We start from the raw sequence: 72,089 nt of genomic DNA on the forward strand, positions 1-72,089 counted from the left end.
TGATTTTATTCTACCGACTTGTCAAATATCATAATCTTCGGAAAGTATTATACCTAATATAGGATTATGCATGCCCATGGTATTATGAATATAGATGCGCTTTATGCTATTTGTAGCTTATATATAGGCTAATACAATACAAATATTTGGCTTTCAGGGCAAAGTCGAAATAACGATTTTGGATCACAATGAGTACGGATTCATTCACAATCGACACGATTACTTTATCAAGTTATTGAAGAAAAATAATCCGCCAACAGCCCAACAACTTTGAAAACTCGAGTCGTTACCAATGACCTACGCAACGTGTAAAGATGGAGACGTTAACATAGAGAGAGAGGGAGAGAGAGAGAGAGAGGAGAGGGAAAAGGAGAGAGAGAGAAGGAGAGAGAGAGAATCGGAGACACAATGGCCCGAATACACAAAGGAGGTTTGTCGACCTCCTTTGTGAATTCGGGCCATTGAGTGTTCGTGGGGAAAACCACAATCCAAGCGTCGAAATCAATTGGTACAATAAAGTCGGAAGTTCAATAACTTACAGGTATAACTTCTATAATATTAAATTGTATTATCATGTGACAACTACAGAACAAGTGGCTACTTTTACATAAGACTGTTTATCGCTATGCGAAAACGATGGTTGTATTTATATATTTCGCCTGTGGACGCTTTTTGTCTATAGTTAACTTGAGTTGATTCGAAATGAACAAGTTGCTTGGTCATGATCATGCATACGGTGTTAACGAAGGGAGCTTTTTAGAACTGAGATAGCTTAACCGTTAAACTCCACTTCATGGTTCCTCAGACACTGCACATGCTGTGAGTACCCAACACCATGGTATAAAGTTACATGATACATGATACTGTATTATTGTGTTCTATATATGTAAATACAAAACAAATAAGTTTTACATTCATATGTATAAAAAAATATACAGAAAAAAATCTTGCCAAAGAATGGAACTAGGCTCGACTAGCACTTGTGCTAACTTCTAGTTCCCATTAACAACTTCATCTAAATATAGTAATACACATATTTACGTATATATTTTTTGTACATTTAATATTATGCAGATGTATGTCTAAATATCGTTTTTAAACCATTACTGTTCAATCGACATTACTCTTATGTTATGTATACATGTATCAGTATTATTTTTTGCATTGTATGATTGTTCATATGTACTGTCATTATTGTGATGTGTTGTTGTTAATAAATTTAAATTCAAATTCAAAATAATGGGACATAATAATGCTGACTACTTGCCGAATGTGAGGTGCCATGTTTTGGGCCTCTGTCGTACGGGCGAACATAGGTTGACGTACCAACATTATATATCATAAATGCATTGTTAATGCGTGGGACTATGTAGTGCAGGGAGTATATGTAAATGCATAGTCTCCACGTCCCATGGCAGCTTAGTATCACTTCCATGATGATAGAAGTACGGTCTCCTTAATCTTAGCCACCACCACCATCCTTTAAAATAAAATCTTGGGTGTAAACTTTAGTGTAAACACCATCTAGTGTGTGTTCTTCTCTCAAACTCGGCTCTTTTTCTGAACTAATGCTAAAATCAACTCCTGCTCTCAAATAAGCAGCTTAGTGTAATTAAAAGAAGACAGGAATAAGATGATGCCTTTGGTACCGGGAAAGGAGATTTAATAGAAGCTGAGCATGTAATACATTGTTCATATGTATATTTAATTTTCTGATTATCGTTCAAATACTTTAACAATAAATATCGGATGTATTATTATCGTAACGCTGAAGGAGATTATCTGATCAGGTATTCCACATTTCGATGTGATTCAGAGAATACTGCTTTTCATTCACGGTTGGGTGAATCAGTGTCAATAGATTTATCTATTAATTATTATATTACTAGACGGCGGAAATTATATCATTAACAAACTTTATTGACAGGGTAGTGTTGTTGGCACATTCGCTCATTTCAAGAATTTCTTTGTTTCTCACCAGACATATTTCAGCATAATGGCCTCTGCAAAGCAACATCTGATAGACAGTCTGATATGTCCAATCTGCATGGGTCTTCTCACCAAGCCAAAGCTTCTACCTTGCTCACACACATTCTGCGAAGATTGTTTAACCCTGGTCCACTCTGCTCAAACTCAAGCTACAGATCTGATACCGTGCCCTGTGTGTCGCTCTGATGCACCTGTGTACAACAATAACGTATCCAACTTTCCAACCAATCGAATTGCCCAGTCCCTTGCAGAAAATTTCAAAGAGGGATCGGACATGAAGAGAACGACCGATTCAACGGATGGCACTTCTTCGGGCCAACGTTGCACTTTGTGTGATGCCGATGATCAAGGACTTGCTACCTTCTACTGTCAGCATTGTTCAGAATTCCTCTGCGATTATTGTCTTAAGCAGCACAAACGGTTTAAGAAGAATGTCTTCCACGAGCTCGTTAGTGCTAGAGACATCGCATCAGGGGAAATCAGAATCCAACTTGCTTGTCCAGAACATCCTCAAGAACTGCAGCAGTTCGTGTGTATCACATGTCTGGTTCGGATCTGTTGTAGGTGTTTGGAAGTGGGTCATCAGCCTGGCGGGCATGAGGTCATCGGAATTGAAGAGTATGAAGAGAGCCACAAAGCAGCAGTTGATCTTTTGCAGGAGAAAATAGAACAGAAAACTGCCGTGATACAGAGCCACTTGTCCTTTGTGAAGGAGAAGATTGGCATGGTTCAAACTATCATCGGTAAACGTAGGCAAGAAATCGAGAATGTTTTTGAGTGCGCTCTAAAACGAATCCGAAAGAGGAAAGATCAACTGCTTGAAGAGTGCAACGCCTATGAAAGGTCGCTCTGCAAAGACCTTGAAAGAATCATCCAGTGTAACGATGACTTCCTTCAGAACCTATCACTCAAGGTTTCTGTAGTTACCAAAGAGTCTATTTCTCAAAGCTCAGAACAGTCGCTGCTTGAGCGTGTCGCACGAGTTGATGAGCTTGAAGCTCTCGTAAAAGGAGACAACCCTGATGCATCTCTTGCTGAATCTATAGCTCTCCGTGCAGAATTCCTGACCTTCCACCAAGCTGCAGAGTCCAAGGGTCTTGACCTTGGAACTGTTCAGGTCAAGGAGTGGGAGCTTCGAGAAACAGTAAGTTTTGATGGAGGTGTGACCTGTTTGGCTGCGACACCAGAAAGACATTTGGCTATTGCAACAAGGAATGGAGATATCAGAGAAAATGCGTCCCTGTTGCAGCTTGTGTGTGATCTCTTTCATTTTTTTGTTGGAATCCTCTTTCTTATTGGAATTTTGTATTGGTTGAATTGTCTTCACCTCTAGAATTCACTGGGATATATTTTCTTTGTTTGCATACTTCATGATGGTGTTATTTTACAGATATATTTTGTCTGTTTCATATTACTCTGATGCCACCTACACTATGTTGGTCAATTACAGGACCAAGTTCAAGAGAGTCATACGAGGAGAGGAGGAGTAGGAGTTACAACAAGACTTGCAAGTCTTGAGTTAATAATCTGATTTCAATGTTATATTTGCATAGTAACCCTTGAGGGTTACTAATGGTGATATTTACATATTTGTGTTGGGCCTTGTTTATATTTGTAGGTTGTCATATTAAAACTTAATCGCCCGAATTCACAAAGGAGGTTTGTCGACAAACCTCCTTTTGTTTCGCCAAACCTCCTTTTGTTCTTTACAAACCAGGTGTGTAAAAAACGCGTAAAAACGCGTCATATGACGTACGAAAACCAAGGTTTGTCGACAAACCTCCTTTGTGAATTCGGGCTATTGTCTTTGCTTAAAGCAGGCAATGGTGTATTTCCTTTTAAAAAACAGAATAAATTGTGGGTATTTCTATTTTTATCATTTTAAGAACGGTTCAAATGTCCGATGTTCTTTTTCATGATTTGTAATTTTCATTATCCTGGTGTTGATTTCATTTTTCAAGTCAATCTGATTATATGCAACTGATTATTATGAATTGTATATGCACATGTATTACACCAAAATACGTGCTTCCATTGTACTAGGAACAGCATGGTCTGTCCTGCATTATTTTGATAATAAAACCGAAGTCTGATTGAATTGAATTCTCCCTCCATCCATATTCGTTTTTTCTCTATCCTCTCCTCTTTATATTCTACACAAGCATTCATCTCCCCCCCCCACACACACACACACACACACACACACAACACACACACACATAACCCACACCCATTCGTCCCCAAATATGTGTGTGACTGTCCATTAGCCGATAGTTTCTATGCCATATGCGATACTTTCTATGCCAGTTTTCAAGGGCCTACTCGAAGACGTACCATATGAGCTTTGTACGGGGCTTAACCCCATATGTATTCAATGGCATTTGGCCAAAGCGTTAATCGACCTAAATAGCTAAGTATCGGCTTAAATGGAGCAATTTTCTCTTGAAGTTGAACAAATCTGTGAGTCAAAATAATACTAAGGTTGATTTGTACATCACGTCTGAGTGAGGGGCTCGTCCACAAAGCGAGTTCATTGAAGTATACATTCTAAATTCAAGAGAATTGACAAGTATTATGGTTAAAGGTGCTATGTCCCATTTGCAGGCCAAAAAATTGAAAAAGTTAAATTCCAACTACTAATACTAATTTAGAACTTCCCTAAAAAAGGTGGGGCTTGAAAATGTCTTCAAGTGGGAAAATAACGACTAGTAGTTGTCAAATCGACTTTAGGGCTATAGAGCCCAAAAGTAATAGTCTTGATTTTCAGACAATAATAAAATTATTGTACCAAATGGTCATACGTTTTATGCTGCGCAAAGATTCAATCAGTTTAATCTTGGCCATCACAAGAAGTGGGTTATTGATGTAGACAAATGCTCATGTACCCTTTACAACTCTTTTCATGTATGTTATTACCAAAGAAGAAAAAAGCCAGTCAGTCACTCAATAGTGTCTGACAGTGAAGTCTAGCAAATAAACGGGTTTCCTTGCATAATTTGAATATGAGGACACTGCTAACGTTTAAATTTCACAGATAGGACATACATGACATATTCATAATCCCTGCAAAGTTCTACAGCATTTGAGGTTGGCTGCAAAAGGGACATAGTACTTTTAAGAGAATGATGTCTCCATCTAGGATCATACTATACTTACGTACAGAGAATGCCTAAACAAACGGGTGAATGTACTGAGAGATTATATTTTTTTAATAAATTAAGAATTGATATTTTCCTAGAGTGATGTGTAAAACATCTCACCAATCTAAGGCACAGATTTGATAACAAATTTAAACTTGAAGGGCTGGGTCCAGGCGCGTACGCAGGGGGGGGGGGGTGTTGTCAGGGTATAACCCCCCCCCCCCCCCAAAAAAAAAAAAAAAAAAAAAAATGCAGCCCTGCACATCAACACATATTTCGACGTCACCAGACCTTTAAAAACGAACATGAAATTGAGAAGAGTTAGTTTTAAACTTGGGTGGATATTTTTTTTGGGGGGGGGGGGGAGGCTTAAAAAGAAGGATCTTTGACTTTCTTCGTGGACTATGTACGAGTACAACCATCTTCTATCACTAACAAAGAGTGTATGGACATGTACATTAAAAATCGTTTTATCTTGAAGTTGCATTTCAACTTTCACTTTTTGCAATATTATATTTTGCGTTGTATGATAATGTGTACGTATTGTCTTGTAGTGACGTATTTTGTTGACCATATACGTAAACTAGAGGTATTAAGTACTTTTACTGTCTGGTGCAGTTGTGAACAACCATTATTTTGCAAATGGAGATGGTTTATTAAAAAAATAAGAAAACGATGGTACACTGAATGAATCAATACGCGCAAAGCTTTTTGTTTTGATGATTGGGGAATTTTATTTATTTCTAATCTTTTGACAGGGTAGCCCATTCACCAATAACGAGTGGTCTTTCATGGGGCCCTGAATAAACATGAACATATTTTACATCAAAAAGCATAACGTTTATACAGAACAGTTTCAAAAAAATACTCGTTTGCAAAATAAACATATATCATTAACCTAGTTCAATAGTAATGTCAATAGGAAAATATCGATTAATTCGCAATTGGTGTTCCCCTTGAGTGTAACCCTTGAGGTTAACTTTTTGTGATATTTACATATTTGTGTTGGACCTTGTTTATATCAGATGATGGATGATTTGATTCTACCTAACCTACTTGTCAAAATATCAAAATCTTCGGAAGGTCTCCAGGATTATGCACGCCCATGGTATTATGAATAAGGATGCCCATTATGGTCAGGCACGTAGCCAAGGGGGGCGGAGGCACGGGGGCACATGCCCCCCCCCCCCCCCCCCAAAAAAAAAAAAAAAAAAAATCCAGGATCGGTTGAACTTTTTTAGACCCCTCCCCAGGACGTCGATCGATTACATGAATGTGCCCCCCCCCCCCGAAAAAAAAGGAGAAAAAAAAAACATCAAACTCTGGCTATACGTGCCTGATTATGGTATGTTGTAGCTTAGATATCAGCTAAATCAACAAACCTCTTTGGCTTTCAGGGCGAAGTTCGAAATACTGGTTTTGAATCACAATGAGTATATACGGATCAACTCACATTCGACACACTATATTTTTGTATTGAAAAAAACCTTTCAAAAACTTTGAAAACTCGAGTTGAATTCAATGACATACGCAGCATGTAGATATGGAGACATTATACGCATGCATATCTAGATGAGGGGTGTTAGAGAGAGAGAGAGAGAGAGAGTAAGAGAGTGAGAGGTGTATGGTGGAACAACGAGTGTTCGTGGGGGAAACCGAGCACGCAATCCCAGAGATATAGAGAAAAAGAGACAGAAAGAGAGACAGAAAGAGAGACAGAAAGAGAGAGACAGAGATAGACAGAGAGAGACAGAGAGACAGAGAGAGAAAGAGACGGAGAGACAACGAGTGGGGAACCGAGCACGCAATCCCAGAGAGAGAGAGAGAGAGAAAAGAGTCAGAAAGAGAGAGAGAGAGAGAGAGAGAGAGAGAGAGGGAGAGAGAGGCGGAGAAACGACCAGAGTTCGTGGGAAAACCCAGCAATCCCAACGTGTAAGAAGAACCCGGGGGGTCCGAAGTTCAATAACGTACATGTTTGCATACAGCTTTGATATGTACTGCCGATTGCACTCATGTGGAATCTCACTTTAGGGTGATAATAAATGGTATTATCATGTGACAACTACAGAACAAGTGCTTACTTTTACAATAGACTGTTTATCGGTTTGTATTTCGATATCTCGCCTTTGGACCTCTGTGCTTATTATAGCTAGCTGTAGCAAAGTTGCTTGATCATAATTATACACACGTTGATAACGAAGGGAAGCATTTTGAGAAGTGGATAGCTAAACCATTTAACTCCAGTACATGGTTCCTACATGTAGGACACTGCACATTCTGTGAGTATTAAACAGGGTATGTTGCTGGCTTCCTGCTAAATGTTAGGTGCCATTTTTAGGTCAATGTTGTACGGGAGAATATACGTGACGTACCAACAAGATAATCATGAATGGTTCGTTAATGCGGGGGACTATGTAGTGCAGGGAGTGTGCAATTACATAGCATGGTAGTATCCACGTCCCACGTATTCACTTCCATAGTGATAGAAGTACGGCCTCCTTAACCTAGCTTAGCCAATAGTCACCAACACCATCCTAAGTACCGGGACAGACAGGGGAGGGGAGGGCTTGAGCATGCAATACGTTGGTCATCTTTCTGGTTATTAATCACTTACTCTGAATTGACATTGAACTGACATTTATTTCCATCATCATGACAATATAATTATACAACGATAACGGATCGAATATCATAACGGATACTAGAAAGTGTAAGTGGAAAATGGTGCATCTGTAAAAGCCAATAAGGCTTTACAATCGAATGCATCAACAACTAATAATAACGAATTAATAAGAGGGGGGTTGCATTTAGGTATGAGAGATGTGGTCTTTAAATAAATTATGCTGTATGAAGAGAGAGAAGATGTTTCTTGTTAAGCCTTTAAAATGAATTGTTAAATCGAACAGACCACTAAAAAGCAGGTAGGGAATTCCAATGTTGCATTCCAATGATGGAATTTATCAGCATTTCTTGTGAAATGGGAATGGACCGCATTGACTAAATAGGGGCACAAGGTTTTTGAAGGTAGGGCGTTTGAGAAGAATCGTTGCATCAATGACACAATTTTTAATTTATTCATATCAAAAATAATTATGTAAAGTATTGAATCTTCTAAAATAATACAGGATATGAGGAAGCTATGGAAAGGGGATCTGAGCAAAGGTGTATTGCCTTTTTTTTGTTTAAGTCTCTGTAATTTGAGTAACTAAGAGGGATGTCTCGTCGCCAAAACAGAATTGCAATAGCCTATATAATGTATGGCAAAATAAATGCATTGTATAACATGAATAAAACACGGAGTGGTATAACAAGTTTTAAGTGAATATAATACCGACGCTCTGTGAAACCTTTTTTGGAATAGGACTATAATTAATAAGGTAATTCAAAACTCTACACTGTTCAATTAATTCATTGTTGATAGAAATGATAGACATTGTCATATATAGGACTAAGGTTTCAAGCAAATTTGAGAATAACAAATTTAGTCTTGTAAACATTCAAAGACAGCTTATTGCAAAACTAGCAGTCTTATACATACTGTCATGTTCAGATTCAGTTCATGGATTAAAAGATCAAACTTTTTATCTGAACCAAGAATGGTCGTATTGTGTGCAAAAAGTGTGAATTTACAGAAAGTGAAACAATTTACAATATCATAGATGTAAATCAAAAATAACAGAGGCCCCAAAATAGAGCCCTGTGGAACGCCATATGATATTGGATTAAAAAGAGAATTATGGGAATTTACAGATGTAAATTGCTTTCTTTCTGCAAAATAACGATATATTGATGCAACATTATCATAATTCTCAATAGAAACAATCCAGTGAAAAATGTAAGTTTATTATCTGATCAAGTATTCTATATTTCGACGTGATTCAGAGATTTCTGTATTCCATTCACAGTTGGGTGAATCAGAGTCATTAGATTTTTGTGTAATTATTATATTACCCGGCCAAAGAAATTGTTTAATTAACAGACTTTATTGACAGGGAAAAGTCGTTGGCACATTTGCTCATTTCAAGGATTTCTTTGTTTCTTACCAGACACATATCAGCATAATGGCCTCTGCAAGGCAACACTGACAGACAGTCTACAATGTCCAATCTGCAAGGATCTTCTCACCAAGCCGAAGCTCCTACCTTGCTCACACACATTCTGTGAAGGTTGTCTGACGCAACTCCACTCAACTCAAGTTCTGGGTAATCGGATAATGTGCGCTGTGTGTCGCTCTGTTGCACCTCTGTCCAACAATAACGTATCCAATTTTCCAACCAATCAAATTGTCCAGTCCCTTGCAGAAGATTTCAAAGAGAGATCGGACAAGAAGAGAGCAACCGATTCAACGGATGGCGCTTCTTCCGGCCAACGTTGCACTTTGTGTGATGCTGATGATCAAGGACTTGCTACCTTCTACTGTCAGCATTGTTCAGAATTCCTTTGCGACTTTTGTCTAGAGCAGCACAATAGGTTTACGCAGAATGGCCATCACGAGCTCGTTAGTGCTAGAGACATTGCGTCAGGGGAAATCAGAACACAACTTGCGTGTATAGAACATCCCAGAGAACTGCAGCAGTTCGTGTGTATCACATGTCTGGTTCGCATCTGTTGTAGGTGTTTGGAAGTGGGTCATCAGCCTGACAGGCATGAGGTCATCGGAATTGAAGAGTATGAAGAGAGCCACAAAGCAGCAGTTGATCTTTTGCAGGAAAAGATAGAACAGAAAACTGCTGTGATACAAAGCCATTCGTCCTTTGTGAAGGAGAAGATTGGCATGGTTGAAAATATTATCGGCCAACAAAGGCAAGAAATCGAGAATGTATTTGAGGGTGCTGTCGAACGAATACGACGAAGGAAAGATCAACTGCTTGAAGAGTGCAACATCTACCAGAGATCGCTCTGCGAAGATCTGGAAGGTATCATCGAGTTCCACGAAGACTTCCTTGAGAACCTATCAACCAAGGTTTCTGTGGTCACCGAAGAGTCTACTGCTCAATGTGGAGACCAGTCATTGACCGAGCGCGCTGCACGAGTAGGTGAAATTGAGGCTCTCGTGAAAGGAGACAACCTTGATGCATCTCTTCCTGAATCTATAGCACTCCGTGCAGAATTCCTGACCTTCCAACAAGCTGCAGAGTCCAAGGGTCTTGACCTTGGAACTGTTCAAGTCAAGGAGTGGGAGCTTAGAGAAACGGTGAGTTTTGATGGAGGTGTGACCTGTTTGGCAGCGACGCCTGATGGACAATTGGCTATTGCAACAAGGAATGGAGACATCAAGTTCTTTTCGACCGAGGGACAATTGCTACAGACTACAGTTATGGAAGGTGTTCGCGGATTAGGTTTCTTAAAGGATGGAAGTTGCGTTGTCCGCCAAACAAATAATAAAGTCACAGTGTACTCTCTACAGTGGGAGGAACTCGATGGACGATTCGAAACTCTGAGCAAAGAAGAAGATGGGGTCGGTGGGATCTCAGTAGACATTCATGATCGCATCTACCTAGACTACAAGAAGGGCAGGAAGATACAGATGTTCTCACCAGGAGGTGGGCAAGCAGAGAAGGAGATCCCATGCGACGGGTATGAACCATGGCATGTATCTGTCATAGGTCAGGCACCAGAGTCCTAGCTCTTACTCACAGCAACTCGGTAAGGATCATTGATGATGCGGGGGATAAGAAACACTTCATCACAAAGGAAGTAGGTTCTCACATCCACCCTTCTGTTTGCCAGGATGGTACCATTCTCTTGGCCTGTATGAATCACAGTAAGGCCGTGTTTAGTATCGAGCGGTACACTAGTGAGCTCGAGTACACACAGACCCTTGTAGCTGATCAGAAGATGGAGAAACCAGATGGAAAATGGTGCTTCTTGCAGGAAGTCATGAGTGGAAAGGTCGTCCTTTGTACTCCAGATAAGCTATACATTTACAGCAAACTGTTTTGGTGAAGATATGCTTACTATTTGATAGTCCCTCCATGTCACTCTTCGTATCTACTATTCGAAGTTTAAATTTGATCGTTTTGTTTTATAGTTGGAATATGCATGTAAGAATAAATGGCATCAAATGTTATCGTAATTGCATGTACATTCCCTGCATATCCCTCAAATTCGTCACTCATCTAAAAATTCCAACCATAGTATTGCTGCCAGATCTATGGGTTTGTACATGTACATGTTGACGTACACGGATCATTCAATGTTTTGTGCAAAGTTGCAGTTTTACCTGGCGTGGAATCGTGCATAAGTCTATTCCAACATTATTACTGTGGTAACACTCCGTAAAGCATATTTCTTTTAGTGTTTTTTTTTTCATTTAGTGATTGTTTCTGTAGTATCGAGATTTCTCCACTTAGGTAATGACCTGGTTTTGCACAGGAATTTTGTCCTTATTCTCATTTAATGAATATCACTTATGAATGCAAAATAACAGCGTTCAAATTATATTAAGAGCAATAGACTTTTGCCTCAACATTTGTTTATTCATTATAGAATGCATTTTTGTAAAGTAACGTCAAAATGAGGTGTCACATAATTTGAAGCAAGAGCGGTTTAATTTATCTGGAAACACTGATATTAATTACCATTTGTACCATCGTACCATATTTTTTCAGTTGATATTTTTACTCTACACGATTATGTCACATAACAAACAGTATGTTGAATGAAATGTAAATTGTAAAATGTATCACTCGAATTATATTATACTCTATTTTATTGTAGGAAATGATCACACATCTATTTGTATTTATTATAGGACAATTGTATATACTTTCTTGTAATAGCTGTCTTTTCCCAAATGAAATGAAAAAGGCTTTTTTTCTATTAATACTCATAATGTCATAATATATTGCTTGTTTATTCATAATTATTTCAAACTATCATAATGGTATAATGATTCAAACTAATAATAATATCAATACAAATAATAATAATAATAATATTGATATTGATAATGATAATAGTAATAATGAGTACAATGTTATATTGTTTAAGTAATTACTCTGGATATAGGAACAATTATTGTCAATAATTTAAATTCAGAGAAAATATCTATATATAGGAACAATTATTGTCAATAATTTAAATTCAGAGAAAATATCTATATATAAGAATGTTAAAGTAATATTTTTTCTATATACTCGTTTTTATGTTGTATGTTTCATGTCACATGTACATGTTATCTATTTTCCCTGTGAATAATGCATGTAACAGGACAAATTTCCTTTTGGACCAATTAAGTTTGAATTTGAATTGAATTTATACATGTACTTTCAAAATTGGGAATGCAAAAAGTTCATGAATCAAACAGTTTTTATGTAAACATGAATAACAAAAACTTTGAATACACAGTGCCACTCTTTCGAACGTCAGTTTGATTTCTATGGATGTTGTTATTTATGATAATTGCGAAGTCTGTTCAAAGTTGAAATCATATGTATTTGCTATGAAGATAAGAAAAGTCTATCATTATATTAAAATGACCCTTTTGTCGTAGTAGTAAAATCAAGATTTAAATGCAAACACTTGGGATTCGATAAAGTTCAGTGTGGTATCATTCGAATCATGTGATATGATAAGTTAAGGCAAAAACACTCGTCCGCTGTTTGTGTGGGACAACAGTCATATAATATACCTATATTCGCATGATAAGCTATGTAAGTACATGTGTATGCTAAGGGTGGTTAAGAAGATAGCGTCAAATAACTTTCAAAGGTCACTTCATAAAGATTAGTGCAATGTTAAATAACCCCAAGAATAGAACATACCGTTCGATTCCAACAAGTTTACTTGTTCTCACTCGATTTCATATCGTGCCGACGGGCCAGACAGGAACATCTTTTAATATTAATGTGTGAATAATAATACTGTGAGGGATGAAAAACGGAACTTCGCACCGAGAAATCCATCGGTTTTTCATGAGCATCGTTCAAAAATAAAAAGTTCGTTCCTCTAGAAATTGAAACCCACTATCCCCAGTCACACCGCCAATCAGATTACAAACCGGCTTAAATCAGACAGATTTCAAGCCTTTCAGGGTAATACAATTGTTCGTTTGTCTTTTGACGGTGTTGTCAATGTAACTGGGCTAGTTGAAATAGGACGATCACCTTTTATCTTGTGACTGTCTGGTGTCATTCTTGTTGGTACTACCGATGATGGTGATAGGAATCGGTTATTCACCTGCATGCATCGCGCAACACATTTGTGCACGTATTTGACCGCGGGCAATTAAAATACGTCAATAAAGTAAAATCTCAAGGCACGAATGTACTGTTTTTTGAAGAATACTGAACTGAGATATCTAGCCTAAGTAAGAGATGGATTGTTCGTAAATGATAAGAGTTCGATGTAATGCATGCATGTAAAATATGATTATTGGTAGCATATTTATTATCTTCTACAAAGCAAATATCTGCATGTATTATAGCCTTTCTCGAAACCATATTTTGGGCTGATAGTCTCTCTTTCTCTTTCCCCGTCTCTCTGTCCCTGTTTTCCTTTATTTCAATACTATCACAATACGATTAGAAATGATATAATGATTGTATATTATATACCACAGATATACATTTCTTGTTTATATTGGTATTAAGGTAGATTTTACCTACCCCACTTTTTTCAGTACAGTTCAAATGTTCGAATGTATTTCATCATGATTTGTAGTTTTCATTAGCCTGGCTTGATTTCATGTTCAAGCTTTTCTGATTATACAAAACTGATTATTATAAATTGTACATCCATATGTATTACACTACAATATATTCAAATCTCAGTGCTTTCAGTGTTGGTCTTATTTCTTTATTGCTTGTGGGAGAAACTATTTCCCCCATTCTTTTCAAATGATGGATGATTTATTCTACCTACTTGTCAAATATCATAATCTTCGGAAGGTATCCAGGATTATGCATGCCCATGGTATAATGAATAAGGATGTACATTATAGTATTTTGTAGCTTAGATATCGGCTGGATCAATTCACATTCGACACAACTATATTTTTCGTTAAAAAAAATCCTGTCAAAAACTCGAGTTGTTATCAATGACCTACGCAACGGGTAGCGATGGAGACGTTAATAGAGAGAGAGAGAGAACAAAAACAGAGAGAAAAAGAGGGACGAAGAGAGACAACAAGTGTTCGTGGGGAAAACCCAGCGAACAATTCCAGAGATAGAGAGGGAAAGAGACACAGGTATAAAAGAGAAAGGTGGAGAGACAATGAGTGTTCTTTGGTAAAACCCAGCTGACAATCCCAGAGATAAAGATATAAGAGAGAAATGGAGAGACAATGAGCGTTCGTTTGGAAAAAGCCATCGAGGGAGGGTAAGAGGGAGAGAAATGGAGAGACAATGAGTGTTCGTTGGTAAAACCCAGCTGACAATCCCAGAGATAAAGATATAAGAGAGAGATGGAGAGGCAATGAATGTTCGTTTGGAAAAAGCCAATGAGGGAGGGTAAGAGGGAGAGAAATGGAGAGACAATGAGCGTTCGTTTGGAAAAAGCCATCGAGGGAGGGTAAGAGAGAGAGAAATGGAGAGACAATGAGTGTTCGTGGGGAAAACCCAGCGGACAATCCAAGCGTTGAACGATATCGAAATGGTACAATAAAGTCGGAGTTCGATGACGTACATGTATGACAGAAAATGGTATCATCGTGGGACAACTACAGATCAAGCGGCTGAGTTTTACAATAGACTGCGTACCGTTTTGCCAAAATAATTTTTATATTTCTATATCTTGCCTTTGGATCCTTTGTTCCTACAGCTAGCTGGAGTTAATTAGAAATGAAAATGTTACTTGATCATAATTAGGCACACGGTGATAACGAAGTGATTTTTTGAAGATTGAGATAGCTAAGCCGTTGAACTCCACTACATGGTTCCTCAGACACTGCACATGCCGTGAGTATAATGTTACTGACTTCCTGCTAAATATTAGGTGCCATGTTTTAGGTCAATGTTGTAAGGATGAACATAGGTTGACGTACCAACAATATATATCATAAATGTATTGTTAATGCGTGGGACTATGTAGTGCAGGGATTATCCAAATACATATTCTCCACGTCCCAAGACACCTTAAAGGGGTGTAAATTGACGAGAATATGTGCTATTCCGTGGCCTGACTCGGGGCCAATCGGGTATCAATTTAGACACGTGTGCAAACAGTGTGAATTTACAGAAAGTGACAAAATTTACAATATCATTGATGTGATTAAAAAATAACAGAGGCCCCCCAAATAGAGCACCGTGGGACGCAATATGATATTGGATTAAAAAGAGAATTATGAGAATTTACAGATGTAAATTCCTTCCAGCATAATACAAATATTGATGGATTATCATCATAATGCTAAATAGAAATTACCTAGTGAAAAATGGAAGACTAGTGTATCATTTTACAGAGATAACTCTTATCCAGTGGCGTACGCATGATTTTTTCAAGATGGGGGGGGGGGGGGGGGGGGGGGGGGAGTTTAAAATCGGGCCCGAAAAATTTGCTCCCGAAAATGTGAAAATCGCGCCGGCCGAAAAGTCGCTCAGTGGGGGGGGGGGGGGGGGGGTAAGAGGACACTTTTTTTTGGTCTCGAAATTTGAAAAATTGACATTTTGTTCCGTTGGGGGGGGGGGGGGTAAGGTCACCTTTTTTTTTAGGCCTGCCATTGGTATAATTTTTTCACAAAAAACCAAACACAAACATATACATAAAAAACTCAAGGGGGGTTTAACCCCCCCCCCCCCCCCCCCTGGCGTACGCGCCTGCTCTTATCTATTTACTGTTATGTAAATTAGAGTCATTTGATTGATTGATTTATTGTTACATTAACAAACTTTATTGACAAGGATATGTCGTTGGCACAGTCGCTCATTTCAGGGATTTCTTTGTTTCTTACCAGACACATGTCAACATAATGGCCTCTACAAGGCAACATCTGACAGACAGTCTACAATGTCCAATCTGCAAGGATCTTCTCACCAAGCCGAAGCTTCTACCTTGCTCACACACATTCTGTGAAGGTTGTCTAACCCAAGTCCACTCAACTCAAGCTTGGCGTGATCAGATACCGTGCCCTGTGTGTCGCTCTGTTGCCCACGTGTCCAACAACAACGTATCATACTTTCCAACCAATCAAATTGCCAAGTCCCTTGTAGAAGATATCAAAGAGAGATCGGACAAGAAGAGATCGACAGACTCAACATCCTCTGGCCAACGTTGCACCGTGTGTGATGATGATGATGATCAAGGACTTGCTACCTTTTACTGTCAGCATTGTTCAGAATTTCTCTGCGACTCTTGTCTTGAGCAGCACAATAGGTTTAGGAAGAATGTCTTCCACAAGCTCGTTAGTGCTAGAGACATCGCATCAGGAGAAATCAGAATACAACTTGCGTGTCCAGAACATCCTCGAGAACTGCAGCAGTTCGCGTGTATCACATGTTTGGTTCGCACCTGCTGTAGGTGTTTGGAAGTGGGTCATCAGCATGACGGGCATGAGATCGTCGGAATTGAACAGTGTGACAAGTGGCTCAAAGAAGTAGTTGATTCTTTGCCGGAAGAAGTAAACAGAAAACTGCTCTGATACAGAGCCATTCGTCATTTGTGAAGGAGCAGATTGCATTGTTCAAAATATTATCGGTCAACAAAGGCAAGAAATGAAGAATTTCTATGAGGCGCTCACAAACATTTACGAGAATGGAAAGACCATATGGGTAAAGAGTGCGACACCTATGAAAGATCGCTCTGCAAATCTCTTGAAGATATCATCCAATGTCAGGATGACTTACTTGATAACTTGCAAGCCAAGGTTTCTGTAGTCACCGAAGAGTGTACTTCTCAACGTAAAGACCCGCCGTTTTCTGAGCGTGTCGCACGAGTTAAAGAGCTTCAGGCTCTCGTGGTAAGAGCCAATCCTGATGCATCTCCTGCTGAATCTATAACACTCCGTGCAAAATCTCTGACCTTCCACCAAGTTCAAACCGTGTTTTGGCTGCCAGATCGATGGGTTCGTGAATGATGACGTACACAGATCATTCAATGTTTGTGCAAAGCTGTAGTTTTTTCCTGGAGTAGAATCGTGTATAGGTCTATTCCAACACTATTACTGTGATAACACTCCGTAAACGGTATCTCTTGAAGCAGGCACGGATCCAGGATTTCATAGGGGATGGGGCCAACATTTCTTTATTTTTTTCGCTCCCGAAAATTTGAAAATCGCGCCGGTCTAAAATTCGCTCATGGGGGTGGGGGGGGGGGGGGGGGGGGGTAGTGAGCACATTTTTTTTGGGGGGGGGTCCTTGAAAATTTACAATTTTGTACCCCCCCCCCCCTCCCTTTGAGCGCCAGGGGGGCCCAACCCCCCAAAAAGGTAAAAATCACGTGTTTTTACATGATTTTTTTCTCAAGGGGGAGGGGGCGGGCCCCTGGGCCTACCCCCCCCCCCCCCTGGGTCCGCCACTGTCTTGAAGTGAATTTTCATTTAGAGTTCGTTTCTGTAGTATCAAGATTTATCCACGTAGGTAAGGTCCTGATTTTGCACAGGATTTTTTATATTATTCTTATTTGATAAATATCACTTTTTAATGCAAAATAACAGCGTTCCGATTATATTAAGAGCGATATACTTTTGCCTCAATTGTTGTTGTATTCATTTAAGAATGCGCGCTGGTATAATAACGTAATAAAGAGGTGTCACATAATTTGTTGCAAGAGCGGAATTCTAGAAATACTGATATTAATGACCATTTGTACAATATTACCATAATTGTTCAGTTGATATTTTTATTCTATACGATTATGTCACATAACAAACAGTATTCATACATGTGATTTCAACAGTAGGAATGCAAAAAGTTCATTAGTTTAATAGTTTTTTATGTGAACATGAATAACAATTGTAGAGGTGTCGTGGACGAGTGGATATGTCACCGGACTGTGGATCACAAGGTCTGCGTTCAAGTCCCACCGCGGCACTAATGTCCTTTGGCAGACATTGATCTACATTGGGCCACTCTCCACCCAGGTGTTAAATGGGTACCCGGTAGATGCGAAAGCTAATGTTCTTAGATTAGCAAGTGTGCGCTTGTAAAATGATGCACTGGCTGGAATGCTCCCCAGGGAGTGGAAATGTGCATACATTGTGTGCGGGTAAGCCTGAATCCGATGACTGGGGTAATAATATGATTTCCCTCAGGGAGAACATTACGAATACTGATGAGGCTACCCTGGGTAAACAAGACTATAATACACAGTGCCTCTTTTTCTAACTTCCTTTTGATTTCTATGGAAGTTGTCATTGATGATAATTGCAAAGCCTGATGAGCAAAGTTCAAATAATATATGTTTGCTATAAAAAGAAATACTCGTCCGCTGTTTGTTTTATGTTTGTGTGGGAACAACAATCATGTAATGAACCACTTACAAGTCCCGCGTTCTCGGAAATTATGCAACATTTGCTCAGGGTGGCTTGGAAGAAAGTGTCAAATAACTTTCAAAGGTCCTTTGATAAAGATTAGTGCATTATTAAATAACCCCAAGAATGGAACATACCGTTCGATTCCAACAAGTTTACCTGTTCTTACTCGATTTCGTATCGGCCGTCTGTCCGAAATCGTTTAATATTGATGTGTAAATAATAATACTGGAATGGATGAAAAACAGAACTTTACACCGAGAAATCAATCGGTATCAATCAAGCATCGTTCAAAAATAAAAAGTTCGTTCCTCAAGAAATTGAAACCCACTATCCCCAGTCACACCGCCATCAGATTACAAGACCGGCTTAAATCAGACAGATTTCAAGCCTTTCAGGGTAATACAATAGTTCGTTTGTCTTTTGACGGTGTTGTCAATGTAACTGGGCTAGTTGAAATAGGACGATCACCTTTTATCTTGTGACTGTCTGGTGTCATTCTTGTTGGTACTACCGATGATGGTGATAGGAATCGGTTATTCACCTGCATGCATCGCGCAACACATTTGTGCACGTATTTGACCGCGGGCAATTAAAATACGTCAATAAAGTAAAATCTCAAGGCACGAATGTACTGTTTTGAAGAATACTGAACTGAGATATCTAGCCTAAGTAAGAGATGGATTGTTCGTAAATGATAAGAGTTCGATGTAATGCATGCATGTAAAATATGATTATTGGTAGCATATTTATTATCTTCTACAAAGCAAATATCTGCATGTATTATAGCCTTTCTCGAAACCATATTTTGGGCTGATAGTCTCTCTTTCTCTTTCCCCGTCTCTCTGTCCCTGTTTTCCTTTATTTCAATACTATCACAATACGATTAGAAATGATATAATGATTGTATATTATATACCACAGATATACATTTCTTGTTTATATTGGTATTAAGGTAGATTTTACCTACCCCACTTTTTTCAGTACAGTTCAAATGTTCGAATGTATTTCATCATGATTTGTAGTTTTCATTAGCCTGGCTTGATTTCATGTTCAAGCTTTTCTGATTATACAAAACTGATTATTATAAATTGTACATCCATATGTATTACACTACAATATATTCAAATCTCAGTGCTTTCAGTGTTGGTCTTATTTCTTTATTGCTTGTGGGAGAAACTATTTCCCCCATTCTTTTCAAATGATGGATGATTTATTCTACCTACTTGTCAAATATCATAATCTTCGGAAGGTATCCAGGATTATGCATGCCCATGGTATAATGAATAAGGATGTACATTATAGTATTTTGTAGCTTAGATATCGGCTGGATCAATTCACATTCGACACAACTATATTTTTCGTTAAAAAAAAATCCTGTCAAAAACTCGAGTTGTTATCAATGACCTACGCAACGGGTAGCGATGGAGACGTTAATAGAGAGAGAGAGAGAACAAAAACAGAGAGAAAAAGAGGGACGAAGAGAGACAACAAGTGTTCGTGGGGAAAACCCAGCGAACAATTCCAGAGATAGAGAGGGAAAGAGACACAGGTATAAAAGAGAAAGGTGGAGAGACAATGAGTGTTCTTTGGTAAAACCCAGCTGACAATCCCAGAGATAAAGATATAAGAGAGAAATGGAGAGACAATGAGCGTTCGTTTGGAAAAAGCCATCGAGGGAGGGTAAGAGGGAGAGAAATGGAGAGACAATGAGTGTTCGTTGGTAAAACCCAGCTGACAATCCCAGAGATAAAGATATAAGAGAGAGATGGAGAGGCAATGAATGTTCGTTTGGAAAAAGCCAATGAGGGAGGGTAAGAGGGAGAGAAATGGAGAGACAATGAGCGTTCGTTTGGAAAAAGCCATCGAGGGAGGGTAAGAGAGAGAGAAATGGAGAGACAATGAGTGTTCGTGGGGAAAACCCAGCGGACAATCCAAGCGTTGAACGATATCGAAATGGTACAATAAAGTCGGAGTTCGATGACGTACATGTATGACAGAAAATGGTATCATCGTGGGACAACTACAGATCAAGCGGCTGAGTTTTACAATAGACTGCGTACCGTTTTGCCAAAATAATTTTTATATTTCTATATCTTGCCTTTGGATCCTTTGTTCCTACAGCTAGCTGGAGTTAATTAGAAATGAAAATGTTACTTGATCATAATTAGGCACACGGTGATAACGAAGTGATTTTTTGAAGATTGAGATAGCTAAGCCGTTGAACTCCACTACATGGTTCCTCAGACACTGCACATGCCGTGAGTATAATGTTACTGACTTCCTGCTAAATATTAGGTGCCATGTTTTAGGTCAATGTTGTAAGGATGAACATAGGTTGACGTACCAACAATATATATCATAAATGTATTGTTAATGCGTGGGACTATGTAGTGCAGGGATTATCCAAATACATATTCTCCACGTCCCAAGACACCTTAAAGGGTGTAAATTGACGAGAATATGTGCTATTCCGTGGCCTGACTCGGGGCCAATCGGGTATCAATTTAGACACGTGTGCAAACAGTGTGAATTTACAGAAAGTGACAAAATTTACAATATCATTGATGTGATTAAAAAATAACAGAGGGCCCCCAAATAGAGCACCGTGGGACGCAATATGATATTGGATTAAAAAGAGAATTATGAGAATTTACAGATGTAAATTCCTTCCAGCATAATACAAATATTGATGGATTATCATCATAATGCTAAATAGAAATTACCTAGTGAAAAATGGAAGACTAGTGTATCATTTTACAGAGATAACTCTTATCCAGTGGCGTACGCATGATTTTTTCAAGATGGGGGGGGGGGGGGGGGGGTTTAAAATCGGGCCCGAAAAATTTGCTCCCGAAAATGTGAAAATCGCGCCGGCCGAAAAGTCGCTCAGTGGGGGGGGGGGGGGGGGGGTAAGAGGACACTTTTTTTTTTGGTCTCGAAATTTGAAAAATTGACATTTTGTTCCGTTGGGGGGGGGGGGTAAGGTCACCTTTTTTTTAGGCCTGCCATTGGTATAATTTTTCACAAAAAACCAAACACAAAACATATACATAAAAAACTCAAGGGGGGTTTAACCCCCCCCCCCCCCCCCCCCCCCTGCGTACGCGCCTGCTCTTATCTATTTACTGTTATGTAAATTAGAGTCATTTGATTGATTGATTTATTGTTACATTAACAAACTTTATTGACAAGGATATGTCGTTGGCACAGTCGCTCATTTCAGGGATTTCTTTGTTTCTTACCAGACACATGTCAACATAATGGCCTCTACAAGGCAACATCTGACAGACAGTCTACAATGTCCAATCTGCAAGGATCTTCTCACCAAGCCGAAGCTTCTACCTTGCTCACACACATTCTGTGAAGGTTGTCTAACCCAAGTCCACTCAACTCAAGCTTGGCGTGATCAGATACCGTGCCCTGTGTGTCGCTCTGTTGCCCACGTGTCCAACAACAACGTATCATACTTTCCAACCAATCAAATTGCCAAGTCCCTTGTAGAAGATATCAAAGAGAGATCGGACAAGAAGAGATCGACAGACTCAACATCCTCTGGCCAACGTTGCACCGTGTGTGATGATGATGATGATCAAGGACTTGCTACCTTTTACTGTCAGCATTGTTCAGAATTTCTCTGCGACTCTTGTCTTGAGCAGCACAATAGGTTTAGGAAGAATGTCTTCCACAAGCTCGTTAGTGCTAGAGACATCGCATCAGGAGAAATCAGAATACAACTTGCGTGTCCAGAACATCCTCGAGAACTGCAGCAGTTCGCGTGTATCACATGTTTGGTTCGCACCTGCTGTAGGTGTTTGGAAGTGGGTCATCAGCATGACGGGCATGAGATCGTCGGAATTGAACAGTGTGACAAGTGGCTCAAAGAAGTAGTTGATTCTTTGCCGGAAGAAGTAGAACAGAAAACTGCTCTGATACAGAGCCATTCGTCATTTGTGAAGGAGCAGATTGGCATTGTTCAAAATATTATCGGTCAACAAAGGCAAGAAATGAAGAATTTCTATGAGGGCGCTCACAAACATTTACGAGAATGGAAAGACCATATGGTTAAAGAGTGCGACACCTATGAAAGATCGCTCTGCAAATCTCTTGAAGATATCATCCAATGTCAGGATGACTTACTTGATAACTTGCAAGCCAAGGTTTCTGTAGTCACCGAAGAGTGTACTTCTCAACGTAAAGACCCGCCGTTGTCTGAGCGTGTCGCACGAGTTAAGAGCTTCAGGCTCTCGTGGTAAGAGCCAATCCTGATGCATCTCCTGCTGAATCTATAACACTCCGTGCAAAATCTCTGACCTTCCACCAAGTTCAAACCGTGTTTTGGCTGCCAGATCGATGGGTTCGTGAATGATGACGTACACAGATCATTCAATGTTTGTGCAAAGCTGTAGTTTTTCCTGGAGTAGAATCGTGTATAGGTCTATTCCAACACTATTACTGTGATAACACTCCGTAAACGGTATCTCTTGAAGCAGGCACGGATCCAGGATTTCATAGGGGAGGGGGCCAACATTTCTTTATTTTTTTCGCTCCCGAAAATTTGAAAATCGCGCCGGTCTAAAATTCGCTCAATGGGGGTGGGGGGAGGGGGGGGGGGGGTAGTGAGCACATTTTTTTTGGGGGGGGGGGTCCTTGAAAATTTACAATTTTGTACCCCCCCCCCCTCCCTTTGAGCGCCAGGGGGGCCCAACCCCCCAAAAAGGTAAAAATCACGTGTTTTTACATGATTTTTTTCTCAAGGGGGAGGGGGCGGGCCCCCTGGGCCTCCCCCCCCCCCCCCCCCTGGGTCCGCCACTGTCTTGAAGTGAATTTTCATTTAGAGTTCGTTTCTGTAGTATCAAGATTTATCCACGTAGGTAAGGTCCTGATTTTGCACAGGATTTTTTATATTATTCTTATTTGATAAATATCACTTTTTAATGCAAAATAACAGCGTTCCGATTATATTAAGAGCGATATACTTTTGCCTCAATTGTTGTTGTATTCATTTAAGAATGCACGCTGGTATAATAACGTAATAAAGAGGTGTCACATAATTTGTTGCAAGAGCGGAATTCTAGAAATACTGATATTAATGACCATTTGTACCATATTACCATAATTGTTCAGTTGATATTTTTATTCTATACGATTATGTCACATAACAAACAGTATTCATACATGTGATTTCAACAGTAGGAATGCAAAAAGTTCATTAGTTATATAGTTTTTTATGTGAACATGAATAACAATTGTAGAGGTGTCGTGGACGAGTGGATATGTCACCGGACTGTGGATCACAAGGTCTGCGGTTCAAGTCCCACCGCGGCACTAATGTCCTTTGGCAAGACATTGATCTACATTTGCCACTCTCCACCCAGGTGTTAAATGGGTACCCGGTAGGATGCGAAAGCTAATGTTCTTAGATTAGCAAGTGTGCGCTTGTAAAAATGATGCACTGGCTGGAATGCTCCCCAGGGAGTGGAAAATGTGCATACATTGTGTGCGGGTAAGCCTGAATCCGATGACTGGGGTAATAATATGATTTCCCTCAGGGAGAACAGTACGAATACTGATGAGGCTACCCTGGGTAAACAAGACTATAATACACAGTGCCTCTTTTTCTAACTTCCTTTTGATTTCTATGGAAGTTGTCATTGATGATAATTGCAAAGCCTGATGAGCAAAGTTCAAATAATATATTTTGCTATAAAAAGAAATACTCGTCCGCTGTTTGTTTTATGTTTGTGTGGAACAACAATCATGTAATGAACCACTTACAAGTCCCGCGTTCTCGGAAATTATGCAACATTTGCTCAGGGTGGCTTGGAAGAAAGTGTCAAATAACTTTCAAAGGTCCTTTGATAAAGATTAGTGCATTATTAAATAACCCCAAGAATGGAACATACCGTTCGATTCCAACAAGTTTACCTGTTCTTACTCGATTTCGTATCGGCCGTCTGTCCGAAATCGTTTAATATTGATGTGTAAATAATAATACTGGAATGGATGAAAAACAGAACTTTACACCGAGAAATCAATCGGTATCAATCAAGCATCGTTCAAAATAAAAAGTTCGTTCCTCAAGAAATTGAAACCCACTATCCCCAGTCACACCGCCAATCAGATTACAAGAACCGGCTTAAATCAGACAGATTTCAAGCCTTTCAGGGTAATACAATAGTTCGTTTGTCTTTTGACGGTGTTGTCAATGTAACTGGGCTAGTTGAAATAGGACGATCACCTTTTATCTTGTGACTGTCTGGTGTCATTCTTGTTGGTACTACCGATGATGGTGATAGGAATCGGTTATTCACCTGCATGCATCGCGCAACACATTTGTGCACGTATTTGACCGCGGGCAATTAAAATACGTCAATAAAGTAAAATCTCAAGGCACGAATGTACTGTTTTGAAGAATACTGAACTGAGATATCTAGCCTAAGTAAGAGATGGATTGTTCGTAAATGATAAGAGTTCGATGTAATGCATGCATGTAAAATATGATTATTGGTAGCATATTTATTATCTTCTACAAAGCAAATATCTGCATGTATTATAGCCTTTCTCGAAACCATATTTTGGGCTGATAGTCTCTCTTTCTCTTTCCCCGTCTCTCTGTCCCTGTTTTCCTTTATTTCAATACTATCACAATACGATTAGAAATGATATAAATAATTTTATATTATATACCACAGATATACATTTCTTGTTTATATTGGTATTAAGGTAGATTTTACCTACCCCACTTTTTTCAGTACAGTTCAAATGTTCGAATGTATTTCATCATGATTTGTAATTTTCATTAGCCTGGCTTGATTTCATGTTCAAGCTTTTCTGATTATACAAAACTGATTATTATAAATTGTACATCCATATGTATTACACTACAATATATTCAAATCTCAGTGCTTTCAGTGTTGGTCTTATTGCTTTATTGCTTGTGGGAGAAACTATTTCCCCCATTCTTTTCAAATAATGGATGATTTATTCTACCTACTTGTCAAATATCATAATCTTCGGAAGGTATCCAGGATTATGCATGCCCATGGTATAATGAATAAGGATGTACATTATTGTATTTTGTAGCTTAGATATCGGCTGGATCAATTCACATTCGACACAACTATATTTTTCGTTAAAAAAAAATCCTGTCAAAAACTCGAGTTGTTATCAATGACCTACCCAACGGGTAGCGATGGAGACGTTAATAGAGAGAGAACAAAAACAGAGATAAAAGAGGGACGAAGAGAGACAACAAGTGTTCGTGGGGAAAACCCAGCGAACAATTCCGGAGATAGAGAGGGAAAGAGACACAGGTATAAAAGAGAAAGGTGGAGAGACAATGAGTGTTCTTTGGTAAAACCCAGCTGACAATCCCAGAGATAAAGATATAAGAGAGAGATGGAGAGGCAATGAGTGTTCGTTTGGAACAAGCCAATGAGGGAGGGTAAGAGGGAGAGAAATGGAGAGACAATGAGCGTTCGTTTGGAGAAAGCCATCGAGGGAGGGTAAGAGAGAGAGAAATGGAGAGACAATGAGTGTTCGTGGGGAAAACCCAGCGGACAATCCAAGCGTTGAACGATATTGAAATGGTACAATAAAGTCGGAGTTCGATAACGAACAATATGACAGAAAATGGTATCATCGTGGGACAACTACAGATCAAGCGGCTGAGTTTTACAATAGACTGCGTACCGTTTTGCCAAAATAATTTTTATATTTCTATATCTTGCCTTTGGATCCTTTGTTCCTACAGCTAGCTGGAGTTAATTAGAAATGAAAATTTTACTTGATCATAATTAGGCACACGGTGATACCGAAGTGATTTTTTGAAGATTGAGATAGCTAAGCCGTTGAACTCCACTACATGGTTCCTCAGACACTGCACATGCCGTGAGTATAATGTTACTGACTTCCTGCTAAATATTAGGTGCCATGTTTTAGGTCAATGTTGTACGGATGAACATAGGTTGACGTACCAACAATATATATCATAAATGTATTGTTAATGCGTGGGACTATGTAGTGCCGGGATTATATCCAAATACATATTCTCCACGTCCCACGACACCTTAAAGGAGTGTAAACTGACGAGAATATGTGCTATTCCGTGGCCTGACTCGAGGCCAATCGGGTATCAATTTAGACACGTGTGCAAAAAGTGTGAATTTACAGAAAGTGACAAAATTTACAATATCATTGATGTGATTAAAAAATAACAGAGGCCCCCCCCCCCAAATAGAGCCCCGTGGGACGCAATATGATATTGGATTAAAAAAAGAATTAGGAGAATTTACAGATGTAAATTCCTTCCAGCATAATACAAATATTGATGGATTATCATCATAATGCTAAATAGAAATTACCTAGTGAAAATGGAAGACTAGTGTATCATTTTACAGAGATAACTCTTATCCAGTGGCGTACGCATGATTTTTTTCAAGGAGGGGGGGGGTTAAAATCGGGCTCGAAAAATTTGCTCCCGAAAATTTGAAAATCGCGCCGGCCGAAAAGTCGCTCAGTGGGGAGGGGGAGGGGGGGGGGGGAAGCGGACACTTTTTTTTTTTTTTTGGGAGTCCAAAAAAATCGCAACGACTCAGCCAGCCAAAAAGTCGCTCAGTGGGGGGGGGGGGGGGGGGGGTATTAAAGGACACTTTTGTTTGGGGTAGGGGAGTCCAAAAAAAATCGCAACGACTCAGCCAGCCGAAAAGTTGCTCAGTGGGGGGGGGGGGGGGGGGGTAAGAGGACCTTTTTTTTTTTTTGGACTCGAAATTTGAAAAATTGACATTTTGTTCCGTTGGGGGGGGGGGTAAGGTCACCTTCTTTTTTAGGTCAGCCCTTGGTATAATTTTTCACAAAAAACCATACACAAAACGTATACATAAAAAACTCAAGAGGGGTTTAACCCAAACTCCCCCCCCCCCCCCCCCCCCCCCCCCCCCCCCTGCGTACGCGCCTGCTCTTATCTATTTACTGTTAGGAAAATTAGAGTCATTTGATTGATTGATTTATTGTTACATTAACAAACTTTATTGACAAGGATATGACGTTGGCACAGTCGCTCATTTCAGGGATTTCTTTGTTTCTTACCAGACACATGTCAACATAATGGCCTCTACAAGGCAACATCTGACAGACAGTCTACAATGTCCAATCTGCAAAGATCTTCTCACCAAGCCGAAGCTTCTACCTTGCTCACACACATTCTGTGAAGGTTGTCTAACCAAACTCCACTCAACTCAAGCTCTGGGTGATCGAATAACGTGCGCTGTCTGTCGCTCTATTGCACCTGTGTTAAACAATAACGTATCCAATTTTCCAACCAATCAAATTGCTAAGTCCCTTGCAGAAGATTTCAAAGATAGATCGGACAAGAAGAGAGCGACCAATACAGCGGGTGGCGCTTCCTCTGACCAACGTTGTACCGTGTGTGATGCTGTTGATCAAGGGATTGCTACATTCTACTGTCAGCATTGTTCAGAATTCCTCTGCGATTATTGTCTTAAGCAGCACAAAAGGTTTAAGAAGAATGTCTTCCACGAGCTCGTTAGTGCTAGAGACATCGCATCAGGGGAAATCAGAATCCAACTTGCGTGTCCAGAACATCCTCAAGAACTGCAGCAGTTTGTGTGTATCACATGTCTGGTTGGCATCTGTTGTAGGTGTTTGGAAGTGGGTCATCAGCCTGAAAGGCATGAGGTCATCGGAATTGAAGAGTATGAAGAGAGCCACAAAGCAGCAGTTGATATTTTGCAGCAAAAGATAGAACAGAAAACTGCTGTGATACAAAGCCATTCGTCCTTTGTGAAGGAGCAGATTGGCATGGTTGAAAATATTATCGGTCAACAAAGGCAAGAAATCAAGAATGTCTTTGAGGGCGCTGTCGAACGAATACGACGAAGGAAAGATCAACTGCTTGAAGAGTGCAACACCTATCAGAGATCGCTCTGCGAAGATCTGGAAGGAATCATCCAGTGCCACGATGACTTCCTTGAAAACCTATCAGCCAATGCTTCTGTAGTCACTGAAGAGTGTACTTCTCGACGCTCAGACCAGTCGTTGTCTGAGCGTGTCGCACGAGTTGGTGAGCTTGAGGCTCTCGTGAAAAGAGACAACCCGGATGCATCTCTTGCTGAATCTATAGCACGCCGTGCTAAACTCCTGACCTTCCACCTAGCTGCCGAGGGTCTTGAGCTTGGAACTGTTCGGGTCAAGAACTGGGAGCTTGTGAGATTTTATGAAGGTGTGACATGTTTGGCCGCGCGCCTGTGGCAGCTTTTGCGTGTGATCTCTCGATTACTTGCTAAATTTGTACTTTTTATTAGGTGGTCTGTCTTCGACGGAATACCTATTGTTTTTGTTCAAATTTTCTTTCTTTATTTCTTTATTTTTATTTCTTCCACTTTTTTGTTCCGACGATAACTCAAGATCCGTCCAGTCAATTTCTTTCAATTTTAGCACAGTCATAGGTCATTGCCATAAGACGTGACAGGAACCTTTTCAAGGTCATCAAGTTTTCATGACGTCATCCAGGCGCCATTTTGTGTTTTTTTTGGAAAATCTCAAATGATCATAACTTCATAACTGAAAGCCCTTTCTCATTCATATTTACCATGATCAAGGTCAATATCAGTCCGGTCAATTTCAGGTCAAAAAACGCGCGCGTACGCGTACGTCCGCGCGTCAGTGCGCGCGCAAATTTCAAAATGCTCCAAATCGCCTCAAATTCATTTTGGATACGTTTCAGGCCATTTTAAGCATTTCATACACTTCATCACAAAGGAAGTAGGTTCTCACATTCACCCTTCTGTTTGCCAGGATGGTACCATACTCTTGGCCTGTATGGATCACAGTAAGGCAGTGTTTAGTATCGAGCGGTACACGAGTGAGCTCGAGTACACACAGACCCTTGTAGCTGATCAGAAGATGGAGAAACCAGATGGAAATGGTGCTTCTTGCAGAAAGTAACGGGAGGAAAGGTCGTCCTTTGTACTCCAGATAAGCTATACATTTACAGCAAACTGTTTTGGTGAAGATATGCTTACTATTTGATAGTCCCTCCATGTCACTCTTCGTATCTACTATTCGAAGTTTAAATTTGATCGTTTTGTTTTATAGTTGGAATATGCATGTAAGAATAAAATGGCATCAAATGTTATCGTAATTGCATGTACATTCCCTGCATATCCCTCAAATTCGTCACTCATCTAAAAATTCCAACCATAGTATTGCTGCCAGATCTATGGGTTTGTACTTGTACATGTTGACGTACACGGATCATTCAATGTTTTGTGCAAAGTTGCAGTTTTACCTGGCGTGGAATCGTGCATAAGTCTATTCCAACATTATTACTGTGGTAACACTCCGTAAAGCATATTTCTTTTAGTGTTTTTTTTTCATTTAGTGATTGTTTCTGTAGTATCGAGATTTCTCCACTTAGGTAATGACCTGGTTTTGCACAGGAATTTTGTCATTATTCTCATTTAATGAATATCACTTATGAATGCAAGATAACAGCGTTCAAATTATATTAAGAGCAATAGACTTTTGCCTCAACATTTGTTTATTCATTATAGAATGCATTTTTGTAAAGTAACGTCAAAATGAGGTGTCACATAATTTGAAGCAAGAGCGGTTTAATTTATCTGGAAACACTGATATTAATTACCATTTGTACCATCGTACCATATTTTTTCAGTTGATATTTTTACTCTACACGATTATGTCACATAACAAACAGTATGTTGAATGAAATGTAAATTGTAAAATGTATCACTCGAATTATATTATACTCTATTTTATTGTAGGAAATGATCACACATCTATTTGTATTTATTATAGGACAATTGTATATACTTTCTTGTAATAGCTGTCTTTTCCCAAATGAAATGAAAAAGGCTTTTTTTCTATTAATACTCATAATGTCATAATATATTGCTTGTTTATTCATAATTATTTCAAACTATCATAATGGTATAATGATTCAAACTAATAATAATATCAATACAAAAAATAATAATATTAAAATTGATATTGATAATGATAATAGTAATAATGAGTACAATGTTATATTGTTTAAGTAATTACTCTGGATATAGGAACAATTATTTTCAATAATTTAAATTCAGAGAAAATATCTATATAATAAGAATGTTAAAGTAATATTTTTTTCTGTATACTCGTTTTATGTTGTATGTTTCATGTCACATGTACATGTTATCTATTTTCCCTGTGAATAATGCATGTAACAGGACGAATTTCCTTTTGGACCAATTAAGTTTGAATTTGAATTGAATTTATACATGTACTTTCAAAATTGGGAATGCAAAAAGTTCATGAATCAAACAGTTTTTATGTAAACATGAATAACAAAAACTTTGAATACGCAGTGCCACTCTTTCGAACGTCAGTTTGATTTCTATGGATGTTGTCATTTATGATAATTGCGAAGTCTGTTCAAAGTTGAAATCATATGTATTTGCTATGAAGATAAGAAAAGTCTATCATTATATTAAAATGACCCTTTTGTAGTAGTAGTAAAATCAAGATTTAAATGCAAACACTGGGGATTCGATAAAGTTCAGTGTGGTATCATTCGAATCATGTGATATGATAAGTTAAGGCAAAAACACTCGTCCGCTGTTTGTGTGGGACAACAGTCATATAATATACCTATATTCGCATGATAAGCTATGTAAGTACATGTGTATGCTAAGGGTGGTTTAGAAGATAGCGTCAAATAACTTTCAAAGGTCACTTCATAAGATTAGTGCAATGTTAAATAACCCCAAATAGAACACACCGTTCGATTCCAACAAGTTTACTTGTTCTCACTCGATTTCATATCGTGCCGACGGGCCAGACAGGAACATCTTTTAATATTAATGTGTGAATAATAATACTGTGAGGGATGAAAAACAGAACTTCGCACCGAGAAATCCATCGGTTTTTCATGAGCATCGTTCAAAATAAAAAGTTCGTTCCTCTAGAAATTGAAACCCACTATCCCCAGTCCCACCGACAAACAGATTCCAAACCGACTCCAATCAGACACATTTCAAGCCTTTCAGTTTCAGAGTAATAACATTGCTTGTTTGGTCTGTCGTTTGTGTTTCGTCGGTGTTGTCAATGTGACTGGGCTAGTTGAAAAAGGACGATCACCTTTTATCTTGTGACTGTCTGGTGTCATTCTTGTTGGTACTACCGATGATGGTGATAGGAATCGGTTATTCACCTACATGCATCGCGCAACACATTTGTGCACGTATTTGACCGCGGGCAATTAAAATTCGTCAATAAAGTAAAACCTCAAGGCACGAATGTACTGTTTTGAAGATTGCTGTACTGAGATATCCCCTGCCCCCCCCCCCCCCCCCCACTCCGGGGTCGGAATGACCGCATGCGTGTTACCAAAATATCCGGTAAAGGGGTACTTTTCACGCACCAAAGTCCGGCTCGTACATACACAAAATGGACTTTACACAACGGGGGTGTTTTCAAAAGGAGGGAACACGTATATGCATACCCTAAATAACACTGAGTGGGGGGCGGAGAGATATCTAGCCTTAGTAAGAGACAGATTGCTGGTAAATGGTAAGCGTTTACTGTAATGCATGCATATATGCAATATGATTATCGGTAGTATATCTATTATCTTCCACAAAATAAGTATCTCTACTATAGCCTTCTCTAAACTATATGTTGGGCTGATGGTCTCTTTTTCTCTTTCTCCCCTATCTCTCTCTCTGCCCCTATATATATATATATATATATATATATATATATATATATATCCTGATTTCCTTTCTTTCAATACTATCACAAATATACGATTAGAAGTGATATTATGATTGTATATTATATACATATCAAAGATATAAATTTCTTGTTTGATACTGGTAATAAAGTAAATTCTACCTACCCCACTTTTTTAGTTTTGGCTCTTATGTTGTGAATATCTTCCCTTTGTATTAAACGGATCAATTCACATTCGACACAACTATATTTGCCATTGAAAAAAGACACCTGTCAACAAATTCGAAAACTCAATGACATACGCAACGTGAAGATATGGAGACGTAAAAGAGAAGGGAGAGGGAGAGAGAGAGTAAGAAAGACGGAGAGACAACGAGTCTTCTTTTGGAAAACCGAGTGCTTAATCGAAGAGATAGAAAGAGAGAAAGATAGAATTTGACAGACAAGACTAGTGTTTGTTTGAAAAGCGCACAATCCCAGCGTTTAATGAAATCGGCTGTTAAGCTATGGTCACAAATCAGAGCAGCGACCGACCGATCAGTAGCCTGCTCGGTCGCTGCTGGAATTAGGCATCGCCCAGCGATTAGGTCGGTGCCCGGGCGGCGACCGCCCAGACACCGAGCGTATTTTGGGCGGCGAGTGAAAAGTGAGCAGGCGCCGCCCAAATTTTAACTCCGCGCTAAAACTTCAGCGGCGACCGAGCGATGCCCTAAAAGCGAGCGGTGCCTGGGCGGCCGCCGCTCGGTGGCCGGGCAGCCGCCGGGCAGAATTGGTTAAAAACTCGCCGCTCGGCCGCCGAGCAGACTACTTTTGGGTAATGTGACCATAGCATTAGGTACGGTCAAGGAGTTTTAAGAGCCTGAGTCCAGACTGGCAAAAAATTATTTCAAGCAGCTGCCGTTTTCTAAGGTTGCACGATAGAATCTACAGGTTTGCTGTTATTTTGCTCCATTTCACTTTGCTTGCCTCCTATAAAGGTAAGCCCTGCGTAATGCTCGTAATATCAGACGAGTAGCAGCGAAAGGTAATTATCATTACAAAAGCATATTTTCCTCTGAAAATGGCCGTTAGTTTGCAGCTAGGCAAGAATCTTTTGTCTAAGTATCTACATAAAGATCCAGATAAACACATGCCTGAAATATTTCTCCTGGCGGCATCGAAGATAGTACAAAGAGAATGAGCTCGATATGACTCCATCTCTTAGAACTCCTTGTTACGATAAGTCGGAGGTTCAATGACGTACCTTTGCATGCATATCTTCCGTGATGATAAATGGTATTATCATGTGAATACTACAGATCAAGTGGCTACTTTTATCGTTTTGCCAAAACGATGTTTATATTTCTATATCTCGCCTTTGGACCCTTTGTGCTAATAGCTAGCTGGGGTTAATTGCTTGATCATAATAATGCACACGGTGATAACGAAGAGAGCGTTTTGAGAACTGAGATAGCTACAGCTACGGTCACAAAGGTTCGTATGAACGATAAATTCGTACGAATCTCCCTGTTTTTCCATTGTCTTCCCGAATTTCCATTGTCTGAAATTGTTCGTACGGCGTTCGTAGCAGTTCTTAATGGCATTTGTGACCGAGGCTTAAACCGGTGAACTCCACTACATGGTTCATCAGACACTGCACAAGCTGTGAGTATAATAGAATAATGTTGCTGATTGCCTGTTAAATACTGGATGCCATGTTTAGGTCAATGTTGTACAGGAGAACATACGTTGACGTACCAACAATGTATATATATCGTACATGTATTCTTATTGCGTGGGACTATTTTGTAATACGTAGTCTCCTCATCCCATGGCAGCCTAGTTTAATGTCACTTCAATAATGATAGACGTATTGTCTATGCGGCTATCACATCCTTTACTACCGGGAAAGGGGAGGGGAGGGTGATCATGCAATACGTTGTTCATCTCTATGATATTTTTCTGATTAGTATTCATTTAATTTGAATTGATTGAACTGAAATATATTTCCATCGTCAAGACAATATGTACAAAGATAACCTATGGAACATCACAATACTATTTAGCTTTTATATAGCGCTTAATACAATATCTCTAAGCGCTTTACAAATATACTATTACCCCGGTCAATGGATTCAGTGCTTGCCCGCACACACTGTGTGTACACAATCTCCACTCCCTGGGGAGCATTCCAGCCAGGCGTTACTTGACCCTCAAAAACTGTTTGACCAACAATGACGGTCGCATCCTACCGGGTACCCATTTTACACCTGGGGAGAGAGAAGCAAATGCAGGTTAATATCTTGCCAAAGGATATTAGTGCCGTGTCGGGATTCGAACCATCGACCTTCGCGTCTCCAGTCAAGCGCCTTGGTCGAGACCACTCGACCACGACACGGGAAACAATATCAAATTTACATATAAATTGACGTAATAACTTTCAAAGTATAAAGAACATATGGAGTATATACCATAATATATACAAGTGACACTAAATGGAGCATCCGTTAAATATATAATCAAAAAAGTAGGGGGTTGCATTTAGGTATAAGAGATATAGTCTGTAAATAAGTTATGCATTATAAAGTAAGAGAAGATGATTCTTGTAGTTATGTCTTGTTAAGTCTTGTTAATGAATTATTAATTAGAACAGACTGTAAAAATGATAGGGAATTCCAAATTTATGAACAATATTTTATTTATTTATCTCGCTTCTCCTCTTCACATTCTCCACAATCATACATCCCCCACATACACACACATAACCCACACCCACGTGTCCCCAAATACGTGAGTCCATTAGTCAATAGTTGTCGCTTTCTATGCAAATTTGTAAGGGCCTACTCGAAGACGTACCGCATGCGTTTTTTGACGAAGCTTAACCCATATGTATTCAATGGTATTTGACCAGATCCTTTATCTACATAAATTGAAAGTATTGGCTTAAACGGTGCAAATTTTTCTTGAAATGGAATTAATTTATGAGTCAAAATAATGCTACGTTTGATTTGTACATCACGTCTAAATGAGGGTGCTTGTCCAAAAAGCGGGTTCATTAAAGGACAAATCCCGCTCTCTCAATCTGTTTTTCCTTTTCCCCATTTCAAGTAATATAGTCAAGGGAATAATGTCTCCATCTAGCATAATAATTGTATAGAGAAAATGCCCAAAGAAAGTGTTTAATGGACTGAGATTTAAAATAAAATTGAGAATAGACGTTTTCCTAGAGTGATGTGTAAACAAAATCTCACCGGTCGTTTATCTAGGGCACACATATGATCAAATGTCTTCTTGGAGAGCTGGCTCACAAAAAAAATCACAGAGAAACCGATCTGTGTTTTATCATAACCAAAAAATTTACAGTTCGCATAATACCTTAAATTTATAATAATATCTTATAGAATTTTAAGTTTTGTTATTATATGTATATGTTTATAAAACATTTTGACACGAAGTTTATATTATTGTTTGTTTATTTTGTATTATGCCTAATACGTTTTTTTATTCACTTATAAAATTTGGAAAAATGAAGAATTCAAATCAAATCAAATCAACGACGATTATAAATTGTTGTTATAGTATCATTTCAAATGATATTGTCAACACTTTGCGATGCAAAAGATGAGATCCATAGCGTTCCCAATATCTTTTGAATTGAACGAAATCAATATAACCAATTTAATTCGTTTGATTTTTGTGTTCAGCATTGTAAATGCACCAGTGGAATATACAATTCAAATTGCATCCATATCAGAGATTGGTTAACAATAAGATTCTCGATTCTCCTTTTCTTTATCTAGGATCGGATTTAGATGCACAAGATGGCTGCGACCAAGCAACTATCAGATAGTCTGCAATGTCCAATATGCACGGAGTTACTCAGCAAGCCGAAGCTTCTACCATGCTCACATTCCTTCTGCGGAAGTTGTTTATACCAACTTCACTCTTTTAAAGGATTCACTGTCACAATATCTTGCCCAGTGTGCCGTCAGGTTGCTCATGTACCGAGGAATAACGTGTGCAATTTTCCGACTAATCAAATTGCAAAGTCTCTTGCCGAAGATTTCAAAAAGCAATCAGATACGAAAGCAAGGAGTGGTAAAAGGCATGGGGCATGTAGTGGCCAACCTTGCACCGTTTGCGATGGTGATGATCGAGACATTGCCACCTACTACTGCCAGAACTGTTCAGAATTTCTTTGCGATCATTGCTTACAACAGCATAAGAAATATAAGCGGAATACCTTACATGAAGTGGTAAAAGCAAGAGACATTCAGTCAGGGTTTGTCAAAATGAAATTCGCGTGTCCTGAACATCCACAAGAATTGCAGCAGTTCGTGTGTATTACATGTTTGGATCGCATCTGTTGTAGGTGTCTGGAAGTCACCCATAGGGCTGACGGGCATGAAGTCATCGGGATGACCGAATATGAAGAAAGTCAACAACAGACATTTGAGTTTTTGCTGCAGAAAACAGAACAAAGATCTGTGGTTATTCAGAATCGCTTATCTTTTGTAAAGGAAAAGCTTCAAACGGTGAAAAATAGTGTCAGTCAACGACAGCAAGAAATTAAGAATACATACGATGTTGCAGCTGAGCAATTGCGAAGGAGGAAATGTGAATTGCTCGATGAATGTAATACCTATAGAAACACGTTTTGTCATAAATTGGAAGATATAATCGACTGCCATAATGACTTTCTAGAAACTATATCTGACAAGGCTTCACTTGTAAACGAGGGAGTAAAAAGGCCACACCACCCAGACCTATCAATATCTGAGCATGCTGCGCGAGTTGATGGCCTTGAAACCATTCTCAAAGGAGGAGAAGAAGCCCTCTCCGCACTTATTCCTTAGTCGACATACATAGCTCACCAAGCGAAGTTACTGACCTTCAACCGCGCTGCTACCACCAGTGCTCTTGATCTTGGTAGGCTTCATGTTAAGGAATAAGAGCTTGAAGAAGAACCAGAGGGATAAAGGATAGAAAAGTAAGATGTGTTTCTATGAATGAACAAATCAAGTGGCCTTCTGTTCAGAGTTTGTCCCTGCCGTCTCGAGCAAGTGACAGGGCTCCTGTGTTCGCTATCTTTGCAGGTCTCTTCAAACGACTGAAGCGTCTTGGAACTGAAAAGTCAGTGGCTGTTGATCATATATAAGTGTTTCAAATTATCTTGAACAATTAACCAAATATTTGAACTAGTCACAATACGGTTGTGAATGATTTGTAAAATGGGGAATGGGCCAGCAAGACAGACAGCCCACAAGACCTACAATGTCAGTGGCATTGTAGGGGAATGGGGAACCGACAGCCCACAAGACATTTAATATAACTGACATGATTAGTTGTCAGAAGGCAACTTTGCCTTCCTCTTTGGCTGTCCGTCTCATAGGCTGTTGCCTACTATTATTTTGTCTACAATAGTCTTTATGGACACTCTTTTTTTTGACACAGTATATCATGAAATCATAATCATACTATTTGCAGATGTACGAGTTTATTAATCACTTTAAAACAATAATTGTTGTAGGAACCTACGAGTATGTGTTGAAGAAACAGCAATCATGGTTATTCATTAGGAGAAGAAGAAGTAGTAAATTAAATTTTTTAAAAATATGCTTTCATATTTTCTAAATTACTTTCAACTGGTTTCTATTTTTTTTTAATTCCCATGATTTCCTATTTCAAGGTTAGTTTCTAAAGTCATTTTCAATTTTCAATTTGTGTACACTTTTTTCTCATGTGCGTTTTCAATGCACCTGTTCGACCTTACTGGCTTTGGCGTGCTTTTCATGCACGTGGGAAATGAAAATAAACTTTATGAAGGAAAACCTGTCAAAACATGAAAGGAAGTTTTCCTCGAAATGTTTTCCAACATAATGTTTATTAATTCCCGTAACCTTATCTTATCTTGGTTATTGTATGAGTGTCGTTATTACCGATGCTGCAGATACTACAATCGGTTTTCACCTGCATGCAACACATTTGTGCACGTATGTGACCGCGGGAAATAAAAATGCATCAATAACGTAAAATCTCAAGACACGAATGTACTGTTGATGATTATTGAACTGAGGTATTTAGCCAAAGTAAAAGACAACTGCTCACTAATGCTAAGGGTTTAATGTAATGCATGCATGTACAATATGGTTATCGGTAGTATATATATATTATCTTCCACAAACCAAGTATCTCTACTTTAACCTTTCTCTAAACTATATGTTGGGCTGATGGTCTCTCCTTCTCTTTCTTTTTCTCCCTATCTCTCTCTCTCTCTCTCTCTCTCCCTATATATATATATATATATATATATATATTTATCTCTCTCTCTCTCTCCCTATATATATATATATATATATATATATATATATATATATATATATATATTTATATATATATATATATATATATTTATCTCTCTCTCTCTCTCTCTATCTCTCCTAATTTCCTTTCTTTCAATACTATCACAAATATACGATTAGAAGTGATATTATGATTGTGTATAAATATATATACATATATATCAAAGATAATAATGATAATAATAGGCATTTCTATAGCGCCGTCTATCTAGATATACATTTTCTTGTTTGATACTGGTAATAATGTAGATTTTACCTACCCCACTTTTGTCAGTTTTGGATCTTGTGTTGTGAATATCTCCCCTTTGCATTAAGCGGATCAATTCACATTCGACACAACTATATTTGCCCATTGAAAAAAGACACATGTCGACAAATTCGAAAACTCAATGACATACGCCACGTGTAGATAGAGAACGGGAGAGAGAGAGAGAGCGAGAGAGAGAGTCTTCTTTTGGAAAACCGAGTGCTTAATCAAAGAGATAGACAGAAGGAAAGATAGAAGAGTTATAGAAAGAGAGAGAGATAGAGAGAAGGGGGATATGGAGAGAGTTCGTTGGGAAAAACCCAGTGAGGGAGGGTGAGAAAGAGGTAGAAAGAGAAATAGAAAAATTTGAGAGACAATAGGTTTTCGTGGGGAAAACCCAGCGCACAATCACAGTGTATAATCAGGGAGGTGTTTCCTGGTATGATGAAATCGAGTGTTCGGTACGACAAAGTCGGACGTTCAATGACGTACATATGTACGTGCATTTCTTCCATGATAATAAATGGTATTACCCTGTGAAAACTACTGATCAAGTGGCAACTTTTACAATACACTGCTTGTCGTTTGGCCAAAACAATGTTTTTATTTCTATATCTCGCCTTTGGACCCTTTGTGCCTATAACTAGCTGGAGATAATTAGGAATAAACTAGGTGCATGATCATAACGAAAGGAGCTTTTTGAGAACTGAGATAGCTAATACTTTGAACTCCATTACATGGTTCCTCGGAGGTTCGGACACTGCACATGCTGTGAGTATGATGGGATGTTGTACGGGAGAACATACGATGGCGTACCAACAATATATTTCATAAATTTGATTTGATTTGATTTGATTTGATTTATTTATTTCTGTTTGATTTTCTTTTTCTTTTGCATTTTTACAAATATATAACAAACAAATATTGCAAATTTACACATGACAAAAGAATATATGTAGAATAAAGTAAGGCTGGTATTCAATGGTATTTGGCCAGATCCTTTGTCGACATATACATTTTCAATATTGGCCTAAATGGTGCAATTTTTCTCTTAAAACGGAATTCATTTGTGAGTTAAAATAATGCTAAGGTTGATTTGTACATCACGTCTGAGTGAGGGTGCTTGTCCCCAAAGCGAGTTCATTAAAAGGACACAATTTAATTTCTAGGAAATTGCTTTTCTTAGCTCCATCTCATGCATTATGGGCAAAAGAATGAAGTCTACATGTAGGATACTACTTGCGTACAGAGAATGCCTAAACAGATGAGTGAATGTACTGAAAGATTTGGGTTTTTTCTTTTAATTAAGAATAGATGTTTTCCCAGAGTGAAGTGTAAAAATCTTATCAATAAAGGGCACAGATATGATAAAATAAAATCTTTGAGGGCTGGCTTACAAGGGAGATCGAAGAGAAACCAATGAGTGTTTGAACCCTTTCTCATTTTCGGAATTATGAACCCTTTTTTCATTTTTGGAATTATGAACCTTCAGAAATAAGAACCTTCGGAAAAAAGAATGCCCCACGATTCGTCAATGAGTAAAGAGTGCCTAAATGTAATTCTTTTATATTAGCCGTAACAAAATAATGAATTAAAATTTGTTTATTTACTAGTTGCCCAACAAGACTAGTAATGAGAATGACTGTGCCATATTGAATATTAATTCCAGGTTTGATGTATGGATATATCAGAAAGTCTTTTTGGCTTGTGATATCATTGTACACGACGCCACTTTTATGCCATTATTTCCAGGTAAATTATTTGTTCGATGGTGACAGAAGTAATTACAGCATAGAATATTATTGGGTTATCTTATCTTAAGAAAATAGATTTCTTTTTCAATAATATATGAAATACAGCAGAATTCAATTGACATGGCTAACATGGTTAAATGCATTATTACATTCATGTTCAGAGAAAGAGAGAGAGAGAGAAGGGGTGGGAAGTGGAGACACAACTGGATTTTGAGTGGGCAGGTGACTCACAAATATTGTGCATAGTAACAAAAAACATAGCTCTTTGTTTTGGGGATTTGGAGAATTGGGAGTTCAAAGTCCCTGATTACTTTGCATGCACGACTGCCATGTGAAATATAAAACGTGCCTTTAATAACGCGGAAAGAGTCGTTCACTTGGCAAGGACAAATTTAACGACGCTTCTAAATATATGGTGGTTATAATTTCAACTGATATTGTCAACAAATAGTCACCCATGTAATGTTTGAAAAGGTTGAGGACAAAGGGCAAGATGCCACCTCTCCCTCAAATAAAGTTCACAACACACCATATTGCCTTGTCTAAGATGTTCTGTCCATGTCTTATGAGTACCTTCGATTAATTGGTTAACCACAAATATTACATAACTTTTCTCTTATTTTAAATCACCTTTGAATGATCCTAGAAAAAAGTTCTTATACGATTGTCCAAGAATTTATATTATTCTAACAACATAGAAAATAATAAAAGTAACAATAATTTATTATGGAAAACTGTAAAGGAACTCTTAGGCAAGAAAAATACAGAAAGTAATAAATGTTTCTTAATTAATGAAAAACAAATAACAGATCCAATTAAATTTCAAAAGCTTTTAATAAGTATTTTATAGATGTAGGCCCTAATTTAGCAGCTAATATTGATTCAGGTGACATGGACTACAATAAGTCCTTGAATTTCCCACGTGAAAATTCCTTATTTCTTACTCTAACCAACGATTATGAAATTATTAATGTAGTTCAACCCCTTAATTCTACAAAGTCTAGTGGCCATGATAGTATAAGTGTTCACTTATTGAAACAATTAATCTTTAATATCGTAACCCCCCCCCCCTGACATATATATTTAATTTATCAATTTCAACGGGTGTATGCTCACATTTGCTTAAAATCGCTAAAGTGATTCCTATTTATAAAAAGGACGATTCCTCAGTAATAAGTAATTATAGGCCAATTTCATTATTACCAAATATCTCTAAAATTCTCGAAAAAATAATATATAAAAGACTCAACACTTTCTTACAAAAAAATAATTCATTGATTCCTAACCAGTTCGGATTTAGAATTGGTCATTCTACCGATTACGCAATATTGCATATGTATGATAAAATAATTGAGGCTTTTGCGAACAGTGACATATTTTGTTGGAGTATTTATGGACTTGTCAAAAGCTTTTGATACGATTGATCATAAAATATTAATTCATAAATTACAATAATATGGCGTAAGAGGTCAAGCTCTTTCATGGTTTACTAATTATTTACAAAACAGACAACAATAGGTATCTTTTCAAAACCATGAATCAACAAAATTAACAATTAAATGTGGAGTACCGCAAGGATCTATATTGGGTCCATTGATATTTATTATTTATATAAATGATATTATTAAAACCTCTTCACTTTTAAATTTTAACATCTTTGCTGATGATACGAGTATTTCCTATTCCCATAAAAACTTTGATACGCTCATAACGCGGTTAAACTGTGAATTAATGAAAATTTCAAGGTGGTTTAAATCTAATAAATTGTCATTAAATCTTAGTAAAACAAATTTCATTTATTTTAAACAGACCAACGTACATGATATAAGAAATTGTAAAATTGAGATTGATGGCTTGCGTCTCGTTGAAAAACAATCTGTTACATTTTTAGGAGTCACTATTGACTCTCATCTAAATTTTAATGAGCATATACGTAATATACATACATCAATATCAAGGAATATTGGAATACTGTATAAGTTAAACTAAATTCTTTCTGAAAGATCTATGATTATATTATACAATTCTCTAATTTCATCACATGTGATATATTGTAATATTGTGTGGGTAATTGTAGTTTAACAAGAATTAATTCCTTATTTTTGCTTCAAAAGAGAGCGATTCACTAAATCGCATTATATAGCACACACGGAACCTTTATTTCAGCGTTTAAAAACATTAAAAATACAAGATATTCACATTGTTCAGACATGCATTTTTATGTATAAATATTCTCATATTCAACTACCATCCCTATTTCACAATATTTACAGTTTAAACTCAAACATTCACACATACCCCACACGTTGTTCAACAAATTATCACTTAGAAAATCCTAAAATACTTTTAGCACAAAAGTCAGTAAGACATCATAAACCAGATGTTTGGAACTCCTTACCAAATTCAATAAGGCATTGTTCATCTCTCTATTCTTTTAAACCATCTCTCAAAAAACTCTTATATCGAAGTATCAACATAACTGATTTCAACATGCAGTAGGCAATTGTCAAATTTTTGCTCACATTGCAACTCAGTTTTGCAAATTTTGTTTTCTATTTCGTATTCTTAGTTTCCTTTATTGTAAAGGCTGTATTTGTTTCCACTCCACTATACCACACAGAGCTACGTGCACTTCCACTATTCGTTACAAACACATACAAACACGTACGCTCGCGTGCACACGCACACACACACACGCACGCGCACACACACACACACAATATATATATATATATATATATATATATATATTTACACTTGCACAACACACTCACCAACTCATACACAAAGATCGTTTAAACACTTTTTCATTTTAAGTTTTACCTTAAGATTTTTTGTTTTTGTTTTTGAGGCCGCCATTCTTGTCAAGCTCTGCTTATGATTGCGGTCTCCTGCACTTTTCCAATAGAATAGTTCGGATAATACTTTAAATTTATGATAATATGTTATGGAAATAATAAGTTTCGTTATTATGTACATATATTATGTAAAAAAAAACATTTTGACATGAAGAAATTATTGTTTGTTTATGTTGTATCATACTTTACATTTATATGTTCTTTGTTATTCAGTTATATTTTATTTGGAAAAAATGCAGAAATAAAATCAAATCAAATAAAATTTAAAAATGCGACATTTGTTCTGTGCTCTATTTGATAAGAATAGGAGTTGCCATTTTAGGTATTCAGTTAAATTTGTAGAGTTAGGGTTTTCATTTAGCGTGAGGTTTAGGGTAAAAGTTAGAAATTTCCTTAGTGTAGCTATTCCGTAGAGGTATGGTCACCGGGGAATGTGTTGTATCACTTTATATGGAGACTTTGCGATGCAAAAGATGAGATCTATAGCGTTCTCAATTTCTTTTGAATAGAAAAAATATAACCAATTTCGTACTGTTTTTGTTTATTTCCAGCATTGTAAATTCACCAGTGGAATATTTAATTCCAATGTTATCTATATTAACGATTGATTAACAATAAGATTCTCAATTCTCCTTTTCTTTGTTTAGGATCGGATTTAGATGCACAATATGGCAACGGCAAAGCAACTGTCAGATAGTCTGCAATGTCCAATCTGCCAGGACTTACTGAGCAAGCCGAAGCTTCTACCATGCTCGCATTCCTTCTGCGAAAGTTGTTTAAACCAACTTCACTCTATTAGAAAATTCCCTGTGAATATATCTTGCCCAGTGTGCCGTGAGGTTGCTCATGTACCAGGGAATAAGGTGTCCAATTTTCCGACTAATCAAATTGCAAAGTCTCTTGCCGAAGATTTCAAAAAGAAATCAGATGCGAAAGCAAGGCATGGGGCATTCAGTGGCCAATCTTGCACCGTTTGCGATGGTGATGATCGAGACAGGGCAACCTTCTACTGCCAGAACTGTTCAGAATTCCTTTGCGATCATTGCTTGCAACAGCATAAGAAATATAAGCGGAATACCTTACATGAAGTGGTAAAAGCAAGAGACATTCAGACAGGGATTGTAAAAATGCAATTCGCGTGTCCTGAACATCCACAGGAATTGCAGCAGTTCGTGTGTATTACATGTCTGGATCGCATCTGTTGTAGGTGTCTGGAAGGCAACCATAGGGCTGACGAGCATGAAATTATCGGGATGACCGACTATAAAGAAAGTCAACAACAGACATTACAGTTGTTGCGGCAGAGAACAGAACAAAAATCTGTGGATATTCAGAATCGCTCATCTTTTGTGAAGGAGAAGCTTCGAATAGTAAAAAATACTATCAGACAACGAAAGCAAGACATTGAGAAATCATATGATGTTTCAGCAAAGAAATTGCGTAGGAGGAAAAAGGAATTGCTCGACGAATGCAATGCCTATGGAAACACGTTATGTCATGAATTGGAAGATATGATCGAGTGCCATAATGACTTTCTAGAAATTATGTCTGACAAGACCACACTTGTTAACGAGGGAGTAAAGAGGCTACACAAACCAGACCTATCACTATCTGAGCATGGTGCACAAATTGATGGCCTTGAAACCATTCTCCAAAGAGAAGCCCTCTCCTCACTTCTTCCTGAATCAACATACATAGCTCACCGAGCGGAGTTACTGACCTTCCATCGCGCTGCTACCACCAGTGCTCTTGATCTTGGTAGGCTTCATGTCAAGGAATATGAGCTTGAAGAAGAAACAGAAGGAACTGGTGGAGAAACGACCTGCTTGACCCCGACAGAGGATACGAAAGTAAGATTTGTTTCTAAGAATGAACAAATCAAGTGGCCTTCTGTTCAGAGTTTGTCGCTGCAGCCTCGAGCAAGTGACAGGGCTCATGGGTACGGTATCTTTGCAGATTTCTTCAGACGACCGAAGCGTCGTGGAACTGAAAAGTCCGTGGCAGTTGAATGATCTCTCTTTATATAAGTGTTTCAATTTTTCTTGAACAATGAACAAAATATTTGAAAAAGTCACAATACGGTTGTAAATGAGTTGTAAAATGGGGAATGGGCCAGCAAGACAGACAGCCCACAAGACCTACAATGTCAGTGGCATTGAAGGAGAATGGGGAGACCGACAGCCCACAAGACAAAAAATATAACCGACATGAATTGTTGTCAGAAGATTCACGGGACTGAATTTGCCTTCCTCTTTAGCTGTCTGCCTCATAGGCTGTTGCATCAGGCGCGTACACAGGGGGGGGGGGTTTAAACCCCCCCTTTGGTAATTTTTTGTGTGTAAACCCCCCCCCCCTTAATTTCTCTAACCCCCCCCCCCCTTTGGATTGACCTCTAACCCCCCCCCCCCCCCGCTCTTATTCAGCGGCTGGCTGAGTCGTTGCGAAATTTTCGGCCCGATTTAGAAAATGTTAAACCCCCCCCCCCCTTGAAAAAATCCTGCGTACGCGCCTGTGTTGCATACTACTATTTTGTCTACACTAGTCTTTGAGAACACCCTTATTTTGACACAATATATCATGAAATCATAATCATACTATTTGCAAAGGTACGAGTTTATTAATCATTTAAAAAAAATAACTTTGTAGTAACCTACGAATATGGGTTGTAGGAACAGCAGTAGTTTTTCATTAAGAGAAGTAGCATTAATAACATTATAATAGTAGTTGTAGAAGTAGTGATAATAACAATGATAAAGATGATGATGATGATAATAATAATAATTATAACAATAATTATGATGATAAATTCAACACTGTTGACCATAAAGTTGGAATAAATTTAATTTCTATCGTCATTTTCAGTTTACAATTTGTGTACAATTTTTCTGCCATTGTATTTTACTTGGATGTGTTTTTATTCCCTCTGTAAATTGTATATGATTTTTAAATGTGAAGTTTCAGTAGCAATTCAACCGTGCAGGTAGCGAGTATTGAATAGAAGATATCTTGAATCTTGAAACAATGGGATAGATCAGAATATATACAAATATGTGAGGTTCTGATTGAAACTATGGGCAAGAGGTGACTCCAATAGTACTACTTACTGAGGAAGCAAATGGTACTATTGGAGTCCCCGAGTCAAATAGTTTCAACCAGTACCTCGAAAAGAAAGCAGTCTGCATTTGTTTTTGTTATATCCTGCATCAACAACAACAAAATTCGAAATAAAACAATCACAAACAAATTGTATTGATATATACATTTTTGAACATTTTAAACATTTCGAATTTCAATCAAATCTAGTTTTTTAACAATATCAAAACAAATTCAGACAAAATTTAACATTTTCCAGATTTAAAAACAATTTTGCTAGCCCTTTTTGCAAAATATTGTTTTTATTTATCACGTGAAGAGCTCTCAACCAATCAAAACCAATAAATTGTTTATGCAGGAAATAAAGGCAATAATATGGTAACTTGATTAGATGTACAAGTTTACAATACATGAAAATCTGTAATAATAGCGTTGCTCTTGTTAGACACAAACACCAGCCGAGAGGATTCCTACATGTACACCTACAGACGTACAGACTTAATAAAAAAAGAACTGCCTTTATCATTTTGTAACGATTTTACTCTAAATAGAAACATTCATAACTACCCAACCAGACATTCTTCTGATTCCATTTGTTTACACCAATGAGTGCTTTAGCCCACAGATCAATTCAATATGTAGGTTCTGACATTTGGAACGCTTTGCCATAGGAAATACGAACTTGCAATAATCTTTTGTTATTTACAAAAAAACTAAAGGAATTATATCTCTCCAAATATGCTTGATAACTTTTGAGGTACATTATGTCAGTGCTATTTTTTTGTCAAGAAGAGGTTTATTAAGGGCATGATTTTGTATTTTGTTTTATTTTGTAATTACAGAATGTCTTATTTTAAACCTAATAATTACCAGGACGTTGCGCTTCAAACATTTTTTTGTTTATGCATTGTTCTTATTATGTATTATTATTATATATTGTAACCGAATTTTATCATCTGTAAACAGTTATTTTACATGGTGAATAAATAAAACAAACAAACAAACAAACATACACAATTATTACATTATCTGAACAGTACGAAAGTTCCACGCCAAGGAACCCCACATGAGTGCCTTGGCGCGAACACGATAGTTTGAGTGACATGATGATGTGGGCGTGTCTCCCAAACAATTGATATAAGATTCAAGGTGGTAAAGATTGATCAAGTACATAATAATAACAATGTATTCTCTCCGCCAGTTAGACGCTCACTGCGCAAATGTAGATCGTTTATTGCTCTTTATTAAAAAAATGTGATAGAAAACATCAATCATGGACGAAAGCGTGAAGCTATTGAGATTGATTTGGGTCCCAAGTGATTTATTTTTTTTCTTTGGAGGGGAGGAGGAGGTCTTTGTGAGTCAGTGTCAGTGTTGTGCGCGATTACCAGTTCCCATGAATAGAACTGTTTCTTCCATTTGAAACCAGTTCATCGTGTTATGGTGTATAGAACATTGTCATCGGGCAATTGCACTTTGTTCCATTTTGTCGCGTCTGGTCATATATCGGCGGGAACCTGAGACAAAAGGGAAATTGGATCTATTTAAAAAGCAGACGACGATAGCAGTTTAAGAACGCATCTGTATAGGGGATCGATCATGGTCGCTCAGACTCGTTTATGCGTTGAAGGTGGCGACTGTTTGCTGACGCGACGTAATGATATAATAGTCACGTTTGCTTTAGATTTGTAGCACTTATCATTTCGAAGAGCAGAGAAGAAAGTCGTGCGTTCAAATTGTTTTGGATGTCTTTTGATGTTTTTATAAACGTCGTTCAAGAAATTACCGGTCATGAAAAACATGTATTTTATTTAGAACATAAATGAGACTCATATTTAGCTGCCTGTATGATGTTATTTTTGTTTAAAGGATTCTAGGGTGATATTAGGATTGTGTTTATATTCCGGTGCACTTTACATTTTTCCTAGTTCACATGGTCAATGCACTTCTTTAACCTTACAGGCTTTTAGGAAGGCAAAACATGTCAAAACATGAAAGGAAGTGTTCCCCGAAATGTTTTCCTAAATATTTTTTTAATCATTTCCGTAACCAAGTATGTTTTTCACTTTGGAAATGCTGTTCAAGACATCCAATAATCTAGGAAACTGCGCTAATGTGGATAAGTATTGAGTGGAGGAAAGGTATAACTAGACGTCTGCCATACTCTGACTGTGATGTCAGATAAAGCCCATGTTCACCCTATATAAATTAAGAAGAACGAAAAGGTCGAGCAGAGCTAAACTTCGAACCAGGGGCGGCGGAGCGTCTTTCAAAGTGGGGGGGGCAACAAAAGGCACTTTGGGGGAAAAGGAGCTTACAAAGGGAAACCTCATAGCGAAAATATGCGATATTTTAGACATTGGTATATAACCCTACATTGTGATTATCAGGGATGATTTCAACGGTTGTTTCTCTCTTTACATGGTCCAAGATACGGCTTAAGCATTATACTTTGCAGTTGGGTGTGATGGTCAGAATATTTATTTGAGAGCGACCGAACCGAGCGAGCAAAAAGTCGAAGATTTGTGAGGTCGCAGTGCGAAATATTACATCTTGTAAAGAAAATACGCCCAGTCCTGATTGGGGTTTTTTAGCACAATCTAATCATGAGAGACTGACAAGATCTTTAGTAAGAAAGAAAACTATATAAACATTAAATACGAGAGAGCCTAGCGAGCGAGATTTGGGTTAAATTAAAGAAAACGTTGCTCCTAGTCGCTTTATATTAGGATCATAATTTATGGTAAAATGAAAAGGGGGCACTTATCCAAAAGAAAAAAGATACTTATATTGCTTATATATTGCTCTTGTGGAATGTAGATTCATGATTTTAGTATCAAGCAGTTATTTTTAAAGTTAATTCACAACAAGAAGGCAGATATTCAAACTACTAATCTATTGTGTTGACTCTGCTTCATTTTTTGAAGCATCTGGTGTGGAAATCATTGTCTTTCACATACAGATAATCAATCAACAGCTTCTTGATATAGCTACACGTAAATTATTCTTAGTTTCACTGTTTCCATAAAGATGTGAGTTTCCTTTACGTGTGTGTGTGTGTGTGTGTGTGTGCGTGTGTGTGTGTATCTATGGAAGGATGATTCAGGGTTAATAGAATTCCTCGAGGTTGATTTGATAAGCTTTAATACCTATTTCCATATTTCTAGTAAAAAAATACAGTTTGTGGATGTGGGTTCAAGAACAATCTATGATTATTTTATCAAAGCACTGCAACAAACGTATGATTTGCAGGTAAGGGATGGGCAAAATGATTATGATTTTATAGATAAAGAATTAAAAGAATATTTGTTAGACCAAGAATTACTATACTCATTAGAAAACAACGTGAATTTCAATTTAAATTAGTGCATGGAGCCATATACACTAATGAGCATCTTCATAGATTTGGTTTTGTTGGTGATAATTTATGTTCGTTTTGTAAACAGGAAATAGAAACATACAAACATTTATTTTTATCTTGTGGGAGCGTTCAAAGGATATGGCAGGCTTTAATACAACTTTTTGAGTTAGATGAAATTAAAGATTTAGAATGGCGAGATATATTTGTTGGGTTGGTAGGTAGTTCATATAGAATAAAAATGTGTAATACTATCATTTTCATGGTGAAGTATGTTACATTTATGTCAAGATCGGGGGGGGGGAGTACTAACTTTAGAAAAGATGAAAAAAAGCATTTTTAAGTATAGGGATGAGGAAAAGAAAATAGCAATTAAAATGGGAAAGCTAGGATCACATTTCTTAAATTGGGAGCAGCTTAAGATTAATTAAGAATTGCTTTCTTCTCCACCGTAAGCCTGTTAAAAGCGTAACTCTATTTTGCGGCCTGGATAACTTATTTAGTATATTTTTCTTGAGTTGGGAATGTTGGCAGACATCCACTGAGTGAGTACTGTGTGTGGGGGGGGGTGGGTGGGTGAGTATGTGTGTAGGTGGGTGAGTATGTTTGTGTGATAGAGGGTGAGTATGTTTGTGTGATGGAGGGGGCAGGGAGGGGGCAGGATTGTTTCAGTAAAATTACCTCCAGATTTGTTTAAGTTTTTTTTTTTTGTAATATATAAGTGAATAACATTTACAATTGACATATTATGTTTAGGTACTTATACGTTTACTTTGTTGCTAAGTTATATTATACTGCAAATAAGTTTGTGTTTAATTATGTTTATGTAAAAGCATCAATATTGAACACGTTTATTTTATTAAATTGTATGTCATGGTTTGTATTACACATCTGGAGAAATAAAACAAAATTGTTAAAAAAAAAAAAAAGTATCTACATGTATGTATCGCGTTGAAAAGAGCCATACTTTAAGCTTTTCGTATTGCACTCGTCAGAGTATGTGTGCGTGCGTCGGTGCGTGTGCGTGTGTGTATATATGTGTGTGTTGTTGTGGTTGTGGTTGTGGTTGTGGTTGTGTGTGTGTGCGTTGTGTTTGTGTGTTGGTGCGTGTGTGTTGGTGCGTTTGCGTATTACTCCACATGAAGACAGCAAAATGATATTAACATGTCCGCTCTTTTTCTTTTAAACAATGCTTGAATGATGGTTGTATGGGAAATAGGGTTTTCGCAGATTTCACATAACCGTTATAATTTAATCAATTATTAAAACTTTATTCCTAACATTCGAGTACAAGATTTGTGTTTGTTGTCGTGTTTTTATTGAAGTTGTTAATACTCATTGATTTTAACATGTCCGCTCTTCTTCTTTCAAACAATGCTTGAATGATGGTTGTATGGGAAATAGGGTTTTCGTAGATTTCACATAACCGTTATAATTTAATCAATTATTAAAACTTTATTCCAAACATTCAAGTACAAGATTTGTGTTTGTTGTTGTGCTTTTATTGAAGTTATTAATGCTCATCGATTTGATATATTAAGGGTTAGAGAAAGAGCTCTCCATACCAGCTCAATAGACGCCAGGTGGAGTCTTAACATTCACACACACAAGAATGGTCAAGAGTCCGACGTCGATACTTTCGTGAAATTCAATATTGCTTTTAGATTAAATTGGCTGAATATATAGGCATCCACGCTTTTCCCTCATTGGGGATCTAACTTACCGGTTTGTATTTCAAATCAGCTGAAAAGCCATCCGGTTATTTTATTCCCTTTTATTGCATGAAAGAAAAATAAAGATTCCCTACGTCCGGGAAAGTCCCATATATATATATATATATATATTGCTGAGCATAGATGCATATACATTCCTTTTCAATCACTTTTTCTTTCTCGAGTTCATTGTTAGGCCTACTTTCAAAATTATGATATACGTTGATTTTCTTTTATACTATTGATTACTAAAGCAATTCGACATAACCATTTTATGTCTAGTATTGCGGACGTCAAGATAACAAACAGACGAAAGAAAAATTAATAAATAAAAAGTAACACAGACCTAGATTAACACAGAACAATATCTAGCCACTTACATTTTGGTTTGAAAGTATACTAATTTTAGAAATGTTACCCTCCTCACATCTCTCTCAATTCCTATTCACGCGAAATCAGATACCTGTTTTCTACCGCTTTTACATGGCAAGAGTGGCCTGTTATCAAGGTAAACCTTCCCTCTATGTATTGAATCTCGAGGAAGAGAAAGCAAAGATACAGCCATCGTAATTGATCTCAAGAATGTATGTGGAAAATGGCAATACAGTGTATGTATAGCCCTGGAAAATGTTACGCAGTGGATATAAATAGCGGGATAAATAGTAAGAGTGCTTTACTCCAGGGGTGGCCGAGCGACTTCCAAAGTGGGGGGGGGGGCACCAAGAAAAAGGGCACTTTCTGAAAAAATGGCACCTACAAAGGGAATTCTCAAAGCAAAATTATACCATTTGTTTAGACATTGGTATATACCCCTACACTGTAATTACATTATCAGGGATGATTTCAGCATTTGTTTCGTTTTATAATACACCATACAATATATTGCGTAAGCATCATATTTTGCAACTGGGTGTGATGGTCTGAAAATTTATTTGCGAGCGAGCGAAGATTTGTGAGGTCCCAGATGCGAAAATTACATCTTATAAAGAGGAAAAACCCAATCCTGATGGGGTTTTAAGCACATTCTCATAACGGAAGACTGAAAAGACCTTTGATAAGTAACATAAGTATATCATCTATAACAGCGTGCGAGCGTAGCGAGCGAGCTTTGTGGGAAAAGAGGTGAAAAGAGGCACTTATCGCACCTGAAATTGAGCAACGACAAAATATAAAAGGCGCACTTATGTGAATGAAAAAGGGGCACTTATGATAAAGGAAAATGGGCATTCGTTGAAAGAAAATGGGCACCGATCAGATTTTAAAGGGGCATTTATCGGAGGTGAAGGGGGCACTTATCTGAAGTGAAAAGGAGTAACTTCTCAACCTGAAAAGGGTCATTTAACAGAGATTAAAAGGGAAATTTATGAGAAGGGGCTCTTTTTTAAATGGGGGCACTTTTCATTAGGAAACGGGGCACTTATTAGAAAGGTAAAGGGGGCACATGTGAAAATATAAGGTGCTCTTATCCGAGTTAATATGGGGTAGTCATTAAAAGGGGAAGGGGCAATTCTTACAAAGGAAAAGGGGCACTTGTCACAGTAAAAGAGGCACCTCTCATATTTAAATGGAGCAATTATCAAAGGTATAGGGGCAATTATCAAAAGTGAAAAAGGGCACTTCTCGTACCTGAAAAGGGGCACTTACTATAGAGATTAAGAAGGGCACTTATGAGAATGGAAAATGGACACTTTTTGCAAAGGAAAATGGGAACTTGTCGAAGGAAAATGGGCATTTATGAAAATAAAAGAGCGCTTATCAGAGGTAAAAAGGGGAAGGGGCACTTTTACAAATTAAAAGGGGTCCTTGTCAAAGTAAAAGGGGCACTCTTCCTATTTAAAAAAGGGCCCTTCTTACAAAGTTAAAGGGGCACTTTTATTATGTAAAAGGGGCCCTTAAAAAAGTGGGGGCACTGTGCCCCCTCTGCCCCCCCCCCCCCCAGGAGGGCCGCCTCTGCTTTACTCAAACCTGGAGCAGACAGGCCTATTTTTATCTACTGTGGATTTAATAGTTGCCACATATTTTATTCATTCTTATAGCAGAAGATCCAAAACACTTTCTGTTTCAAGCATTTGCCACAAAATATAATGTTTTTTGCTGAAAAAGAATAAACAACATCCCTTGGAATTTGTGAGTCATAGGTAGGACCGTCCCAGTATGGATTCTGATTTAACAAGTTTTCTGAAAGGGTGCCAATTCTGGAGGTGATTCTGAGGAGCTTGAATGACGAGTGTGTGAGCCCTCTAGCGGCAAAACCAGGACCATGGCTTTCCGGGTAAGCCTCCTACGCTGTTTATAACTAGGACAGACTCCTCGGGGATATCACCTCATTCAACCCCCCCCCCCCCCCCCCCCCCCAACCTCAAAAAATATCTGCTCTACTTGTTTTTATTTGCCTATGATCGATGAACTAAGCTCCAGGTTCCATGTTTTAGAGATATCGATGTCCTGGTTCCAGTAAACACTTCTTGCTTCATAATGCAGTGATAGGGAAACATTCCTGCAGGGTTACTATGAAGATGATATAATGAAAAGGTGTGGATGGGTCAAGAGAGGTCGTTTAATCTAGGAACGGTTATATGGGAGAGAGAAAATATTTCCCGACTATTTGAGTCTATTTCAATACTTTTTGCCCTATCAATAAACATTGCATGCATTTTGTTCCCCTTTCGTTTATGTGAAGTAGATCATGCATTGATTGGCTACAAAAAAACGCATTCATCTCGTGATACATGATTTTATTTCAGAAAAATTCATAAGTTCTGGAAATACGAAGACAGCTACGACCTACACCTTCCTAAGCATAGGCATAGATTTATATCGGCAGGATGAGGAGTTGCGGCACCAATAATGATTAAATAAAGACTATTCAGCCAACGCCCACCTCATATTTTAAAAAATGGGCGATTTCTCAGTAATTTTTCTATAAATCTTATTTTGTTTTTTAAGACTAAATTGATAATTTAATAAGCAACGCCACCCCCCCCCCCCCCCTCGAGGCCTTGAGGCCAAGATTTTTTTTCCTGTGTTTAATCAATGATGTAGGATTTTTGTATTTCTAAGCTCATTGGTTTGAAGTACTATCCTCTTGTTTGCATTTCTTTTCCAAAATGTTTCGAGTTATATATTCAAGTAAATTGGCTGTCTGCCAGTTTTTTTCCCCCCCTTTGTGATAATCAACACAGTGTTCGCTAGAGGTTTTGTAAAACCGTTACACTGACCCATATATCAGGTTACGTTAATTAAATTGGCTATTGAAGTGGAACGCTGTAAATTGAAGTCTTGGGGTTTTCCCAAAAAAATATTGAAGTGCAAAATGTGCAAACAAAAATAGCTACTACTGTGCAGCTTAAAACCCATGCGAAGGTGAAGTTAGGCAATATCACATATGACTGAAGATATCGGCTAATTATTCCCTTGTGACTAATATTCGACGCCATCTCATAGGAAGAATAATGTCGAAATGTGAAGAATCGTTCGCAGAAATTCGTCGCGCTCTTAACATTACAAAAAGTCATTAGCAATTAATATTTGACAGACTATCTTGATAGTACCCTAACGAGACTTTATCTCTTTACACGAATGTTACATTGATTGATGAATATTGAAAATGGAAAACTTTTTAATTATTCATTTGATTGGTCCCCATATCCTAATTGACACCTACACGGCGGCTATGAAGCACTCTTTAAGATATTCATCACCAAATATTCACGATTATGGTCGAGATATAAAGTAAGATTTGGTGACAAGCCAAAGCCATTGATACGAAGCGTAGCTCTTATCACCCACGCTTAACATACTTACAGTTAATCGATTTTCGATGTGTTTTTGTTATTATTCTCATTTTTGTAATTTCCATTATTAATGAGTGTACAATTTCCCTGGGAATTGTATAATGTATTGAAGAGTATTACACAAAAGACGCATCTAAACTAGTGGTTACTGGAGATTTCATGATATCCAATATTTAACATCCAAATTATAACTTTGATATCATTAAATTACCGCAGTTTGAATGCGCTATCGAAAATGACGTATGGTTAAACAGTGTGAAACAGTGTTGAAATATTCAAGACCAACTTTTGTTGAATGGGCTACTCTGGCGAAATACAAATAAATTAATAAATTCAATATGTTGGACAAGCTGTATTACGTAGCCCATCTGATTATCTATGGGTTCCAATCATGTTTAAAGTTTGTCGCCACAATATGAATACAGTGTGTTTAAAGTACCAACAGTATGGGAGTATTTCATATTTTCTATCCCTTTTTTTTTTTTTTCTCTCTCTCTCTCTCTCTCCCCCTCTATCTCTCTACATCTCTCTCTCACACACAATCTCTCTTTCCCTCTCTCTCTGTTATGTGATGAGTAAACAATACAATTTTCTACCGTATACTTTGTCACTGTTTTTTTGTATTTTCAACTCTTTTATATTTTACCTATTTACCTCGCGGTCATGTTGTTATTAACACTTTCCTTTCCGACATTATTGATTATTTCAAGTACTACTCAAATAACATAGTTGTGATATGAAATTTATGCTAATTATTACCATTTTACAGTACTTGCAAAGGCCTACGATCAACAGTACACGATGACCGCTATCTCTATCTCATTTACTTACATTTTTTGTTGATAGATGGAAATAGGTTTGGGTGAATCTGATAATGTTTTGATTTCCATGAGAGTTTCTTCGTCGACTCTATTTCGTACACGCCTCAAGATTTAACCATTTTCAGGACCACATTATGTTTGAATACTACAATCGATATAAGTGGTACCTGCGCACACCTTTCCCTATTACTCCCCCTCAGCTAGGATACTGTACAAACGAGGAAAGAGAAATGGAACGAACTGTAATCTCAGCCACTGCAAAAAGGGGCATTATTGCGATAAACATGATATCAATATCATAAGTATTATTCTGCGCTCAAGTCATATGGGAAATGATCATATAGGATATACCCAATTTGAGTTACGTTCGAAGGGTTGTCATGCGTTTGCGTAACATAGGAGGGAGTGGGGCAAGTAGGCTGCAGCTCCTAAGAATTTTGAAATCACCCATTAAAACTCGGGCTTTCCCCTTTTTTTTAAATTATAATATCTTCTTTCGTCCATTTTGATGAAATGTTATAAATTGTCACAGTACAATAATTCAATTCAATTCAATTCAATTTATTAATGTTTCCACAAAACATTACAAATCAATTATAAACATTTACAACAATGTAGAAATACGTATTGGAAACAGAGGGGTCCACTAAAAATCAATAATTCTGGTCGGTTGCCTCGCTTCTCTATCAAAATGTCAGAACAGGAAAGGTCATAATGGAGCAAGAGATGTTTTTAGCCCGTAGGAGAAAAAAATAGGCCCTTACTCCAATGAGATCTTTACACTAAAAGTTCAAAACATTGGACATCGAGGACAGAGGCAGTGATAGCACAACAAGGCGAGTATGATGGAAAGGAGTTTCTTAAACCGATCTAGATTTTTTTTATCTGCCCTGATTCTTTCTGCATAGTCAAGATAGGCCTATAATGCCATCTAGTTCTCATAAATTATTAATGGACGAGTTACTTGATGCTATCTAACTACGTCTGACATTTTATTGGTGGCAAATCAGCTTAAAATAGGCATTTAATGTGGCCAACAGCACCCGGGAAAAAATAAAAGGACATCGCCATGTGGCACCTGCTGTATGGCACGTCGCCTGATTAGCGAGAAGGGAAAATATAAATAAGAGGGAGGGAGAGGGGAAGACAATGATAGAAACTGAGAAAAGGAGAAAATGTAGAGGGAAAATATATACATCTAGAGAAAGAGGACAAGGAAAGAGAAGGAGTGAGAATAATGCTTTTATCTAGGAAAGTTCGGGGAGATGGGCATAATCGAGTGATTATCTTTGAATAATACATCTTTTAAAAGACCGCTTTTTGTAGAGGATAACAACGTGGAGATAAGACAGGATTCTATTTCAAGCACCTGACTTTCATCATTGGCACTGGAGCACGTGTAGGGACCTCGTGCAATGTCGTTAGGATTTCTATGTTTGATATAGCAAGGATTTATGAAAAATGATATGTCGCAAATGAAGTTGTTAGGCGCTGTCAACTCCCGTTAGTGCGCTTATAGCCATTGTCTTCGGGCCTTTGATGCAGGATAAAGATTCGCCTCATACCCTTGTTGAGCATCTAACGAGCGGGAGAGGACTGCTGTGCCTCCCTGGGAGTCATGCATCACCTGCTCGAGATCAAAAACCGATCAGTTCAGCCGATCATTAGGGAGGTGTCAATTAGATTAGTGCGAGCTAGGTAGCAAACATGATCTCTTAATGTGGCCTGGGGGGTGTTTCACAAAGATTCTAAGTTGAACTTATCTCTAAGTTGGACTTAAAAATTATGGAAAGCCATTAGCATCTTTGAAAATATTTTGTAAAAGTTATTTTGAAAGGCATAAAATGTTGATTCAAATCATTCATATTTTCTATCATCAAGTAGAGTTCATGTTCTGGATGTGGAATTTATAAAAAGTCTAAAATACTTGAATTTCTGCTTTTGAATATATTTCATTTTAAGACTCCAATGGCTGTCCATAATTTTTAAGTAGAACTTAGTGTTAAGTTCTACTTAGGATCTTTGTGAAACACCCCCCTGGTCTACCTGGAGCTCACACGTGCCGCTTATTACTTAGCCCCAATGTAATATTGAGTCAGTAGCGAATGTAATGTACCGACAATGCACACATGCTGCGGCAATATTCCATCTTTGCTTAAGAGCATTCCAACAACTTAAGTTATCAATTATCCCTAACTAATCTAATTCAAGGCGACCTAGATACATCGTTTAGTGCTACTTATTTACACCGCCAAACCGACTCCATACCGACTCCAAACCCACCGAGGTCGGTCTCCTTGGAGAAGATGGGGTATTACTTAGGGTTAACACCAGAACAAACAATGAACGGGTGCCCTTTGTAACTTCTGTATTAACTAAAATGAGAAGGGTTTGTCTAACATCTATTTTTTTTAATATGTTCGTATAAGATCAAAGAATTATGGTTCTTATATTTGTCTAGTTCCCAGTTTATGACATATATAGAGCTCGAATGTAAAAGATTATTGTCGTTTCGAGTCCCTAATTCTCAGAAAAAACATGGGTTATCATGAAATTCCCAAGATTTCCCTCAAATATATTCAAACGGTATGATTTTAATAAATGTTTGATAATAATAATAATAATAATAATAGCTCACATTTATAATGCGCCTAATAATTTGTTTCTAGGCGAGGAACATATTATTACCCCGGTCATGATTCAAGTTCGTTCAAGTTCGTTTATTCAAAACCACACAAGAACATGATATAATCTTTTACATGAAAAAGAGACTGGTAAAAGTACATTCATCAACATATAATAACTTGATTACATCATTAAGTGAATGGTTTTAGGACCCCTTTAGAAGCTAAGCTTGTGAGCGGGGCCCTATAGTCAACAAAATACATACATTAACGATATGGCAAGGTGAATAAAAAGAATGTAATGTTTATACAAGGGATGGAAACAAACTAAGCTACAGAATATAGAACACAAACAAATATTCACACACACGCGCGCGCGCGCACACTCACGCGCACACGCACACACACACGCACACACACACACACACACGCACACAGAGTTCTTAGTGGTCTATAGGCATTTGAAAATGAGAAATTATTAAGATACAAAGTAGAATTATGACAGTCTTCCAAGTAGGTACGTTGATGATGATTAAAGCACTTAATAATTACCTTTGTGTTTAGTGTGTGTTTGTTGTTGCATGTGGCGAAGGTATTTAGAGCTCTTCACTACACATCGCCAAGATGTTGCATGATTATCACTTTTAAAGAACCTTCAAGGAGTCTACTTCAATAATGGACTTCGTATATATACATATTTGACACAGATTCGTACAGTGGTGGAAACAAATGGCATGGGTATAAACAAGCGCATAAATTCCATTTGGGGGTCAACTAACTTATGTAGATAGAAAGATAGATAGATAAATGATAGATTCAAAATCATCGACTGTCCTAAAACTATCAATTTCTTCTTATCATTGTGGTTCCTTTTTTCTTCTTCGTCTTCTTCCTCCTCCTCTGTTTCATCATCATTTCTTCTTCTTTATCTTCATTTCTTATTCTTCTTGTTTTTGTTTCTCTTTCTCGTTCCTTCTCTTCCTCTTTTTCATCATCTTCTCTTCTCCATCATCTTGTTTTTTTGCTCCTTCTTCGTTTCGTCGTCTTCTTCATCTTCATATCTTCTTCTTTTATTATTATTACTACCCTTCTCCTTCTTCTTCTTCATTTTATTATTCTTCTTCTTCCTCTTCTTCTTCTTCCTCCTCCTTTCTCCTCAATAGGTCCCCTCTTCATTGAAATTCATAGACTCTTGATCCCTCATTTTCACCAATGCATTAGTGCATTCCCCCTCCAGGAGAAAGTGCCATCAATTACCGATGCCATCGTGTGCGAGAGAAAGCTTGAATAACAAATTACACGTGAGGTGTGGTGAGGGTTGTCTAACACGAGGTAAACTTACAAACATCCCTATTCAGGAAACTCGAAAATAGGTTAGGCGTTGATGAAGAAAAACAAATTAAGTTGTATATTGAGATGTTTTAACATCCTTGCATGTTGTTCTATGTTATTAATTAAGATGCCTGGGTAAGGAGTGGTCTTGGTAATTGATTGTGTGAATCTGAAGTGGGTAAAGGGGTGACCAACAGGTCATCGTGATTGAGTCTTTCACTGCTCTTTAAAGATGAAGTTGACTGAGTTCTGGTCATGCGATTGCATTGTGAAAGAAACTGTGTGGAATCAACCAGAAAAGGTTGATCATCTAGCATATAAGAATTTGTGTGTATTGCAAGGTTCTGGAATCATCAAAATGATAAGAAATGTGGCCAAGTCGTGGTAAAGTTACAAACACTTGCACAGAAAGATGTATATGGGACTACACGAACGCGTGGCGTAAAAAGCCGGCCCCCGATTTTTACGATGTTACATGCATATTTACAATATGAAGGCATTTGAAGAGCCAAGCTTTTCAGGGAACATGTCTTAACTGATGTTTTTCCACACTTGCATAATAAGAATGAGTAATGCTCACAAATTATTTTTCACCTCTTCCCAGAACTCAACCTTCTCTTTAAATGATTGACTCTAGCAAAGAGTAATTTGTCAGACAATTTCCGCTCTGTACAGATTCCATCTTCTGAAGATAGACCAGGGAATGTATGTAATAAGATATAATAGTGAAAATGAACAGCCTGAAATAGGAACTCTTGTCATTTATATTTTCGTAACGCATTGGATCTTCATCTTTTATTACTCGACATGCTCGATGAGTTACATGTAGCTTGGTCAAATATTGATCACAAAATCTGGAAAGTAAACTATGGTTGTCATAGTTCGTGGAATAACGAGATTTTAAAAGTAATTCTCTATTAAAAGAACATAGCCCAAATAATTCCCTGAAGTATCGTTCGTTTACTTTTGAAATCAAAATGAGATCATACCTCTTCTGAAACGAATGGCTCATTATTTAGGATGAAGTATATAAAACGTTGAAGTATTTCGTCGCTGTTTTCACGAAGTGACGGTAGTGAAAAAGAATTGCATTCACTTTGCGTGACGATTTTCCTCACTACCGTCACTTCGTGAAAACAGGGACGATTTGTCAAATTATGATTTGTGTCGATTGTAAATGTGATCGCTGCAATAACATTTATGAGAAGACAATCGCATGAATAGCATCTGGGTGAAGTGTGGGTGTGGGAGGGAGTGTGTGTGATTTTGGGGAGGTTGGGGAAAGTAACGTGTGTGGGGCCATATAGTTTGAGATGAGGGAGAGAGGGAGAGAGAGAGAGAGAGAGCAAGACATTGATCGAGTGGGAAATATGGAGCCTGATATAGAGGGGCAGGGGCAGGGGTATTTAAAAAAAATCAATCGAGTAAATGATAATGATATGGTCTAATTTACCTAGATTAGCCTCAGCATTAGTAATAAAGTTCTACCTAATGGCGTCTCAATTATCATTAACCCAAGCAATGTCAGGTACCCATTGAATCAGATAAAGATAAGACATACTGGGGGGAATGGGTTTGCAATGTCAGACAATAGAGTAGTTGTACCTGCCCAGATAAACATTTACAGAGGTAAACCTCAGATAAAATGTTATAATATACGTATAATCGATGTGAAATAAAGTGTATCTAAATCATGTTTGATGATAAATCCCAATGCTATGATCTTCTCTTGAAATGGTTGGTTGTTAATGATATTGAACTGATAATGATGAATACTTCTTTTTCCCCCTTTTCGTTTCCCTTTTGTCTCTGCCCTATCACCTGGTCCATTAAGTGGTACCATGTCCCGATAAATAATATCCACTGAGAAGTCTAAAAATTTGAGGACATGTTTTTTCCCTAACTACATGACTATCATGAAATGTACCCTTCTGTTGACTCAGCTTTACACTTGGTAGCATAGACACGTTCATGAGACAATGTTATGATCGGTATGTTGTGTTGCGATCATTAATGGTTTCCGTAAAATACCCTTTTCAACACTTCTCGTTTCGCGAGAGACCGTGTCCTCCATTCTAAAGAGTTCTCTGTGGATATCAATTACCAGGACATGCATGGTTCAGGATGATTCGATGCGGGTTGAAGTTTTCCCAGGTGCTCAGAAAGCAATTAACAAATGAATCAGTGAAAACACAAATGAAAATGTGTTTCCGTACAACACAATGCAAAGGAACCATAGTTCGAAATACATTGTGCAATTCCGTCCTGATCGGCATAGTAAAATAATATACCAAGCAAGGTCACTAGAATTTTCTGTACAGCAAAACGAAAAGCTTATAAAGGATAGAAAGAATGAGACGACAGTTCTACTTGGTATGTTAGGATGTCGGATTTTATTTCAATTTATTCCATCAAGTGTATACTGATTAGAAATCACAACTTATTTCCCAAATGAATCCCGAGAGCTGCCACAGTTATTTTACAATTCGACAGTTAGAAGTGGACTTTCTGATTCGAACTTATCCCTTCCTTTTCTTTCGTGTACTTGTATGGTTTCTTGTATATATATATATATATATATATATATATATATATATATATATAAAGCCTCGACGCGTGAATGCGCTTTACCACCACCTTATATGATGACTGCAGTTATGATTCCACGAATCTCCACAAATATTGGTATGTCCTTTTTTTCTTCCTTTCCCTTTCTTACTTTTCCTCTTTCTCTTTTTCTTATTTTTTTTTTGTTGGCCAAACGCTTTTCAATTATGTATTGTTCACATGTTATGTACATATATTGTGTGAACATATAGTACTTTTAGCTTTGGTTATGACGAATCTTTTTTCTTTGTATGATTTTATGTGACCATTTTAAATAATTCATATATTTGTGATCATATGGAGAATAAACGAACATCAATAAATCAATAAATTGATAAATAATCAATTCATTAAACAAATAAAGATACAAACAAGTAGATGAATATATTATGATAGAGAAATGAATGAATGAATTAATTAATTAATTAATTGATTAATAATTGATCGATCGAAACAAACACATTAATCAGTAAATAAACAAGTAAGTAAACAAATAGATAACCAAATAAACAAGTTAGTAAAGAAATAAATAATTGAATGTACAAACAAACGAATAAATAAATAAATGTTAAGCAATTAAGTAAAGCTACTTATATATCAAATAAATAAATGAATAAACAGATCAAACAATCAATCAATTAATTAAACAATCAGTCAACCTACCATTCAATCAAACAATCATCCATTAATTAACCAATCAATTAGTAAATCAATCAATCAATCAGTCAATAATTCAATCAATAAATAAACAAATCAACCAACCAACCAACCAACAAATCAATCAATCAAACAAACAATCAACCAATCAATCAATCAAACAAACGATCAACCAACCAATCAATCAATCAATCAATCAACCAACCAATCAATTAACTAACCAACCAACCAATTAGTAAATTAATCAATAAATAAATCAATCAAACAAACAATCAATCAATCAATCAATCAATCAACTAACCAACCTATCAATCAATCAATCAACTTACCAACCAATCAATTAGTAATTCAATCAATCAATCAATAATTCAATCAATAAATAAATGAATCAAACAAACAATCAATCAATCAATCAACTAACCCGCCAATCAATTAGTAAATCAATCAATCAATCAATCAACTAACCCACCAATCAATTAGTAAATCAATCAATCAATCAATCAACTAACCCACCAATCAATTAGTAAATCAATCAATCAATCAATAATTCGATCAATAAATAAACAAATCAACCAACCAACCAACCAACAAATCAATCAATCAATCAATCAACTAACCCACCAATCAATGAGTAAATCAATCAATCAATCAATAATTTAATCAATAAATAAACAAATCAACCAACCAACCAACCAACAAATCAATCAATCAATCAAGCAACTAACCCACCAATCAATTAGTAAATCAATCAATCAATCAATAATTCAATCAATAAATAAATCAATCAAACAAACAATCAGTCAATCAATCAATCAATCAATCATTGGATGACTAGGCCCTTTTACTTTGATTTTTAGTTGTTGATGTTTTATTTGAATAGTTGCTTAGCTTTAAATTCAATTCACTTAAATAAAATTGAAATTCTGACGTAAGTCAATCGATGCTTCTTGGTCAAATACCTCATTTCACCATGTTTAAGTTCGAGTGGATTTGTAATGTGAACTTACACAGATCTCTCATCTAAGACATTACCCGGCATAAATCTCTCAAATTACAAGCTGTCTGATTCACTAAAGCTTTTCCATCCCGACCTTCTTATAGCATGTGAAACTTATATTAATATTCTGCAATGTCTTGTTCTCTGTTACTGAAAAACAATGTCAAACTCATGACAAACTCGCGAACATTCTCCTTGATTTTCATTATATTTGTCAGTAAGTATCACTGATAGCTAAAAGGTACTATGTCCTATTTGCAGGCCAACAAAATGAAAAGGTTAAATTCCAACGGCATTTGAAAGTAAATACTAGTTTAGAACTTCCCTAAAAAAAAGGGGGGGCTTGAAAATGTCTGTCAGTGGGAAAATAACGACTATTATTTGTCAAATCAACGTAAGAGCTATAGAGCCAGTAAGTAATAGTCTGATTTCCAGACCATTGTACCGAATGGTCATACGTTTAATACTGCGCAAAGATTCAACCAGTTTAATTTTGGCCATTACAAGAAGTGGGTTATTGATGTAGACAAATGCTCATGTTCCCTTTACAGCTCATTTTATGTATGTTATTACCAAAGAAGAATAAAAAGCCAGTCAGTCACCCAATAGTGTCTGACAGTGAAGTCTAGCAAGTAAACGGGTTTCTTTGCATAATTTGAATATTAGGACACTGCTAACGTTTAAATTTCACAGATAGGACATACATGACATATTCATAATTTCTGCAAAGTTCTACAGATTTTGATATTGGCTGCAAAAGGGGCATAGTATCTTTAATGTGGCCCGTTTTCATGATTTTGGTTCATACAAACAGGCGCGGATCCACGTGGCGATTTTCCGGCCTGCCACCCCCCCCCCCCCCTAGCCCCCTAAAACTGTTAATAAAATACGATAATAACGTAAATTTAACCTTTTTTTACAAAAGAAACAAAAGCAGGCCCCCCCCCCCCCAACAAAAAATAAATAAATAAATAAAATAAAAAATAAAAAAGTGGTTCTCCTTTCAATGGCCGGCTGAGTCGGCGCTAAATTTTTTCTCAAGATTTGGGCCCCGCCCCCCCCCCCCCTTGTCGCCGGCTGGATCCGCCCCTGCCTACAAACAATTCTTCGATTACAGAACTGCACGGGAAAAATTGGTGGGCTAAGCTGCCTTGCGTGGCATATGTCAGCTGAACCCACCGATTTTCTAGTATTCGGTCATACCTGATCATAATACACATCTAGCTGCCTCTCAACAATTCAAAGAATGGAGAAGAAATTTGTAACCAAAGAGACCCACTTACCTACGGCTTGTCATCTTACACGTATAGATAACAAGCTATTTGAAGTACACCTTGGTTGTTAATATCAGACGTCGCTAATTGTAACCATACAAAAACGCGAAACGTTGTTGGGACGTAACTAAACATACTCTAAACAATCAAAGTTCTAAAGACGTTTTGCAATTGCATTGAGAACGTTGTGTGACTGCTGGAAAATGCCACGGCTGAAGGAATGTGTTCACTGAAGTCAAGTATGCTTGGAAATAATCAAACAATTTCAGACTAGAATTGTAATGTCAGTCATGTCACCCATGATTTAAAGCTCTACATGCAACATATTGTGATAGAAGATATGTATTTACATAATCACAATGTTTTTGTGGGCTTAATACCAATCCCTTGGTTATTGTAGCTGAATAAACCATGAAGAGCATGGGACAATTGACGTCATGCCCATCTAGATAAGATTTATGTGCTTTAATATTAACAACAAAATAATACTGAATCTGACATAAGTTTCGTGTTCTCAATATCTTACAACAAAATGTTTTTGGTTAAATAGTTATTAAGATGTGTTAAATGTTACGAGAGACTCAGATAATTTAGCCTGTTGAATACTGTATCATCCCTTTATCATAGATTTAATATAGGAAAATTGTTATTGGTTACGAAGAAAGGAATATATTTTGTATTCACCTGCATGTTCACAATCCTCCCTAAGGCTAACCACTCACTTGCTCATATTTCATCTCGGTCAGTATATAGATCAGGATATTAAAATCAATATATAATTGTAACGACTTCTTTCAAAGAAAACTGTGTAGTTGAGTGGCTTGAAGTCCGCACGCCAAGAATAATGAGGGTCATGGGTTCTTGCGCTGGCAGGCTTTTACGACCCCCTTGTAGGACAATATGATATAATATTTGAACTGAGTTTTGTTTCACTCGACTTTCGCGCGGGTCTACTGCGTCAGTGGTTTGCAGCGCTAAGGGCCCTTTTGTCGCGTCGCGGCCCATATAATATGTTTATGAAAGATTGGAAATTAGGATGTACATGTAACATGTTCATGCGTTTATCATACAAAAAAAAATCAATCACTTAAGATGGAAGGGGTTGTTTTCTTCTCCAGTAATGCCGCAAGACCGAATCCAAACCGGAAGTTAACCGACGGATTCGGGGTAGTTGGCGGTTTGGTGTCGGTTTAAATGGGTTTTTTAATTATTCAAAGTTTTTCCTAAGCCGTGATCATTGATTCCAAGGTCTATAATGAATAACATTCGCTGAATATACCAAGAAGAAGCCGCAATATGTGTAGTGGTACACTCATAAGATAACTGTTATGACTTTGAAAGAGGAGAGAGGGGGAACTAGAGAGAAACAGAGAGAGGGGAGAGAGAGAGACAGAGAGAGGGGAGAGAGAGAGAGAGATAGAGAGAGAGAGAGAGAGAAGGAGAGAGTGGGGGGATAGAAGGTATATGAAGGTGGGTGAGTATGTGTGTGTGTGTGTGTGTGTGCGTGTGTGAGTGCGTATGAAGTAGAGAGATTGAGAAAGAGAGTAAAAGAGACGTAGAGAGGATGAAATAGAGAATAGAGACAGAGAAACACACATCGAAGGAGAGAGAGACAGACAGTGATAATAAATATGAGTTTGACAGATTCGAAGAGAGATAGTACATACATGGAATATATGAAAAAAGAGATTCCTGTATAAGAGAAGAAAGGGAGAGGGGTAGAGCACAAGAGAGGGAAGAAAGATAGACAGACAGACTAATAAACAGGGGTAAGAGCAAGCATAAAATTATGATATACGTGGCATGCAACAGGCGCATTATTTTGTTCAAACTTAGTCATTTATTTCAAGTGAGAGAAAAAAAAAAAGAAGTTGGAATTCACAACTTTTTCATTTCCTTTCTTTCTTTATTTTTTCTCGTGAAAACGCCTTCAGGACCGGATTTGCAACCGGATTTGCAATGTTTCTCAGTTACATTCGTTAATTTTTCCCTAGAGGGTACGGTTTTATAATAAAGTAATTAATATAAATTACAAAAATAAACACCCACAGACATTTACAATGCAATAATCTTTACGGATAAGTGCTAGAAAATCGGTCGATCAATCTACGATGAATTGAAATGGATAATACCATCAAATCGTGCTTTATTCTGATCAAACATATTATAATAGTTCTTAGTATAAAAATGTGAATAATATAAATAAAATAAAAAGACACCCACAGGAATTTACAATGCAATAATTTTTACGGATAAGTGCTAGAAAATCGGCCGATTAATCTAAGACGATTTAAAATGGATAAAACCATGAAATCGAACTTTATTCTGAGTAAATATATCTTAACAGTTCTTAGTAAAGTACTACCCACGACGTAGCATCATGAAAATGACATTTATAGTCTGTAGACAAAATTAGGGCATACGTGCTAAGGTTGTCAATATGGGAAAATCAAATAGTGTGATAACATGTGAGAGAAAACACAGACTTGATAAATTATTTCTGTATCGTCCTGAAAAGTACTTTCTCCTAAATGTCAAATTTACTTTGCTGTGATAGTTTCCCCTTCATAATCCGAGGAAGGTGTGCGAGCTCATGGCCTCACTAAAAACAGAACCACGAATGATTTCTATCCTGATCGAAACATATAGTTACAGCTCATTTAGAACTTACCAGATACCAGTCTGAACCAACTATCAACGAAACTCTGACACGCCATCATGATTGTGTCATACTCTAAGGCATACGTGGCAGATCCATGGCCCTCTGGCTGGGGGAGGGGCGTACAAGTATCGCGCAGGGGCTATCAGTTTATGTTCAATTTTATTCAGAAATTCTCTATCGAATTCGGCAAAAGGGTGCACATACTTCACTTCTAAAGATGTCTTTGTGGTCGTATAAATTCCTACTTGACGAGGGGGAGTGGGAGGGGAGGCTAATAATAGGGCATGTTTTTGTTCTACTTAACCCTAAAAAGGCCGGGCTATTTGAAGTCTTAGTACGACCGGGGGGCCATTATGGCCCCCCCCCCCCTTAAGATCTCGGCCGCGAAGAGGCCGATCGCCGCGAAAATTTGCACGCATGTCAAGTGAAGTGTATAGAATAATATGATAATTTTTTTATTATTTGAAAAAATCACTCATTTGCATATTTATGGTAATTTATGCAAATAAAGTCATAAAAATCACATTTTTACCCATAAATCATATATTATTCATATTTAAGCATTCTTTTTCACTACATATATTCATTAGACCATTCTGAATAATAATATGACAAAAAAATTGGAAGAGCAAGCTTATTCCTTATGTTATCCCTTGTTTTGATAATTTCTTATGTATTTCATTGTTTTTTAAACTTATATATTTCATTGTTTTTGTTGTTTTATTGCATGTCTTACTACAATTCAACTATTTTGACTCCCAAAACAACCACCTAAACTTTAAACAAGACCCAATAACCCATGTTTGATCTGTTTTTAGGAAAAATGACTTTTCTATATGTTTGGTACACAAATAACGAAAATGAGCGATTTTCGGGCTGACATGCAAAGACAAAAGGTCACGTGACCTTGTAACCGTAGATCCGATTTTCAAAAAAATTCTTTTAAAAGTTACGCAAGACCTAAAAAAAAAAAGTCAGCGAGCGGCGGGGCGCCATCCATATGCGTTCCCGAGCAATCGGAAAAATCGTGGAGGGGGGAGCCATAATGCCCCCCCCCCCCGGCCTTATTAGGGTTAATGTGTAATTAAGTTCTGTCGGATTTTGATTTGCTGGGCAACAGTACCTCGTACCCATTGGCCATCTTGAAAAACTCTATTATCCTTCAACTGATGTTCGCTTTTTCCATTAAAAGCCCAAATGCTCCTTACTTTTTTTCAATCAATAGAGGGTGCATGTCATGTATTTGACATTAAGGTAGAACCCGAAATGCCCTGGAATGCCCTGGAAACAAAATAGCTCCTGTCACAAACACATTCACCTCAGGATGATTGAGTTACCAAATCATGTTTCTTCTCAAAGTCATGACTTAATCAAATGTCAACCCTTTTCTTTCTTCGACTTCAAATCGAGCTAGAAGGAAAAGAGTACTAACCTGTAAGCGATATAAGGTCCACCTACGTCTACAAAACTATCTCATTCGATTTGAGCAAGATTTGAGTGCATCGACTCTTTAGAGTGTGTCCATACTGGGTTTCTCAACCAATATCAGTGCACCAATGCTCAGAACGAGTCCATACTGAGACATCATTTAACATTCGTGCATCGATTGTAAGAATGAGTACATACGGAAATTCAATTATCTGATGTAATATTCGTGAGTTGACTGCCAGAGCGCGTCTATAAAGCAATTTCGACTCTTTCATTTTATGTCCATTCATTAAAGGGCAATCCAACCCTTGAAATAAGTTGATTTGTATGCAAATAGAACAATAACGGAAACAGAATGACAAACATTTGAAATGAGTCGGACCGATAGTAAGGAAGTTATGAATTTTTGGCGTCTGTGGCGTCTATGGATGGATGTGGCTCTTGATAATAAACGTTCGGAGACAAAACGAAGCAGTAACAAATGAGCATCACCTCTTTAATTCCGTTTTAATATCCAATTCAATCTCTAGCTGAACTGGCACGAAAAAGTCTTTGTCGTACATTAATGAACAGAAGAACTAGACAAACAGAGGAACGTTGTTTATTTTAGGTATGTAACATGAACCGATGTGTGTTGAGGAAAACCAGCGGGGTGATGTCCCCAGGAGGTAACAGCCGTCAACAGCGTGCATGTTGATTGGGCAACATTCGCGGGTTTTTTTTTCTTCTTTCTGTTCTTCGCGTGAATTTACGACTTATTATCAACAATTTTCTTCTCGCTTGTGATCTCAGTCGTACCATGGAGAGTAATATATTACACGCCAGATTCCATTTGCTTTCTGCCCAGGATTGTGGGTGAAAATGCTTTGGATTGGAGCGATCTATAAAGCAGTTGGGGTAAAAATTAAACATTTGCTCTATAGTGCTAGAGCATTTTCAGGTCACCCCCCCCCCCCTCTCTCTCTCTCTCTCTCTCTCTCTCTCTGTTTTCACTTTCAATTTTTCTTATCAAATCTTCGACCCTTGCCAATCATCCTTATTTGAATGTCTCTTCTTCAAAATAAGTACTATTAGGCGGAATATAAATGAAATGAGAAGGAGTGTGCGTTCGAAAGTACAGAGGTAGATCTAGAGAAGGGAGAGGTAAAGAAAAGGAGGGACGGGTTACAGACAGAAAGGTGAATAATGAGGATGTGTGTGTGGGTGTGCGTGTTATCGTGAGTGTTTTTGGATTTGTGTGCATGTAGGTTCTGGCGTATAGGATGTGTGTGTGGATGTGCGTGTGAGCGTGCGTGGGTGTGGATTTGTGTGCGTGTGTGTTTGTGTGTGTGGTTTGTAAGTGCGAGAACATGGAAAAAAGAGGGGAAATGTTAAATGTGGCAAGCATACAGATAGTGCTTAAGAACATTTCTTCCAACGAATCCAATCCAAAAGATATTTGATATAGCGCCTTTTCCTTGCAGTTACAAAGTGCTGCAAACACGAAGACCCTTCGAAATGTAATTAGCCGTATTCAAAGAAGACTGCTTTTCAGTCCTTTTCCTTCCCGTGTTCGTTATCAGTTTAGAAAATAAATGTTTGTTTTTAATGACGCAGGCCTTGTTTTTTTTCCCTACCCAGACGCGTCATAGTCCGACCTTCATTAAAAGAAAAGAAAAAAAAGGTTGGAGTGAATTTTGAAACTGTATAATAAACAAACCAAACAAATATTGACACAAAAATTCCCGTCCGGAATTCCTTAATATCTAGCGACACTAATTAATAACATTATAGGACTTTCATAGAACAATTACCAACAAATAGACTAGGGGACGGGAAACCATTCTATGAAATGAATAATTAAATTTACCCCAAAACCTTTGTTTAATGAGCCATGGGGCCCCTAGTAGCTTATCAACAAAATTGTTCGCCTAATTGCTATCTTAACCAGCCATCAGGTAAAACAAACAATCACAACCACCTCCATCCCCACCACCACTACCATCATCATTATCGTCATCATCGTCACCAACATCATCATCATCATCATCATCATCATCATCATCATCGTCACCAACATCATCATCATCATCATCATCATCGTCGTTGTCGTCGTCATCATCAACCTATTACCATTATCATTACTATCATCATCACCATCATCATCACCACCCTCATCCTCATCATCACCATCACCAACATAATCATCACCAACATCATCTTCATCATCATTACCATCATCATCATCACCATCGTCGT

General features: G+C 37.6%; 6 protein-coding genes across 6 annotated transcripts; all 6 read left to right on the plus strand.

The window, feature by feature from the left end:
• Positions 1 to 1,862: 1,862 nt before the first annotated feature.
• Positions 1,863 to 3,479, plus strand: LOC115926523 (E3 ubiquitin-protein ligase TRIM56-like). Its single transcript, XM_030991312.1, has 2 exons — positions 1,863 to 3,243; positions 3,440 to 3,479. The coding sequence occupies exons 1-2, from the start codon at positions 1,997 to 1,999 to the stop codon at positions 3,477 to 3,479; spliced, it is 1,287 nt and encodes a 428-aa protein (XP_030847172.1). The 5' UTR covers positions 1,863 to 1,996.
• Positions 3,480 to 6,252: 2,773 nt separating this feature from the next.
• LOC115926524 (E3 ubiquitin-protein ligase Midline-1-like) lies at positions 6,253 to 12,475 on the plus strand. The gene is made up of 3 exons (XM_030991313.1): positions 6,253 to 6,264; positions 7,279 to 7,408; positions 9,176 to 12,475. The coding sequence occupies exons 1-3, from the start codon at positions 6,253 to 6,255 to the stop codon at positions 10,753 to 10,755; spliced, it is 1,722 nt and encodes a 573-aa protein (XP_030847173.1). The 3' UTR covers positions 10,756 to 12,475.
• A 3,563-nt stretch (positions 12,476 to 16,038) lies between these two features.
• Positions 16,039 to 16,707, plus strand: LOC115926525 (E3 ubiquitin-protein ligase TRIM56-like). The gene has a single exon (XM_030991314.1). It carries the CDS (start codon positions 16,039 to 16,041, stop codon positions 16,705 to 16,707), a length of 669 nt encoding a protein of 222 aa, XP_030847174.1.
• A 5,093-nt stretch (positions 16,708 to 21,800) lies between these two features.
• Positions 21,801 to 22,793, plus strand: LOC115926526 (E3 ubiquitin-protein ligase TRIM56-like). Its single transcript, XM_030991315.1, has one exon. It carries the CDS (start codon positions 21,801 to 21,803, stop codon positions 22,791 to 22,793), a length of 993 nt encoding a protein of 330 aa, XP_030847175.1.
• A 4,852-nt stretch (positions 22,794 to 27,645) lies between these two features.
• LOC115926527 (E3 ubiquitin-protein ligase TRIM56-like) lies at positions 27,646 to 29,505 on the plus strand. Its single transcript, XM_030991316.1, has 2 exons — positions 27,646 to 28,764; positions 29,356 to 29,505. The coding sequence occupies exons 1-2, from the start codon at positions 27,646 to 27,648 to the stop codon at positions 29,503 to 29,505; spliced, it is 1,269 nt and encodes a 422-aa protein (XP_030847176.1).
• Positions 29,506 to 33,861: 4,356 nt separating this feature from the next.
• Positions 33,862 to 37,874, plus strand: LOC105439503 (tripartite motif-containing protein 2-like). Its single transcript, XM_011668587.2, has 2 exons — positions 33,862 to 33,936; positions 36,072 to 37,874. Exon 2 carries the CDS (start codon positions 36,084 to 36,086, stop codon positions 37,125 to 37,127), a length of 1,044 nt encoding a protein of 347 aa, XP_011666889.1. The 5' UTR covers positions 33,862 to 33,936; positions 36,072 to 36,083; the 3' UTR covers positions 37,128 to 37,874.
• Positions 37,875 to 72,089: the final 34,215 nt, after the last annotated feature.

This window comes from Strongylocentrotus purpuratus, unplaced genomic scaffold (genome assembly GCF_000002235.5).
Source record: "Strongylocentrotus purpuratus isolate Spur 01 unplaced genomic scaffold, Spur_5.0 spur5_scaffold_2, whole genome shotgun sequence".
Lineage (NCBI taxonomy): Eukaryota > Metazoa > Echinodermata > Echinoidea > Camarodonta > Strongylocentrotidae > Strongylocentrotus > Strongylocentrotus purpuratus.

Coding starts and splice junctions, on each gene's coding strand:
- LOC105439503 (XM_011668587.2), top strand. CDS start 36,084: ATGCACAAGATGGCTGCGACCAAGCAACTATCAGATAGTCTGCAATGT.
- LOC115926527 (XM_030991316.1), top strand. CDS start 27,646: ATGGCCTCTACAAGGCAACATCTGACAGACAGTCTACAATGTCCAATC. Junction 28,765..29,355: donor GGGTCAAGAACTGGGAGCTT/GTGAGATTTTAT, acceptor TCTGTTTGCCAG/GATGGTACCATACTCTTGGC.
- LOC115926524 (XM_030991313.1), top strand. Junction 7,409..9,175: donor TGTAGGACACTGCACATTCT/GTGAGTATTAAA, acceptor GTTTCTTACCAG/ACACATATCAGCATAATGGC.
- LOC115926526 (XM_030991315.1), top strand. CDS start 21,801: ATGGCCTCTACAAGGCAACATCTGACAGACAGTCTACAATGTCCAATC.
- LOC115926525 (XM_030991314.1), top strand. CDS start 16,039: ATGGCCTCTACAAGGCAACATCTGACAGACAGTCTACAATGTCCAATC.
- LOC115926523 (XM_030991312.1), top strand. CDS start 1,997: ATGGCCTCTGCAAAGCAACATCTGATAGACAGTCTGATATGTCCAATC. Junction 3,244..3,439: donor GCGTCCCTGTTGCAGCTTGT/GTGTGATCTCTT, acceptor GGTCAATTACAG/GACCAAGTTCAAGAGAGTCA.